The following is a 72,089-nucleotide window of genomic DNA, read 5'->3' as shown; positions in this document are numbered from 1 at the left end:
GACAAAATGGTTATTATTCGTTCATTTATTTATTTATTCACTCGATTATCTTTCCTTTTCCAATAGAAACATATAAATATTTCAAAGAAGTAGAATGCATAAATTACAGTACTATGTACAAAAAACGAAATGTATATGACGCTTATGGCCCCCTAATACACGTCTTCAATCAGTATTCTGGCTCTTCAAAAAAAAAAAAAACAAACAAAAAAAAAAAACACATTGAAGAAGAACTATAAGTCTATCCTAAACATTGTTGGAAATGTTTGCCTCCACATTGCTTAATTAGAACTGTATGTAATTCCCCAGCTGTGTTTCCGTTTACCCTTCGTGTTGATTTTCAAGAATTCAAAAAAAAAAAAATAAATAAATAAAACACAAAAGAACAAACAACAAGCAAGGAAACAAAAAAAAAAAAAACCTGCTGTAGATGGACAAGGGGGGGGGGGGAATCAAAACACAGGAGGGGCACTCTTGAAAGGTGTTGTTGACAAAAGATGGGTGTCGGTTGTGTTTGGAGCGGCAAGCCTCATGCTGGATGATTATTCTCTCAGAATTTTTCCCTGTATTTTCTGTGTCGCGTATATGATGTATGTAATGGTGTCGATATTGGAAAAGAGACACGACTATAGAAGCTTCTCATAGTGATGTCATTAACAATTTAGATGAGATTTATTATTTTTTTACTATACATCATTTAACTTTGTTTATTTTTAGAAGTCTATTTAAGTTAATACTTACTGAATTTTAACCACAAATCCGTAAATTCAAATGTGAGTACGTATCTCTCATTAGTTAAGCAGTTGTGATGTAATATAGATTGATTATTTTCTTTAGTTGGTTTGCTGTCTTTTATTAGGTTAAAAATTCCTCCCGTGCAGTTTTGTGATGTACAGAATATGAGAACAGTGAAGAATTAGTGTTCCTTGAAATCATCAAACATTAAGAAGTTACATTCATAATGTGTCATTAGCTAGAATGATACTAATTTTTCTTGAGGTCATCGAACTTTAAGAATTTACATATTTATAATGTATGTCATTAACTTTTCACCTACTTCGCCACTCATGTCATCATGTCACTTATTTCATGCTATTACATGTATGTTCTTACGGACTCTACTTACCGACAAGATCCTGTATCGAGAGGAACCAAATATTGAGGGATTCTTTTTATTGCAGGAAACAATGTTTAAGGGAGATTTCCTCCCAAAGGGCACAATAAACACATACGTTCAACTTACACACACGCACAGTAAGTATTTGAATATAACATGCATCTCATTAATGTGGATGACATTATGTGTGTGCAGGTGCGTGTGCGTCTGTGTAAATGATTTATAAGAAATATGCCGATGATGCCGATGAAAGCAGCGTTCTACTAGTATCTTTAAGCAGTCTTCACATTATCATAAATAAATTTAGTGACTATTTTTCTTCCTAAAGATATTGCAGTGAAACATTGATTACATTACTGTTACAATAAAACTCATACTTACACTAAACTCGAACCTACCCAAATACGAAGATAACATTGATTATTCGTTATATTCTAACATACTCCTGATGTGTGCTTTCTTCTGAAATCGGTTCATCCTCTTCTAACTCCTACTATGCATGGATGTAAAACTCTTTTCCTCTCTCTCTCTCTCTCTCTCTCTCTCTCTCTCTCTCTATATATATATATGTATGAATTTTATGTATGAATATATATACTATATATTCATTTATTTATTTATTTATTTATTTATTTATTTATTTATTTATTTATTTATTTATCTTATTCATTCATTCGTTCATTCATTAGCATACTAAGAAATGTTGAACATATATATTTCTTTACTATTGCTGGAGATTCCAACATCTTTTCATGTTATTGCCATATCGCAGATAATGAGAGCTTGTTGCGACGAATCCAGTGGTATTAAAAAAAAAATCAAGATGTGTGACCGGGGTGAACCCGGTTGTAAAACCGCAGACATCCGTTGAACGTATATACATCATAATAGTTTTTGGTTGAAAATAGCATTGTTATGATCATACGGTTGATATCATTTTATGATTATTGCTAATCCCCTCTGGGGAACCACGAGGAGCTGGCGTAATTCCACGCCCGTGTTCCTGTGTGTGTTTCAGGGCGGGCCGTTTCACCACAGGTGTACACTTTGCGAGAAGTGTTAAAGCGGGATCTTTTGCGTGGGTGACTAGCACACACTCAGGACGTCCATATTCACTATGTCCTTTCCGATGGATGCGGTGTTAAAGGACAAATCCACCTTCATATACATATGGATTGAGTGAATCCAGCAATGTTAGTAGAACAAAAGTTCAAAAGTGGATTTTTTTTTTTTATCTGCGCAGTCACTAATTGATGAGAAGACTACTAGTGTATGATGTCACATGTGTAGAACTATATAAGGAAAATATAACGAGAATTTTACATAATGTTATTTTATTGAAACAAAAAGTGCACATTTCCTCGACTTGTTACTGACATGTTATGTCATTGTATGTTAAGGGTAATATTATTCCCCCTGTCTTCTGAAAGAGGCAAGTCAAGCGTTCTTTTATTATGCCAGAAAAGTGAAAACATAATGAGGAATTTTCTTTATATTTTCTTTATATCGTTCTACACATGTGACATCACAAGCTGTAGTAGTCTTCTCATCCAGCATTGAGGGAGCAGAAACTTTGAAAATCCATAACTTTTGAACGGATTGTCCGATTTTCCTCAAATTCTTACTGATGTGTTTTACTATTATTGCTGCATTCACTCAATCCACATGTCTATGAAGGTGGATCTGTCCTTTAAACTCGTACTTGACGGGACAGTATGACAACACACAACATAGCTCGGCTTGATCAAGGAGGTAGGTGCACTTGATACCTCCTGGGCTTGACTCACTGCTGGACTCGAACCCGACTCGACTGCAAGGACGACACGCTTCCGCCTGTGGCACCTCGCAGCCCTGTGAGCAAACGGTGAAAAACTTTGAGTAGTGCTGTGATGGGCACCTGAAATTTGCTGGTCTTCTGGAGTAGTACTTTTAGCCTGCAGGAAGTCCGTGAGAGATCACACTTTCAGAATTTTGTGTTTGTGTTTTTTTTCTTCTGAGGTTGTTGGAATATACATACTAAAATATCAAAATTGGCTTGTTATACGGCAGTTGCCACTTGACCCTCAAATCCAGCTTCCATCTTCAAGACTATATTGATAAAATACTTCACGGGTGGTCTACGGGCGTTTAAAGCAATCTTGGATGTGGTTACGGCAACTTCATACCAAATTTCAAAAACTTGATACCAGTATAGAGTCCTAATTCCGGATTTCGACAGGAGCATGCGCAAAATCTTTTCCGGCTCATGAGACCCTGTATACGGTCCTAATGGGCCCCCTACGAAGGAAATTGCGAGTGTTTTTAAGGGATCTTACAAAAAGTCTTCAGTCGTTCTCGTCGATGCCATAAAATACATTTTTCTTTTGAAAATCAATCTCATTCTTAACGGTGTCTTCTGGGAACATTTTTATCATTACATTATCGGTTTGGTCTTGTAAAAAGTGTATAAAGAATTGTTAGTCTTTTAATCATTTCGCGAAAAGTTAACTAATAAGTCATTCAGCTTATAGGGCTCAGAAATATTAACTTAGTACATATTTTAGTCTTATTTTGGCAGCGCCATTGTTGAGCCGAGACAGCGTCTCCAGATTTCCACCAGAGGATGTCATATCAGATGATATACATGTACTGATAGCCAGATTTGGGCAATAACAGTTTTCGCTTATTCTTTTCACCATTTTGAATTTTTTTTCATTTTATTTCACTGCTAAAATACACGATTATATTTCTTCATTCATATCCAGATATATGATAATGCACCTTATCAAACTGGCTGAGGAAATCTCATGTGATTGATTTGGGAGCAGTTAGAGTGTAGTTTTCTTGCATGTTAACGATCGACCTGCAACATAACTCTTCTTGCAATATGGAGAGGACGGCATCTGCACTTGTTCCTTCTATTCATTTCTGTTACTGAGCGATACTGATCAACGTTTGTATAGGCGCATGTTGTAAGCATTATACTGTTTTACTTTGTTTTTTTTATGCCTCCGCCATCACGGAGTGTCACCGGAGGCATTATGTTTTCGGGTTGTCCGTCCGTCCGTAATCAATTTTGTGGACAGCGTAACTACAAAACTGTTTGAGGTATCCTAATGAAACGTGGCATGTATATGTATGGGTGGGCGAAGTTATGCCTATTAACTTTTCGGTGCCCATGCTCAAGGTCAAAGATCAAAAGGTCAAGGTCAAATTCGCAAAATTGCACTATTTCCCCCATATCTATGCAATGCCTGAAGGTGTTTTCTTTAAACTTTAGTGTATACATGTACTATCAAATCAGGATTCTCCAGAGAGAGTTTCCGGCCATGAGGTCAAAGGTCAAGTAAAAATGTTAAAATGTGACTTTTTCCTCCGTATCTCGCAAATGGTTCGAGGTATCTTCATGAAAATTGGTACATATGCATGCACTGACTGACAGCGATTATCTAGTGATTTTGGGGTCATGAATCAAAGGTCAGGGGTCAAAGGTTAAGGTCAACTACTCAAAATTTCGCTATTCCCTCATATTTATGAGCAACGCCTGCAGGATTTTTTTTTTGAAACTTAATATACATATATACGTATGTATTGCCAAATAGAGATTCTGTGGGAAGTTTCTTGCCAAAAGGTCAAAGCTCAAGTGAAAGTGCTAGATTTCACTTCTTCCTCCATATTATCTCAAAAGTGACTCAAGGTATCATCATGAAACTTAGTACATATTTATGCATGTTTCTACCTGACAGTGATTCTTTTAGGAATTTTGGGGTCAAAGGTCAAGGGTCAAAGGCCAGACTAAAATAAAAAAGAAAATAATATTTTGTACTGACATGACACTTTTTCTCCATACCTTGAAAATTACTCAATGCATAACACTTATTAAAAAAAAAATGTCCAGTAAAAATCCTCAAATCCCCAAGTATATGTACTTGCACTCTCGGACAATATAGCAAACCTAGTTAAAGAAAAGTCAACATTCAACACATTTGTGACCAACTTGTCATATTAACATTTCGCCAATTATGTGACACTGTCATCACACACTGTCAAGACATTGTAATATATAGACCTATTAGGAGAACCATGCATTATGACGGAGGCATACAACAGTCGTCATAGCGACATTTCTAGTTTCGTTTTGTAAGAGGGTTTGGTTCTATATTCTTGTCTAGCTCGAAACTGGTGATGGGGTTGTGTATTTTGTTTTGTGTTTGCGGTTATTCCTATTTCCTTTCAATAATGCTTGTTGACGTAAAAAGAACACTGTATGCTAAAAGGTGAAATTTTGTTTATGACAGACTGATATCCAGTATAACTAGGAAACAACTTTCTTTTGAACCGCGCATTTTCCACCATTATAGAGGGCGATTGCTATCGGCATGATAACTGTTTTTGGTGGTTTTTTGTTGTTGTTTTTTTTCAGATTCCAAAGCCTGGCAAGGTAGTCACGAGTTAGCTACATAATACTCTCAGGTCACTTCACATTATATTGGCCAATTTATGTTGAACACATACAGTAAAATGTATTGTTGTTGTTTGTTGTTGCTGTTGTTTCTCGCAGAAAGTGCAACTCTCGGTCACGAAAAAGGATCGTATAAATATTCCCTGCACTCCTTACACTGATCGTCGCCACTGTGAGTGACCCTATAGCGAGATGAATGTCCAGAAATAAACAAGATGGATTGAGAAAAGGGGAGGAAGAAAAAAGGGCAACAGACGAGGGAAAGAGAGCTAATTGGGCATCATTTGAGTACCCTGTATATACAGAAAAAAAACCCCACTGAAATACGCGATCTCTTAAAGGGGCCCTGAAATCCAAATGCACGTTGAGTTGTGTTGATTTATGATACCCTCAACATCACTTTTGCGGTGAAACGAAAATCTAGAAACATTCCATCTATTTTTAACGATTTTTTTCTTCTATTTTTCTTCAGATTACTTGGGAACGCCCAGAAAATATCCTTCCAAACCAATCAATATCAATATTCTTGAGGTGACCTCATCTGTCAATCATTGCTAAAGTCCTGAAATGTTTAACAAAGGCATTGGAATGCACCTTCCCCTCGACTCAGCATAACTTGCATGTTCCCTCGCCATGTCTTTTTTTAGTCCCTTTATTAGCCGGGTTCACACGTACACCAATTAGCGGGATACAAATCTCGAGATTTGCATCGCGATCGTCATCCCGAGTTTTTTGCACGTGTGGACAGAAAAAACCCGAAAATTAGCGGGATAAGCATCGCGATGCTAATCCTAAGCAATCTTGCGCTGGTTCGTCAATTAGCGGGATAATTGGCCCCGCGCTGGTACGTGTGAACGGTCGGGATTAGAATCTCGAGTTTTTATATCCCATCATGCAATGCGCATATCACAACAGCGAGGCCTCTGCGAAGGACAAAGGGAAGTGCGCGCAGGTAGTGATAGAGAAGGGCGCTGTGTGACCCAGTTTGCAGGCTTTGCTGTTATCCCTATCGGCAATTAGCGGGATAATTCGGTACGTGTGGACGCTCGCCAAATTAGCGGGATACCGATCGCGATCGCTATCCCGCTAATTTGGTACGTGTGGACGCTCGCAAAAAAACTCGGGATGTGGATCGCGATCGTCATCCCGCTATTTTGTACGTGTGAACCCGGCTAATGTGACAGAAACATGCAAGTTATGCTGAGTCGAGAGGAAGGTGCATACCAATGTCTTTTGTTAAACATTTCAGTACTTTAGCAATGATTGACAGATGAGGTCATCCCAAGAATATTGATATTGATTGGTTTGGAAGGATTTTTTGTGGGCGTTCCCAAGTAATCTGAAGAAAAATAGAAGAAAAATTGTTAAAAATAAATGAAATGTTTCTAGATATTTGTTTTACCGCAAAAATGATGTTGAGGGTATCATAAATCAACACTAATCAACATGCATTTGGATTTCAGGGCCCCTTTAACGTGAGTCGAAAGTATAGGAAGGACAGGTTCTTCCTCATGCACGATAGCTCTTTAGGATGCGTTTATCTCAACGACTGTAACTGATACACTGTACTGGAATTTGAAGAATATTCCTAACTGATCAACATCCTGGTTCCTGAAAGACAGAATTTACATCTGCCCATCTATATTCATCTATCTATCTATCTATCTATCTGTCTATCTATCTATCTTTCTATCTATCTATCCATCTGTCTATCTATCTATTTATCTATCTATTTATCTATCTATCTATCTATCTATCCATCTATCCATCTATCTATTAATCTATCTTTCTATCTATCCATCTATCTTTCTATCTATCTATCTATTTATCTATCTACCTATCTATCTATCTATTTATTTATCTATCTATCTATCTATCTTTCTATCTATCTTTCTATCTATCTATCTATTTATCTATCTATCTATCTATCTTTCTATCTATCTATCTATTTATAATATCTTTCTTTCTATCCATCCATCTATCTCTCCATCCATCAATCAATCCACCCATCCATCTATCCGTCCATCTATCTCTCCATCCATCCATCAATTTATCCGAGGCGCGATTATTGCTAGTTGAAAACTTGAAAAAATCCATCTATTTATCTATCCATCCCTTCATCCATCCGTCTAATATCTGTCTATTTATTTATGTACATGTATCTATCTATTTACATTTCTCAACTATTAGTTCTTACTGTGGTATGATAGGTCTTTTTTGCGACAAATATTTCTTAAATCATTCCTCTCCATAGTGTGGTGAGGGCGTCGAATGTTGCGTCATCTTTTTATGGTCTAATTTCCGTTGTTGTTGTTGTTGTTGTTCATTGTTGAAATGAACTCTAGCTATCATATTTATGGCCTTTAACTGTGATTGAAATGCTGTATCCTATAGGTATACATTGTACATGGTATAGTGAAAGCATTAACTAAGGAAGACGTGTGTAGTATGGGTGTGCCTTCGCGCGAGAGAGAAAAGAAATAATCGCTTCACTATCATCGCGACAATGCCGAAACGGCAACCTCACATCAAGTACCGAAATCGACTTGTACATAGTTGTCTTCTCATTCATTCCTGCATAATATCAAGTAAAAATGAAATATGACAAGAGTTTTGTATCAGTTATCTTTCATCACTCATCTGCACTTACTGACATAATTATAGGAATATATCTTTCTGAGGTCGTGAATAAAGGCCAAAATGATTATGCGCTGAGTGTCCATGTTCGACTAGCGCGGCTCATGAATAATTATCAAAGCAGGTGACATCGTCACAGAAATCATAACCCATGCAGCGTCTCAAAGTTTAAAAAAAAAAGTCGATTTGTCATGACTCTTTACTGCACTCAATTTATGAAAGTGGCAAATGGGCTGACAAACGCCCAATTATCGAAATTTTGGATGAAATACAGAGGAAAAAATGGACCATTTACACATTATGAATGCTCCCCTCTGTCGTTATTCATCACTCGGCAACATCTAAGCAGATGAGAAACATGCTTGAAGAACTTGATTCTGTGGTTGCTAGGGAACGAAATTGCGCTCGCTTTAGCGGGAAAAAGCGTAAATTTTCCGTTGATCACCTTAATAGGTGGCCGGTATCCGTTGACGCATTGATGTGAAAGTTAGATTTTAACGACCCAGCGAACAACACCATCAACAACAATAATACCTTTATTTTTCAGAAGTATGTAAATGGATAGTAATAAGAAGCAAATTGAAAATATTCATACCCGGGGAGTTAGTCATTTTAATGTGCACCACTTTGTACGTTACATCTGTTTGCGATGAAATAAGCGTCAGTAAAAACGGACGTTCTGTTTTATACGCCATTACACGGCCACGTTACGCAGTGGAATTGGTGTGAATAAAAGTGTGTGTCATTGTTTGGTTGCTCAGTACAATAGTACAAATCCAATTGGAGAGAGGAATGAACGGGAGAGTTTTTCAGTCTCTTCCTGTTTTACGTGGAGTTGATGTCCGTCTGTCAGTCATGTGGATTGTTGAATACTGTAAACAACCTCCATTTCATAAGCGAGTGTTGTTTTTGATAGCAGTTGCCAATAGGTTTTTGTGTCGTATGGGCAGAACAAGACATATTTGGAGAACAACGGTGATAAACAGAATGATGTAACAATCAATCATCGAAGGTTTTTTAGAGGAAAAAATGTATGAAATTCTGATTCTCGGAGAACACGAGTGGTGAAAATCATACCTTGAAACAAGCGTTATCTGTTTTATTAACGAAAAATCTTGTCCTTGGCATTTCAGCCAGGCATTGGAGTGTAGAGATCTGTTTGACGTGTACCAAAGAAAAGAGTGACTCACGACATGTCTCGTTTCCATGGTTACATTTGAAGCACAGTGTTAACGAACCCATCAGACATGTCCATGCAAATGAAAAAAAAATAACAAATAAAAAAAAAACAGCTTGGAGCTGATGTCGGAATTCAGAATTAGACAAAAGTCCCAGAGTTAGGGGTATAACTCCGTAAATTCTCGTCTTTCAGACATGTATTGTGCAAATTGTCATTTGCAGTTTTAGTCCATATCGGTTTGTTGTTTTCATGTACAAACTACCCCAACCCCCCCCCCCCCCCCCCAAAAAAAAAGAGTGATATATGAGTGAGGTATCATCCCCAGTGTGTCTCTAGATCACAATAGTGCCTCATATAGCAGAGACATCAAGATAATGTTCGTATGAAAGAGCAGATCAGTTTTGCGAAATTATGCGTGTGATGACATAGCCACATTAACACACGAGTTTTGAACCTAAAAAATGTAATTAAAAAGTGTCTGCTTCGAATTTATGAGCATTAGATTTTACCATATTTTGGTTCCCAAATCGCCAACTCGAAAGTGCATTTTAGTGTGACGTCACGGGTTGGGAATCGATGGCTCACACGCGACGTGTGCGTGCATGCGAGGTGAGAGAGAAATGCATGTCCATGCCATGACATAGTTATACAAGTCTGCCTAAATTCATGTATATTCGATCGTAATTCGTATGAACAAAATCTTGCATAGAAATATCCTCTATCTATCTCGCGTAAACGCCGTTTGGTGGGGTCGCATTCACGAGTAGGACCCTATTATAGGCCCTACTGTGGAAGAAAGCCCCACCGCCGTGCTTATATCTAGCGATGAACGCCACACGGTGCAGTGGGGCTGAATTCACGAGTATACACAGGCGAGCCGCCGTAGTAATATTAGTACGGACACGCAGTGGTGGGGCCTATTTCACGAGTATATTCTATATTATTACCTATACGAGGTACTTTTGCGAGGCAATTACAGTTGTTATTTTGCAGGGTCGGGAGTTCAGCGGGCGATATTAGAGCATATTACGAGCATCCGGGGTTTTACATATACAGTGGGCTCCCGTTACAACGAAATCCTCGGGACCGGCAGTTATTCTTTCGTCATATCGGAATTTTGTTATAGCCGAACAAATAAACGATAGAAATACATAGAGCGGGTGACATTGCAGCCCATTTTTTTACTTCGTTATAACCAGAATTTTGTTATAACCGCGTGTTCGCTATAACGGGAGTGCACTGTAAAACAGGGAGGTGGGAAGAGAGATTCCACTCCTTCTCTTCCCACCTCATGTAAACATTCCGATCGACCACGAAGAGAAAACATTCAAGGACGTCGCTGCGTGTCGATTACACGCACCGCAGAAGAACGCCGATAAATCAACTCATACAAGGTCGACCACTTCCGCTAGTTCCAGCAGCACGACGCGTCAAACAATGACTAACTGCACAGTGACCAACAGTTATTACAACTCTCCAAATTGAAACAGATGCAAAAATAAAGTGTAAAAGCGTTCAGATGTTTGAAGTTCGCCTGTTACAACTACATTATGTATCTTTGAAGTTGGAGTTGAATGATATACATTGATGAACAATTTTCAATTATTCGACATGTTGGTGATGATCTACAGGTAGTCAAATGTGGCTTGATCTATATCATAGTGTATAGCTGTATTCACATATTTTCTTAATTTACCTAGGGGATAGGTAATAATTATGATATTGACTGGCCTTGAGGGAGATACCAGATAAATATTGCCCGCACTGAAAGAATATTGCCCTCGTCTTCGACTCGGGCAATATTCTTTCAGTTTGGGCAATATTTCTGGTATCTCCCTCGAGGCCAGTCAATATTATATAAGAGTCCTATAGAATATTAGATCTAAAAAGTTACCTGTCTGGGATCAATAACACGATGAAGTTGTATGAACCAAATCCAACCCATCTGAAGCGATGTGAATCTTGCAGACCCCGCCGGCATCTTCCCGGGCAGTTTATGTACCGTAGGCCTACCCGTAAGATGAGTGGTGCTACAGTGCATCACCATACACCATCTGCCACGGCTATTTCCATTACTTTTTCCCACTTCTGTCTCTCCATCAGCTACCCTCGAAGGCCCTCCATCATGTCCATCTTCATCCATGATTTTCCTCCGATTTTACCGGGAGAGACGGCAAACAACAGCAAAAACAACTGTGACTAATCTCGTCATAGTCGAGTCGCGTAGCGATCGCTAATAATGTGCGCAATAAATGTGTTCCTCAGCGAACTTTATTTTACATGTATTATCGATCGGGGTAGTGATCCGCGATGATGGGTAATTCGGTCATCACTAACCGCGGATAGATCACAATTGATAACGTTGCATTGATCCCATGCCCAGCTAGCTAGGCCCATACATGCCGGCGCGCGCGCCCGACCCCGGCCGGCCGGCCCCGTCCGAGTGAAAGTAAGGTCACACTACAGTAGTACAGCTCTACAGATGACGTCTATTCAGGAAACTCTTCGGATATTGTGAAAACCGGGTAAAAGGCACACTTCTTCAATGTTGATATTTATGTTCAAAATTAATTTTAATTGTTTGTTTTGGAGTAGAAAGACAATTTCGTTAGCTTTGCCCTTCCACACCTAATTTTCATTCCCCAACCCTGTTCTTCCGTTTGGTATCCAGTTCCGTTATAACCCTAGCCTTTAAACAAGGCGACTCGCTCTGCGTGCCCCCGTATAGCGCGTTTACCCCACAAACCTGTTGGCCGGCGAGCGGAGCGAGCCGCCTTTATCCACTCGTTGAGGGATGTGTACTTTTGTCGTTGTTGTTGCTTTATATTCTTTGACAAATTTGCGTACAAATTTGACGCAGAAAATACACACGGCACCAAGGCAAGCCTCGTTAATATTAAGTAGTATTCTACTTAATATTAACGAGGCTTGCCTTGGTGCCGTGTGTATTTTCTGCGTCAAATTTGTACGCAAATTTGTCAAAGAATATAAAGCAACAACAACGACAAAAGTACACTTCCCTGAACGAGTGGATAAAGGCGGCTCGCTCCATTCGCCGGCCAACAGGTTTGTGGGGTAAACGCGCTATACGGGGGCACGCAGAGCGAGTCGCCTTGTTTAAAGGCTATTATAACCCCGGCAGAATCCCCCTTTTTCTTCTTTTTTACTTTAAAAATTCTTCTTATTTTTTAATCATAATATAACAAGTTTCACACACATACCGTACATGGACAGATAATAAACGTGGAACACAGAGGGTTAAAGGATATGTGCGTAGCGCGGTGCTACCGGCATGACTGGTGATTGAAAGGGCATCTAAAACGGATTGTCGAGTTCGCCTCGCCACATTGACGGTTGCCGGGAAACGACGCGCATTTTTGATTTAGCAACATGAAGTAGGTTCCCCAAACAGCAGAATATTGATGGGGCAGGTCCCGCGTGGAATAGCTCGGAGACCAATCGCGTTACTTCCGAATTGCTTCTTAACGGCCTCATAATCAGATTGTGTGAAGACAGCAGAGTACTGTAGGTCCTACTCAGTGTACGCTATACAATGTTGGTAAGATATCAGAGTTGACAGTTATTATATAATGCCTTTCTACAAGTCGCTGCCATGACCAGCTATTGCAATTTGCAGGTGATAATTACCCAAGCCGTCCTGTTTTCCTCGGAAAGAAAGTGAAAAAAAGGGAAATAAATTGAATGCATTCATGAATTACTAATCCAAACTGAATGGTTTTCTGGGGTAACACATGAAGGACGGCCCATAATATATCATAATGTTCAAACCTACATACACGGATATTTAGCATTGATTTGTGCGTAGACAGTGGAAGGCTCGTGAAGTCATACTCTCCTCTTATTTGCTGTACACAATGTTGCCAAGTTGACAAATAGAGTAAAACTAAACAAGCACAACTAGGGCAGTTTCATCAAATTCAGATATATACAAGTGACACAATTTTGATGACAATGTGAGACCATTGTGTCATCTCTTTATCAAGAAGGAAATGGACGAGGAACACTCTTCAAATTGTTTCACAAAGCGTATAATTATAATAACACAGTGTCCTTTTACCTCGAGATATATTGTAGGAGTACTTTAATCACCATCTATACAGTACAGGAAGGAATCATAATGGAAAAAAAAACAACCAGTTGTCATCTACAGCATAATTATTGATACATTGGTGGGGGGGGGGGGGTTGAGACTTTTTTAAAAGTATTTATCAGTCATAGCATCTAGATTGATATAAAAACCGATAATGTCACAAGACTCTTATTCAAGGGAAAGTGAGAGGCAAAAGAACGTCAGGTAGACCATTCAGGATTTGGACTGTAAACATTCGTTATCAATACGGGTGCTGTTCGTTATTCCGAAGGTTCGCTATTCAGAAGGTTCGTTATTCCGAAGGGTCGTTAATCCGAAACACACAAATTCCCTATACCTAGAGGTTCGTTAATCCGAAAATGAAAAAGGGTTCGTTAATCCGAACATTTGTGGCGTTATTCCGAAGGTTCGTTATTCCGGGGATTCGTTAATCCGAAAATGAAATTCGGAACAATGAACCTTCGGAATAACGAGCTGTAACCATAAATACACGGAACTTTGATAGTTAACTCGACTGCGTCTCCTTGGTCAACAGATAGGGAAAGTTGTCATGAGCTCATCCAATGTCACGAAACGCAAATATGTGCCAACTTTATGAAATAATGATAATAATAATGATGATGATATGATGATGATGATGATGAAAGTAATACGGGCCATCTACGATACCTGCCAATGACACTGAAGTCCATTATATGAAAATCTGTCCAAAAGCAGCGAGACTGAATCATCATTGTTTCACCAGACAGCCTTCTTGACATCGTTTCATTGCCAATGGCTTTTACATGACCAGTGATCTGTACTGAATGCTGTAAACACTTCGAAACCTCATCCTTTATAATAGTCATTCTAAGCACCCAGTGCATGTGAATCGCATGCTATTCCCTGGATACGGCTCAGCCATCGATATCAGCCACAACTTGAGTCATATAAGCTATCAAGCCTCTCAAGACGCCGGGGCCGATAACTTCAGTAGAAGACTGAGAATTATCCCTCGTTTTAATATGTAAAAGTATTCTTGATTTCCGAGACAGTTCGGCATTGAGTGACTGCGCCAATGAGGGCGCTCTTCAAAGTGCCTACTTAGAATTGCTCTCGTATTTAGAGAGGCGGGCGGTGAAAATGTCCCGTCTTCTAATTTGCTGATATACTACAAGTACAAAGGGTCCGCATGTATCAACAATGTGTAATGTTGAGTTGAATTTAGGCAGCACTGATTTAGTCACTTTTCAACTCGGCTGCAACGATCGTCATCATGATTATGAAATGCTAATGGCGCATCGTCAGAGCAGTTGCTGCAAACAACGCAGGTTATACAATTATTTTGATCGACGGCCTACTCAACTGCCCTACAGCTAGACGTAATCCTCAACAAGATTCTTTTCAGTCGATTTCCCCAGGCACTCTGAAGAGACTGATAACTGAATAACATTTGGACAACATGCATAAATAGATCCTTACTTCATACGTGACGATAATTGGAGGAATAGACATTTGTGAAGGTCAGACGTTGCACTGGTTAAGGGACGCGAATCCGCGTCAATCTCCGAGCTACAATGAGGTGCTGTGGCGTCGCGTGTGTGTGTATTGTTGTTTTCCACCTCAGGTGAAGAAGTGGATGTTACCAATGGAACCTTCTGTAAGTGTAAGAGCTCAAGGCAAATAAAGAATCATTCATAAAAACGATTAGTTTACTCTTCATGGAGGGTCATCAGACAGTGGTTAACTCTTGAGCATCGGCTTTGTACCTAAGTACCACTGACTGAATGCAGCTGAGTACATACGTGTATGCTAATGTACTTTTTAATGTAGTCACTGTCTGTTTGGACCTGTGTCACGCGAAATTCTGAGATAGACGACAATGAGCTTTTTGAGTTTCGTTTCCGCCTTCTTCTCGCTGGTTAATTGTTGAAGCATTTGGCCAGACATGGAAATAATATCTGCTACACGATCACTTTATACTCGTTCACGATTGGCTCAGCCGGATTAGGCCAACTCATGTGGTATCCTGTGAAGGCGGAGACACTTCGTGAGTTTGTCTCGGGGTGTCAGTCTTACTACATGTTTTGAAAACATCCGTGCGTAAATAGCAAGCGAGACGTATAGATGCTCGTAGAAGACTGACCTTGTTAGCGTTTGAGTTTGCTTGTTTGCATGTTCCATGGTAAGTGCAGACGAACGTCTTGTAGAAGGAGTGAGTGAACGTGCAATTTGCTTCATGTTGCTTTAGATGTGAGCCATGTACCGTCCTGTTTACTGAACATCGCGTCATTCAGTATGGTGAATGTTTTCTTCCTCTTTCAGCGTAAACTTGGTATCAATTCGCTTCGTAGTTTCTACAGATGCATTTGTAGACAAAAGCTGTCGCTCACAGTTGATAATATTGACTCGCTGTCTGATTGACGGTCGTAGAAACCTTTGGATCCCGAACGGCAAAAACAAAAATCGGCCGGATTTTCGGTGATTGATCGATCCGCCTTTAATTACGGCAACTCGACGGCGACGTCGTCATATCGGCCCATCGCTAATTTGCCTCTGAGTAATGAATCATGACTAATTTGACGGGTTGGTCTGGACTACCTGATAAATCGAAGTATATTGCTCGCCAAATATGGCTTTAACGTATGAGTGGTCACTGACGATTTATCTCAAATAAGGTAAGAAATCTGATTCTTTGGAATGCTTTGAACTTTCCGATATTGCAATGTCTGAATATCTATCATTACTGCATTTACGTGCGTAAAGTGATCTTAATACAGACTGTGCAAGAGTTCAGTATTTTCTTATTGTAAATTTGGTAGGCCTAAGTGTAACTGAGAATTTTTTTTTTCGATAATAAAAGTACACACTCCGATTTCTCATTTTTGACTGACTTAGATATTAACAATATATCCTGCAATATACCGAGCAATTTTGCAGGTTATTTGACATTCCTGTTTGCTGTCAGAAGCAACCTTTTTGGTCCGATTTTGTAAGACGACCGTTGCATGATTGATTACTCTGTGACTCAATATTCTTGACAGTGACAGTGGCTATACACCAGTGTTTGCTGAACCATCGAGCATATTACATTGCCCCGTCAATATTCAGAGATTGAGAATAAAGCCAGTAAAAGTTTTCTCAGTCTTCTATAAATCTAATTAGATACTTATCCTTTTGTTTCTTCTGAAATGATTGTTCCTGTTGTCTTTTCCATGAGATGAAATTATCAGATTTCTTTCGCGTAATCAAATGCCCCTTTGTGATTCTGTAATGAGCTTGCACGAGACGGCGGTCCTTTAAAAATCCTTTTTGCATTGGGAGACATTTTAAGGCAATGATATTCCCCCTACTCTGTAGGTTCTCTTCATAAAAAATATTCGTATGATTCAGTTAGTCCCATGCACCTGTGCAGTGTTCACGTCCATTGCAAATGCTGGCTGTTAAAAAGTATTGGTGATATCGTGACTTCAGCATACTAAATGATCGCTTCGTAAATTGTGAGGGTGGTACTTTCTTTATATGACGTTCGGTATTTTAAAGGTCTTTAGAAGAACTCGATATGAAATCTAATGCAAATCGAAAGTCTTACCCTACATCATCACATGGATCGTGCGTTGTGCTTCACGAACTGTCTCGCGTAAATATTAAGATCGAAACAGAGATTGGAAGCTCTCGTATCCGATGGAAATCACTGAAGATTGATACTATAAGTAGATAATTCTTACTTTTAAATCGAAAACATCGAAAGTTATACTGGACGGATATTTCGTCTCACGACAGACCGACTTAGTGACAGATAATTTCCTTAGCTTGAAGGGACACACGTCGACATTGGGTATCACCTTCGACCAGAGGGACACTATAATCAGGGAGGTGTTAGAAAAGGAGAGACAACTCTTCGTAATTCATGCAAACACATGTTTTGGTTCAAAGCGTTACAATGGGATGTCTAGCATTCCACTATACGCTTTGAAGTCATGCGCTGCACCGCTCTAGTTGCAAGACGAAGTTCGGAGACGAAGAACGCATTTCACCTTTCGTTGAATTACAAGCTTTATTTCCCCGTAAAATTTTGAATGAAATACTCGAATTGATTAAGAGTAGTTTAGGAAAGAATTCAATATTATAAACATGCATTTCTAGTTTCTTCGTAATGCGCAAATTGAAATGAAATGAAAATTAGGCCATCTTAAAAACCTAATATTTTTCTATAATCCGCACATTTCCGCTTGTTAGTTTTCTATTCTTTGATCTGGGATATTTTGATCTTTCAAATAAAGTACTCCGCTAAAGCGCGCACCAGCGTGCTTTTAAACTATTTGCTGTTAAAATTGTTAGTTTTACACTGCATTTTGATTCGCTGCTCCAATTCAAGGTACACAAATTCATTGTTGCCATCACATTGAAAGAGAGAGAGCGAAATGCAGTAGGGGCAAGTATTTCTAGATGTGAGAGCGCTAGTCCCGATTATTGATGCTCTCTTTTGTCAAAGCACCTGATTTCCACCTGTAGTAAGCGCATAACTTCTCGGCGGTGCCGCGCATGACTTCAAAGGAGAGCAGGAGTTGTCTCTCCTTCTCTAACACCTCCCTGCTATAATTGTCTTATGTGACAAACACACTATCTACCTGTTGCTCGTTGAAAACAATACATTGTATTACATAGGAAACAAGATAAAAGTATTAAAACTTGTCAATATGTATTGCTGAAATTGGCCTGAAAATAGCGTTGACTTACAATCTCAAAGTTTGCAACCAGTACGAATGTATTTAATTGTTAACTGTATAGCATTTAACAATGTGATGCAAAGACTAAGTTGTAAGTTGTAACCATGGAGCTACATTTGTAGCTCCATGTTGTAACCATTCCTTAAGTTCTCCCCTGTACATGTTTCAGAAATATTCATGAAGAGACAATGTCTTAGCTCTTTCATCTGTCTCGTTCAGGTCAAATCCACGAATTTTCCATCCCATTTTGAAGCCAAGTGTTAAACAAAACTTTATATGAAAGTCGTCATATTTTTCTTATTTTCTCCTGACTGAAGGAGCTGGAGTTTCAGAAACTCAGACACACGGACATTTCATCAAAGGCCAGTTATTATTTGCGTGACCTGATAACCAAGATAACCATCACAATGACCACTGGGTAGTTCGTAAATAATTTCTTTGAACCTCAAAGACATTAACTTCTAGTCAGCATCAACAAGCTAACCTAGATGAAGTCAAAGAATGCTACTAACGTTATAATAATAATAATAATAATAATAATAATAATAATAATAATAATAATGATAATAATAATAATAATAATAATAATAATAATAATAATAATAATAATAATAATGATAATAATAATAATAATAATAATAATAATAATAACGATAATAATAATAATGATGATGATGATGATGATAACAATAATAATTATAATAATAATAATGATAATGGTAAAGCTTGTAAAGCTTTAGCACTATTAACCTCGTAAAAAATGACGCTCATGGCGCTGTAATACAACCAGCATGAACAGTGCATAATACAACCATACGATAATCAAATACGATAACTTATCGGAACGATGAAATACTAAAATAAACAAAAACATTGTTATTTGTATTGTCGAACTGTAAGTGAAATTGCAGTGAAATGAATAGTTTTCTATTTTTGAAGAATAAAGATGAGATTTCTTTGCGCCTCATCATTGTATACTCGTATAGCTCACATTGTGTACTCTTTCAAATCTTGCGAAATCTGAAATAAAAAAAAAGGCTTCTGACGCCTTGCCCAATTTCGTGAGCTTTTTGCCATAAAACACATGGTCGGTATATCGGTATTTTATTTCCCTTTTTTTGGCATGTCTTGGTGATAATAAAGACTGGAAAGGGGCTCAGGGCCGAGTGTGACGGATCTCGTTGAACAGTAATTGTTCCCACATGAATACAGTGTATAAGGGAATGAAATCCCCCCCCCCCCCCCGCCCGTTTCCTGCACATCTTGTTGCATGAACGTGCCATAAGGAGATACTTGGTTGTAGTGAAGACGAGAAACTTGATTGCGGTGTTTTATTCCTCGAAACTTTCTAAATTTCTGAAGGGGATGATAAACGTCAGTGTGCCCTGTATCCGTTCCATGGTTCTCAGTCAGAATTATTGCACATAAGAAATGCATCATTGACGGAGTTATTGAGGACGAAGTTGAAGACTCATTCGTTTCATGATATTTGAACTTTTCTTATTTCTTCATGCTATCTTCATGCTTTCATCAACGAGTGCGCCTTGAGCATTGTATTAATGGAAATAAAGCGCAAAATAAGCAGTAGATAATATTATGATCATTATCATTATCATTATTATTATTATTATTATTATTAGTATTATTATTATTATTATTATTATTATTATTATTGTTGTTGTTGTTAAGGACATTTATACTGCGCAGTTACTATAATAATATACTCTACTGCTCATTACAAAGTAATAATCATGACACACATAATCAAAGATAAAACGCATTGTGCAAAAGATAAGTTTTCAAACTGGTCTGAAACTCAAACGGTATACCTGCTTGCCTACAAACAGAGAGAGATTATTCGATGATTTCGGTGCTGCATACAAGAACGCCCTATCACCAATGGTAGCTTTTGATTTCCCTAATGGATATTTCAATAGTGTTTGTTCCCGTGAACTTCGGAGATGGTATGTTTGAAATTATGATTTTAACTCTACGAGTTCCTGTATGTACACCGGTGCTGTATTATGAATAGCTCTATATACGATCGGCAGAGTTTTAAATATGATTCTCTGCTTTACAGGCAACCAATGTAACGCACGTATTCAATGCACTACAATGAGAAAAACGAGGAGAATTGCAAACTAATCTAGCACATTTTGCATTTTACATCCTTTGTAGTTTACCTAATTGATTGCCAGGTAAACAAAAAAAAATTAAACTGTTACAATAATCATAATTATCTACTTACTATTATCACTGTATTACTACTACTATTATTAGTATACCTTTGACGTGATAGATGCGTGTCCACCTTCAAAGCGATACATGTTTGTAAGTGTAGCCTTCCATTACCGCCTGCATGCTCGAAGAATTTTAAAAATGATGTAACTACTTTTGATGACGTTACCCCTCTCCCGTTTTCAAGACAATAGGGTTTATAATCAGATTCGTTAACTCTTTATTAGATACTGTCTTAAATCTCTTACGATCTTAAAAGCAAGTACCGGCAGACAGAAACAATGGGTGTATAAAACCGAAATGGGAAGGGTGAATGTGTTGCCATATAGTATGACCAGCAGCTCTGCGACTCCATATAATTATAAACGCAATTTACAATCCTTTCTGCATATTAATGTAAAACGCATTATGACTGAAGCATAAATTCTAACTCTTTTCCTGGTCTAGTCGGAGGGCAGCGGTGAAACCAAACAAACCGCAAGAGCCAAGTTCGATTCAGGCCAAATATTGACCTGGGGATTTATTGCACATTGCATTCGTGCGTAGCACAAAACCTGCATAAACTCTTATGTGGCCATTTTTGTGTCGAATCACATGGTGAGGCATCGGATAACGATTATTTCATGGAAATTGCCGCTTGGACCAGTCCTTTAGTCATATCTTGGTATGAATTTCTATTGGAGATCACACGTCTTTATAATCACAGTGATATTGTGTCTCGAAATGATGGGAGATACTCCAAAATAACGTGACCTATAACTGTAAGTACTTGTCAGTACCAGGATCCAAAAGCATCCGGCAGAATCCGTAATCGATATATGAATCATATTCTTGTTTTGATGGCATGACAGGTTCACTTTTTTTTTCTTTCACTTCTGGTGATATGGAAGTGTCGTGATTAGCAGTTAGACTTTGTCACAGAATTTGCCTGATTTCCATCCTTTTATATGGAAATAAACGGAACAAAGAAATGTTCATAACCTCTGAGAACTGTTGGCAGGCTGTAAAGGCCCGGTCCCACTGCACTTACGGATGCAAAGAGGATGTAAAGCGGACAAAAAATCTTGCCATCCGTTGGAAAACGCTACGAATCCGCTGTGTACCCATCGCATACGTGTTTCATCCGCTCTATCCATCGAGCATCCGTCCACTGTGATTTCATCCGCGCAAAAAGTTTTAAGCTGCTTAAAACTTTTAGAACGGATGAACTTTCCGCTGTGTACGATGTAAATCCGCGACATACGAGCAACAAACGTTGTATGTCCGCGCGGCATCCCTTAAACGTCCGCTGCATCCTCTCTACATCCTCTGGGCATCCTCGCAACTCACATCCGCTGCAGCTAAAAACGGAAAGAGGGAGGAAAGATATGGTACGTGGAACGTCCTTACATCGTTAATAGCACGTTAATAGAAAGGATGTAAGCGTATGCATCTCGTAGAGCATTTCGAAAGCATCCCCCCTGCATCCGCTCTACATCCGCTCTGCATCCACTCTGCATCCGCTTTTTCTGCTATGCGTCCGTTTCGCAATTATCTCCGGTAACCCCTTCGGAGCTGTCATCCCCTTCCATCCGCTTTCATCCGCTAGGCTTCCGATGAACATCCGTTTAACATCCCCGCTACATACTACCCACGTCCGTTCTATTTCCGTTCTGTTACCGCCAATTTTCGCCAATTTTGTCAATTTCTGGAGCGGATGAAAGCGGATGAAGCCATCCCCGAAATTTTGCTCGTCCGCTGTGTCCTTTCTGCATACGCTTTGTGTCCGTCGGCCAGTGGGACCGGGCCTTAACTCATACAAGATGAAACGGAGGAAACAATGTGCATTCAGTTAACTCAAATATTTTAATTGTCTATAACTGACTATTGGTTTTACAGCAAATTATAAAAAGGAAAAAACGAACATAAAATTCTTTCTATTCAGTGGCTTTCTGGCTCTTAGGACTTTATTATGTTTAACTTAAATTGGACTTATTTCACCTCGATTATGCAACTCGCTGTCACGGATGTAAGTTGTTTGACGATGGCTTATGAAGACGACGTATGACGATGACGTACGACGGTGACAATGTCAGTCGATGACGATGTCGGTCGACGACGGGGCCCCGTTACGATGGTGCTGGGATGGACTGTCGCGTGGTCTGTCGTAGCAACTCTTCGCGATTGCCATTCGCGTGGTCGCTCTCCCGACGGACGTCTTAGCGGTGTTTCCTCAGCATCCAGGAATGAAGTCCGGTCGACAGTCTATGCTCCCTTACTGCCTCGGAGCTGGTCGACAGTTGACGCCTTTTATGCGCCTGCCTCTTGCAGTACCAGTGGGTCCTTGACCCTTCGGGAAACCCGGAAACCCTTCAAATATTAAAATATTCAGATCACTTACAGCCAGAGCACTTGAACACATTCATATTATCCTAATCAACGTTCAAATTACCTCATTATAAATATACAAATGTATCTCAGCTCATGCAACCATAAATAACAACCATTCTATATTCTATATCACATATTAACTTGAGCGTTTAACAATAACCATTGTATCTACATCACATATTAACTGAAAACTGATACCCATTTTTCAAAGTGGTACCGCGGTGGATGTTTGCTGTTTCACATCATTTAGAAATGCTTGATAACAGCGCAGTGTCTTTAAAGGGATGGTATAGGTTTGGTTAAAGTTCTTGATTTAGATTTTTTTTTTTTTTTTGCTAGATGATTATATACCACAATATATATATATATATATATATATATATATATATATATATATATATATATATTATATATATATAAATATAAATTAATTATATATATATATATATATATATATATATTATATATATATAAATATAAATTAATTATATATATATATATATATATATATATATATATAATTAATTTATATTTATATATATAATATATATATATATATATATATATATATATATATATATATATATATATATTATATATATATAAATACAAATTAATTATATATATATATATATATATATATATATATATATATATATGACAGAGCATTCAAAGTGATTTGATGAAAATCGGTCTTGAGATGGCTGAGCTACTACAAAAAAAAATATTAATCAAAGTGTTCCTAACAAAAGGCATTTCCCACCATTTATTTGGGCATCTTTGTTTATGGATATCTGAGCCATTTGGAAACCAATTTTCATCAAATAAACTTTGAATTCCTATTTGCATTGTATGGTCTTTTCTATGTTAGAATATTTTTCTCATTGTCTCACAAAAAGTTGGCAACCGGAAACTCCATCTCAACCAAACTATACCATCCAGCAATAGTCTACAAGTGCATGTGATAATTGTGTGCTCAAACGTTGCCTTTTTAAGCGTTATAACGGAATCGAGTACAAAATAGATGTCTGATAAAATACTAACTAGTTGCTTCTTTGATTTCTCTGCATACCGCAAATTACAGAGGAAACAATGTTTTTCAGTTGGGTTATAACATCTTTGCAGCTTTTCTGAACAGATTTCACAATATCTGTAAGTGGAAAATGGTGATATCGACCTATCAACCATTAAAAGCTATTGCAAATCTAGCTCGCATCAATCAAAATAGGACCATTAATATCTGATTGTGGAAAAAAAAGAGTATAAAATAGTCTGACATAATTGTTTAACTAGAGTGTGAAAAGAGCACGATGGTATGAAATTAAACACTTACTTGAGTGTGTGTTTGATAGGTAGCCATATCGTGAAATTTCAACAAAATCTGCTGAAGTTTAAGACGGATTAACTAGATTGCTGATAGAGCCACAAAAGGAAATAGTATCTGGTCTGTTCGGGCTTCGGTTTGTGTTCAAATTTGATGTTTTTGTGTATATTCACGTTATATTTTGACTTCGCATTTCATTTATTTTGAATCCGCACAGCTACGGTGTTGTACACATTGAACGCAACCATGTCATGAACTTCTGTAAAGTTAAAAAGGAATCGATGACCGTCAAAAAGCCAGCGTATAGTATTTGGCTGGGTTTGATACCACAATTTTGACTTTTCATCTTTTTACTGTTTTACTATCTCTTGTTTTTCTTTGAATTTAGAGAGAAGATGAAGATTGTCTTTTCAAGTAAGAAGAAATAGCTAACATTTTAGGCTATAAAGTTTTGCGCGAAGCTCTAAAAAAAGGGATGTCAGTAATTATTGTGTATTGATTTTAGGTTAAATTTGGAAGCAGCCCTAGTTGGAAGGAATGGATTTGCATCTTGAAAGAACATGAGGAGGGGTGGAAGTATACAGGAGGAATGGTGAGCCTCAAATTACGACCATCGCGAGCCTCCCTAGGCCCCGCTGTCATGCCATATTCCTCTGTTTCGCGTGTCACACTGACGAATATGGATTTGCGTAAAATGATGAATCGGTCGTGCCGCTCTAGTGGAAGTCCTAAGTAGGTCGCTCCCAATGACTCCCGTTTGCCTCCCAGCGGTCAGATTAACGGCGAAGACGGTTTACCGCGTCTCGCTGGACAACGCCGCCATAGGGTTAGTATCATCTCAATCACTTCGGTGTAGACGCAAATAAAACTCGGGTTGCCGAGATTTCTGTTCATGACTGTGTTTGGCCGCCATAAGCTGAAATTTCTCCTTTGTAGTGCTTGAAAGCCCCCCCCCCCCTCTCTCTCTCGTTGTTGTTGTTGTTGTTGTTGTTGTTGTTGTTGTTGTTATTGTTGTTTCCTCCGTGTTTCTCTCGCTGTGAGTGAAATTGTGTTTCCTGTTCGATGTGTGTAATAGATCAGGCGTAATGATAGCATTACCAACGTTTGCTGGAAAGATTTTTGTTGAATGATTTTCCAAGTTTTTTTTTTTCCTCCCATGGCGCTGATATTTGTTTTTGTATTTGCTTTGGTTGGTTTCGTTTAAATTGCTTCGGGGGAAACTGACAGGTTGAAAATGACTCGAGAAACTGCATGTCACTCTTGATGGCTTGTAACCGTTAACCAATCCAGCGTGAGTTGTCCCTTGAAAGTATGTATTCAAACAAATGGGCACCAACGGGGAAATGTTATCTTGTCAACTTAGAGGCCAAGTTGCGCGGGGCATGAATTCAGCGACTTTTTGTTTTGTATATGTACTGCTTCGAGCTGAGCGCGGTGCCACATTCCACTGCCGTAGAACTATCAAAACGTCAGTATCAATATTAGATGGTGTGTTTTTGTGAATGCATGGTTAATGGAGGCCAGGCGATATCATTGCGCAGCCTTAGTGTCAGTAAAAATTCTATTGATAGAATAGTTTAGTCTGTGTGCGTCAGCTGTTGTGAAAACGTCCATGAATATTGTCGTCGTGAAAAGCACCTTTTTCTGATTGGTGAGCAACTGCGTCTAAAGTGAACTCGTAAACTACACATGCAGTACTGGGAGAAATGCGCTGACTTCTGCTAACAGGACAACGCACTTTGCCTTGTTGTAAACTGTTTGCATCGAGATTAAAGTCCGCACATGATTATACATTTTCTGTTCCCCTTTTTGCGCTTTTATGATAAGTCCAAGAAAAATCTTTGAAGGACGACTGAAATTTTATATGCAGAGTCCAACAAGCAAACGAAGTCTTGAAATGAATTGAAAATTGGATTATTCTAATCGCATTTAACGGTGCCGATATCATTAAGTGCTTTAATAGCGTGTATAGATTCGAATCTATATAAAGATTATGATTGTGCACATTTTAAATCATGATATTTATAATCATACAAGTTTCCTATAATGTATTACAAGAGATGGCTTTTTGTGAAATTCAGTTTTAGCTTTTTCTTAAAATCAGTATCCGCATACAGTATCTATAGTGTGTAATGTACATCTCCCTTGCACACACACACACACACACACACACGCATGCACATAATTATGATATATATAGGCTACTTTATATGCATATCATATCTCCAGTAAGTGTCATTCATAGAAACACTTAAGATGACGATGCTTTCCTAGAAAATCTCCCAATGGCATCAGCAGCCAAAATGAGTGAAGGTCATTTAATGTGTAAGCACTTACGAGCAAAGTTTTTTGTTTCGTTACGAAATCAGTCATTTCGTCGACGAAATGAACATTTCTTCGACGAAATGACTGATTTCGTAACGAATTAGGCCATGCGACACTTGGCGCCCCATACAAAACTACGGTCTTTGTCCATGGTTTAAACCATGGACAAAGATTGTACCACCTTCGTGAATTCGAGCCATTATCTGAGGCTTCCCTCTCTGCAGTGCGACTGTCTCTCATAGCAGCAATGTGAGTCTGTTGCTCGGGAAGTTATTACACTTTTATCTAAATTCGTCCTCATTAAATTTGTACTGGGCGTGAAAGTAGGTGTACTCAAATGACCTGCACATCATTTCAGTTATACAAGATTCCCATTGTTGAGCTTAATGGAAAAGCCATACAATGTTAATCACACTCTCGGTTGATTTATTTTTAAAGGGGCATTCCGGACGATTTTCATAATTTCACATCATGTAGTACATAAATCAACAGCTTCATGTATAGATTTGTAGAATTTATTGTGGTTCTTGAGCAGAGAAACAGTACTTTCAAAAACCTTAAACAAATTACACTGAACAAAGATGATTTGTAGGAGCCTCACATATCTCAGAAATGTAGCAGTGTCATTCCATTACAATACGGCATGATTGCAAGCTCACCTGTGTGTAATCTATGCATGCCTTCTTCTTTTGTGCTGCTTCCTTGAGCCACATCTCATGCATTCTTATGGTGAGGCTGCCATGTCATCATCCTTGTTCATTGCAATTTGTTATAAACTTCGAAAACATTCTTATTTTTCATCCCAATCATTATAAATCCTCAAACTCTGTACCCAGTATAACTGATTTATACATGTTCATGTGTAAAAATTTGAAAATCATCCGGAGGTCTCCTTTAAACGTTTCGGTGAAATCGCGAGAGGCAAGGAGAGAAGAAAAATCATTTAAAGCGATATAAGCTAAGAAATGGCGTCTAGTTGAGACAGAAGTGAGGAGTAAAAAGTGGGTTGATTTTATGCATGGAGAACTGTTGTATGTAAGGTTTCTGGGCATAATGAATAGAAGTACAAATTTAGGATGTATGATACAACGAATGATCTAAATGATGATCACGAGCGTCGTTCTTATTTTTGTTTTCACTGCAGTGGACCGTGATCCTACACGAATAGGCGATGTATCAATGAACTACAGCCGATTTTTGTTCAATCTTGTATTTGTTTATTTGTGTTCATTTTCCATCTGTCAAGATAGCTGGATAGCTTATATTCAGATGCCCTAGCTGGTCTTCAATAGGGGTTTATTTGGGGCGGACAACTTCACCGGGTTATGCACCGTTCTCTGTGCGATGAATGAATGAAGCGGGGTCTTTTACGTGCGTGCGTATGGGTTGTGACTCTCTAACACCTCCATTTTTATGTCCTATCTCGTGTACCGATCGGTAAAACCTTCAGCAATCATTTTGATAACTTATCCAACAAGAGCCCTAAGTAGCCGACGTACAAGTGCACCGGATATAGCTGGTATCGCTCATCGTGACCACTAACTTTATCAGAACGTCCAACGGTATAGGGCGAAAGTACAGATTACAGTGTGAAGGAGCGACTGCCATGTAACTTTGTTAAATATGTATCACTTTGCTCTTTTTAACTGCTTTCCGATGATGACTCATAATATGTACTTTAGCTAAGATACCATCTGATAGGAGCAGTGATCATTTGATATAGAATCTAATCTAATCTAATCTGTGTTTATCTCCAACTGATGACGAGGATTGAAACTATCGTGTGTTTTGAAACGGGATGATGCAGTGGTATTTGAAATGATACGACAAACAATGTCAACTTGAGTGTTCAAGACCATACAAAATAATCACTTTCTCGCACTGTCCCAACGAAAATTTCGTACTCTGTAGACCTGAACCCTTTATCTTTTCCACGAAACTTTTACCATTCATGGTTATTGTATCGCGTTTAATACTGCATCAAAAACTACCCGGTCAAAGCAATGATGAGATATGCCATACACAAGACAGTATAGTGTTCTGTAGCTTGGCTTTACAGTTTGTAAGTGCTGAGGTGTCCTCCAGTTGTTTTTAATTGAACTTTTGAATTACTGCCATGCGGAAATTGATTACATATTGAATATTTTCTACCGCACTACAATGGCGATGGTAATAAATGATGAAGTGATTTGAAATGAGCCTCTCTATGAAATCTAAAGATGTTAAATGTTTAAGTTCTTTCGATACAACGCTGAATTCAACACTGTTTTATGACTATAAAATGTTATTTCATAGCATAGTCTCTACCTGTGCAAAGTTCCATGCAATTTCTTTCACTACGGTTAAAGAGTCACCTATTATAATTTAATCACAATGTTTAGAGTCAAATCTTCTAATTAGTATTTTGATTTTAAAGAGAGCGGATGCACTTTAATTACTCTGTATATAGTCAAGTTGATTTAAGTATATGTACAATTAAATCGTAATGACGAATTGGGAGGCTTTTCACTGAGGTCGAACAGAGTGTATAAAATTTTTGAGGTCTTAGAAGTCTGACATGTTTTTTTCGAAGTATTGCAAACTCATAATGTAAATAAACTGAAGTATTGATATCCTCGAATGAGAATCCTCAATAAAGATCTGCAAAGAACTGCGTCAGAGTTCGTTTTATGAAAGGACAAGTTCACCTTCATATACATGTGGATTGAGTGTATGCAACATAGTAGAACACATTAGTGAAAATTTGGGGAAAATCGGGCAATCCGTTCAAAAGTTATGAATCTTTAAAGTATCTGCGCAGTCACTGCTGGATGAGAAGACTACTACAGTGTATGATGTCACATGCGTACAACGATATAAGGAAAATGTAAAGAGAATTTCACAAAACTTTACTTTTTGAATAAAATGCACATTTCTTCAACTTGTTACTGACGTATGTTAAGGGTAATATTATTCCCCCTGCCTTCTGAAAGAGAGAAGATGAGTATTCGTTTGTTATGTGAGAAAAGTGAAAATATGTTGATTTTCTTTATTCTTCCTACACAATCATGTGACATCACAAGCTATAGTAGTCTTCACATCCAGCCGTGACTGAGCAGACACTTCGAGAATTCATAACTTTTTAACGGATTGTCCGATTTTCCTCAAACTCTCACTTATGTGTTCTACTAATATTGCTGCATTCACTCAACCCACATGTCTATAAAGGTGAACTTGTCCTTTAAACACAATAAACCAATGACAAATTGTTCTCCTTTTTTTTCAAATTACGGCTCTGTTGTAACGTTATAAGCGCGATAAGAGTGTTTTTGGTTTAAACATTTGAAGATCAGACGTCCCTTATTGACAGATGTGGGCGTGGCCACAGTGGTGGTGGTGGTGGTGGCGGTGGTGGTGGTAGGAGGGGGGGGGGTGTCCGAAGGGAACTCTTCTCATAGCGTGAGCTGTTTTCGTTGCGCGATCAGTTTTGATTTTAAATGGTGTATTGATAACAACGTCATCACAGCCAGAGGCCGATTTGTGACAGTTTTTTATTGGATGAGTGAAACACAAAATTCCTCCAAATAGCTCCAAATCTCCAAAATTCAAAGTACACGTGAATATCAATGAAACAAAGGCTAATTTCTCTATGAAATAACATGTTATAATTGTCCTCCCCCTCCTCCTGTCTCTCCTCCATCTCTTTTTTTCTTACTCTTTTCCCTCATTCTTTAGGAGAGATATCTCTCTCTATAGAATATAGGGAGACAGAGAGGGCCAGCTGGGTTGCAGCAGAACCTAACACCACAAACTATCTCCAATCAGAAGTAGATTTGAGTTTCGACGTTCTTTCACTAATGGGATATCATGACTTACATTTATTCCTTACTTATAAGATACTAATGTCTCAATCACAAAGTTCGTAAAGTCACTGTTTAGAAATTCTACCAGATATTCACGGGTAATTCGTATCAGCCGTTCACAATACCCGCGACAACCTGAGACGCCTGTGGCGTCGCTTTATCCATTTTTTTCTTCTTGCGCACGAAGACGTCAAAAAAGGTGAATGGCTGTAATCAAGTTGAAGTCTATTTTTCATTAAAGTACCCAAGGACTCTGTCTCAAATTTCCAGTGCTTTTGCTAATGGCAATTTTGTCTGTGGTTATTGCAGGATTGCATCCATTTCCAGCGCAACGTAGTCTGGTTGGCTATAAATCACATCGATGGCTCGGGAAGACAGTTGAAGGACGAGCAACAGAAATTAATCGTTTACTAGTAGTTTTCAGCTTTGAGTTGTTTTCAGCTTCGAGTTGTTTCCAGAACGAGCTGGTTTACATCGAGAGGCGAGTCATGCGATCATGTCCGAAGCTAACCTCTTGTTGTTATTTTCCCTTTTTAAGTTTGTAGGCCTTGTTGAAACCGCGGTCAGTAGTTTGGAAAGTAGCAAAACTGGATAGACCAGTTTAGATTGTATGTTGACATGAAGTGTCATAAAGATAAGATATTCTGCGGCAGATAACAATGGTCAGCCCGGCGTAGAAATCAAACCTGCCCTCTAAAGTTATTGAGTTTCAGTGACTAATCGCAAGAGAAGCGCCTTGGTTTAGCAGGACAAAAACAAAAACAAGAAACGAATGAAACAAAAACAAAACAAAAAGAGGCTTTAAATATGTAAAGTGTGATTGCAATTCGAACACACATCAAAGTTGGTTCTTTATATAACCATGTTGGGCCCCTATGACAAATCTGACGTATTCCTATTATATGCAGTCAGCGACTTAAAACAAAAACAAAATACAAAAGTGGACGGAGCATTTGTTTCCACTTGTGATCGATAGCCACGATGGGCACACTGGGCTGGTTTCAAATATGGTATGGTAGCCTTCATTCGCAGTCCCACAGAGACAATGCAAGGTGACTCGTTGATAAATGAGATATGGGTGTATTGCGTGTGCGTGAGTGTTTATACGTGAAGAAAGGAAACTGTCATATTTCCGTCGACCCCGCCCTAGTTTTCTTGCCTTCATCAAGAAGAATCGTGTACATGCCTATAGCTAAACTCTCGACGACCCGAAGTTCCGTCCTACACTATCAGAAGATGATTGAAATGCATCCCGATTTAGGGTAAAGGCACGATTGTCAACTTAGTATTTCTTCCGTAATTTTGCAGCTTTTTGGTAGATGATAGTTCCATTCAGTATTGACGGTTTATTGCAGTATCATTCCGTATAATATCTATGAGCGTAAGCGGATCGGGGGGGGGGGGCGCCCCGGGCACGCCCCCTTTTTTTTATGTGGTTAAAACAAAAGAAATGCAAAGAAAAAAATGAAAGGGGCGTTGCAAGGAGTCCCCGCCCCCCTTTAATTTTTGAAGATGTCATCTTTGTCAGACGATTGTAGTGCGAACAGTAAATTGAGCTGAAGCCTTTTTTTTTTTTTTTTTTTTTTTTTGCTTGTTAGCCGATGAAACACCTGGAAGTGGCACCAGAAATATTTTTGGCGACCCCTTTTCCGAATCCCTGGATCCGCCCCTGATGAGGAGGAACCTAAGCGATGATCTATCCAATCTAGGCATTGGGTACACCTTAAGTGCGGAGGAACTTTTGTGGTGTTCATTACAGTGTGTCATTCTGATAGAATTTATTTTCCATCGTAAAAACTCAACCCCATCTCTGTAAGAATTCACATCTGTAATCGACCTCTCCTTTACCATCTTAATTACACTGATGTATCTTGTGAGGAACGGGGGAAACGCTTTCATCTCTTTCAGAGCTTTCAATGTGAATATAGCTAACACTAGTTCTGCAACTTTCTTCTGTTTACGTGAATGTCATTTCTTTCTGTAACTTTGTTTATGTGAGTCTCTTCTCTCCTCTTCTCCCCTCTTGGGGGGGGGGGGGGGCGATGAATCCCCACCCCCCCCCCCCCAAAAAAAAAAACACCTCCCCCAGTTTGAGTCAATGTATTTTGTGTCTGTGTATGCGATTTGATGTATTTTGTCTGCAATCATAATGTGTGCTCGTATGTGTGATAATGTATTTGTGAAAGCAATGATGTGTGTGGTCGTGCGAAATTGCCTTTGGGTGTATACTGTGCGATTGTGTGTTTGTGTATGCGATGATGTGCGTGCATGTGTGTTTGTGCGATTATGTGTTGGTGTATGCGATGATGATGATGATGATGATGATGATGATGATGATGATGATGATGATGATGATGTGTGTATGCTATGTATGTGTACGTGGGCGTGTTTTGTTTTTGCTTTTTGTTCGCGTGGTATGTGCGGCGGAGAGCTGCGGTTTAGTGGGTTGCTATGATCAATATGCAGTATCATAACATTCTGTTTCGCTGTATAATTGTGTTTTTCTCCTTTCATTTTAATTGCCAGTTTGACGATTGGAATAGTAGGTGTTAGACATCAAGTTTTAATTTCTGTTTTTGTGAAAATTTTGTTACTTTGTACAGCGGTGTAAGCGTATCTGTTATAACATAAAATCTATATTGCTTGAATGTTAATCAATAAGTATGAAGTATGTGCGATGATGCGTGTGTGGTTTTATGGGCGATGGTGACTGTGTGTGTGTGTGTGTGTGTGTGTACGATGACGAGTGTGGATGCGAGCAATGTTACAAAATGGTACAAGATTTCGCAAGACACTTGCACGAGGTGAAAAGTGATGCGCGCTATTCAACGAGACGAACCTGAGCTTAGTAGAGCACGTCATCTTTCACCGAGTGCAGAATCGTGTTCCATGAACAAGTAAAGATCATGGACTATTTGTTTTATACAACACCTCGGACGCCAGCGGATGTGGTCCACAACGACTCTTGAATGCAGTACAGAAATTGTAACCATTTTTTTTTTCATGAAAGGCGAATGGCTGCAAGGCTCTTTTAAATGCATGTCATGCAGTGGCGTATCTAGGGGGGGGGGGGCAAGGGGGGCACGTGCCCCGGGCGCCACTCCTTGGGGGCGCAAAAAAAAACAAAAAAAAAAACGAAGAAGAAGAAGGAAAAAAAGGGAAAAAAAACGAAGAAGAAGAAGAAGAAAAGGAAAAATAAAAATTAAAAATAAGGAAAAAAAAAAACTCGCTCGGAAGGGGGGAGGGAGAATGGGGGGGGGGGGGCAAAAAACCAAATCAAACAAGATAAAAACAAAACAAGATGATGACGCGGACAAAATGACAATGTTTATTGTGTTTACACAGAAATTCCATGTTCCGTGAGCTGAAATACACAAATTTTCGGCTCGCTCGCTGCGCTCGCTCGCCAAAATCTATATAAAAAAGAAGGTAAGAACAAAACGTGATGATGACAAAATGACAGTGTCTATTGTGTTCACACATGTCATTTTACATCTAGCAGGCAAAATGTTTCACGGAGCAGCGGCTGCAATTTCGTTCTGAAGCGATCGCCAATTGGATCAAAAGAAGGCGCCAACGCTTTCGAACATGGGGGGGGGGGGGCGCAAAAAACCCCGAATCAAACAAGATAACAACAAAACGTAATGATGACGCGGAATTATACAAATTTCGGCTCACTCGCTCGTACTAATTTAGAGTATTTTTTTTCACGTCCTCATTTTGTTGGTATAAATCGTTATCTATAAGGCCGTCACTATATCTTGATTAGAATCGTAAGATTTAATAAGCAAAAAATGACAAGAGTTTCATGATTTGTAAGCTGATATACAAAAATTTTCGGCTCGCTCGCTGCGCTAGCTCGCCAAAATTTGTATAAAAAAAAAGAGAGAAGAAGATAAGAACAAAACGTGACGATGACGCGGACAAAATGATAATGTCTATTGTGTTCACTCATGTCATTTTATATTTAGCAGGAAAAATGTTACACGGAGCAGCGACTGCAATTTCATTCGTTCTGAAGTGATCGCCGATTGGATCAAAAGAGGACGCCAACGGTTTCGAACATACGGGGGAGGGGGGCGCAAAAAAAAATCAAAAAAGATAAGAAAAAAAAACGTAATGATGACGAAGAAATATACAAATTTCGGCTCACTCGCTCGTACTAATTTAGAGTATTTTTTTCAAGTCCTCATTTTCTTGGTATAAATCGTTATCTATAAGGTCGTCACTATAATTGTGAGGTTTAATAAGCAAAAAATGACAAGAATTCCATGTTTTGTAAGCTGAAATACAAAAATTTTCGGCTCGCTCGCTGCGCTCGCTCGCCAGAATTTATATTAAAAAAAAATAAGAACAATACGTGATGATGACGAGGACATATACAAATTTCAGCTCACTCGGCGCACTAATTTAGAGTATTTTTTAAAGTCCTCAGTTTTTTTGGTATAAATCGTTATCTATAAGGCCGTCACTATATCTTGATTAGAATTGTAAGATTTGGTAAGCAAAAAATGACAAGAACTCCATGTTTTGTAAGCTGAAATACAAAGTTTTCGGCTCGCTCGCTGCGCTCGCTCGCCAAAATCTATCAAAGTTCATTACATTTAAATCACCCTCAAAAGATCCCTTTTAAGTGCTTGAAAAAGCATCATGTGGACTTTGTTTGAAGTCCCTACCGGGATGGTGGTGGGGTTGAACACTTTTTCAGAAATTAGGGGCGCAATTCTCGTGCTTGCCCCGGGCGCCGTTTTCCCTAGATACGCCACTGATGTCATGTGATGAGCAATCGATCAATCGGATTGTCAGAACCTTCTCAGGCGTTGTGTACAATGTGTGTTTGTGTGTGTTATGATGCGTGTATACATGTGCATGTACACGACGATGTGTGCCTGTCCTTTCATGAGACAAACGTGTGTTCTCATTCAGCCTTGTAGTGAAAGGACCTTATAGTGTGTCATTGATCATTCTCTGTGTCATATTTCAATTGTCCATTGACACTGATATCTAATGTTCGCTCATAAACCTTGAAGTGTGATAGCTTTATTAACTCTCGCCCATCAAGCGCCGTGTCCGTATAATGACCAGCATGAAAAACTACCCACTGCATGCATTTAGACATGCACTGTTGAACTCTGAGGTCAAGAAACTTTTGATGTATTGTTTGTTTCAGTGACAGTAATCGATCTGTACACATTCCTTAGTCTATTTTGTTTCCATGTATTTGTTTATTTTTATTATTCAAATGCATTCATTAAAGATTATCTATTCACCAAAATAAACGTGATCTTCAACATCCATACGGACTTGCTAAATACACGCAAGAACACATACTTCTGCCATGAATAGTTTGATTTTTGTGAATAGATGTAAGGTTTTATTGTACCATATGTTTAACAAATAAAAATAAAAAAAATAAATGAAATAAGTACAGGGCCAAAGCACCAATACTGAGCGGATGCAAGTCTTTTATATCCGAACAACTTTTTCTAATTTCTTGTTCTCGAATATAATTGCATTTTCTAAGCTTGTAAATATAAGTTGGTATTTCTTTTTATAATGATCCTTCTTGGTGACTAAATATACGTGTCTCTTGTAGCTGCCGAAGAATATATTAGATCATTAAAAGAAGGAAAAAATGTGAGAACGAAAGTGTTAATTGCTTTCAGAGGGAAAATGAATGTTATACCCTTGTCTCCTTTGAACTAAATGTCTACAAGTGGTTTCTCGCAAACGTCTTTCATTCTTCAAACGATATTAACAAAATGGAAACAAACGAGAAAATTTCGATGTCTAGTCGGTTTGAGGATAAATTACCGTAACGCATTCTTGCGAATCCTTTACAGTCAAACCTCCCTCAGCGAACACTTGTCTACAGCGGCCACCTGCCGCATACAGCTAATAAAAAAAATCCTTTGAGAGAAAAAGCCACGTCAACGGTCCTGTCCATAGCGGTCATCTGTCTGTATAATGGCCACTTTTTCTCGTATTCCTTGGGTCGCCGCTACAGAAATGTTTGACTGTAGATACACATAAACGGACTAAAGATCGCAGTGTCGCATCCGCTCGATTTTGTTCGGTTTTCGATAATATTCCCTGGACTAATGAAGACCTATGAAATACGGCAGTATAGTCTTACATATTTATAATGATTATGTAGTTTGCACGAACGTTGCACGAGTTTAATCAGGAGCGTTTAGAGAGGTCAGATATCAAAATAAAACGAGTTGGGTGCGACTTACTTCCATATTAGTATTCAAACTAGGAACACAAAATAGGATGCCTACTGCTTGTTTTTTTTTTTCCATTCATACTTTCCTTTGCCTTGCCCTATCTGATGTTCACAGAGTGACGTCACCTCCATGAGTCCACCCAAGGCAGCTGAGCTGAGCGTTGGGAATTCGCCCTTTTGAAAAATCTTGTCAGTTAGACTGGTAAGTCTCATTTTATATCAAGTTCACTACAGCGAGGGAAATTTATGTAAAGTCGACTGACTGAGGAGGAGAAATGAGGCATAATACTATGCTTTCTCTGATAGAGTAAATCGTCCCCACTAAGTAGTCGATAGTACTTTGAATTTCAATATATTTCAAAGTTTCTCCAAGGTACCTGTTAATAAATTTTTTTGTCATGCAGCACGTCCTCGATAGCAAATATTATGCGAACAAAGAGTACACGCGTAGTTCGCAAATTGTTAGTGTATTAGTATAATTTGTTTTGAATATTCATCTTTAAAAAAAGAAGAAATAAACATTAAAAAATTGGGGATGACCCACAATATAGTAACAGAAATCTTGTTATTCAGATCTGATCATAATTATGACCTTTGTATATCACTGAATTACAAAAATAAAATCCAGTGAAGTGGTATCATTTTAATAGGTCTCCAGCGTGAACTGTAGAGGATAACACAAATTCAACGTTGGTTTTAAAACGCGGCTATTTCTGTTCACGCGACGCTGTAACACAACAAAATTTCTCATATTTTTTTTCTTTAACGAACTCTGGTTATAGCTAAACTTCCGGACGTTGGCCCATCTCTCTCCTATCTTCGATGGAGCCTTTAGATTCCTTTCCTCCCCTCCCCCCCCCCCCCCAACATTGCGTGTTTGCGGGTGAATGCACTGTTGCTCATGTCGTGTTCCCTAGGGTTGCAGCTATTCTTATAGGACGTCATCAGCACTCGTAGCCAGGCGATGTCATGTATGCCTCTTCAATTGGGCATGAAATTTCGAGGATAGATCATCTGCAGAGTATTTTAGCCTGGTGCTTCTTAGTTGAGACTATAATCATATGATTCAAAGAACACTTCCGTTGGGCTGGGCGAGGACTGAGGGTGCACACCCTACCATGTGATTAGCTCGCCTGCTGGTATTCTTTTTTAAAATTTAAGATGCAAGTCGTACGGTGTGGTAATAGTGAGGACGAGTGGCCGTGACGAATCTGATTGGTTGAGGGTCTGTGAGCGTGTTTTTGTCTTGGCGCTACGTGAAATCGAGCGGCAGCTGGCTCGCATTTTACAGGAGTTATTTGCGAGTTAATCCATACGATCTGAGATGGCCCCAGTGGCAGTTGCCCTATTACAGTAAAACCGTCCTGCGATAAGAAAGGCAGCAACCTCTGTTAGAAATGTCTCTCTCCTCCGATATCCTGATGGATACTGCTCCTCGCTCACCCTGATGTGTTCCTATCTTCGGTAGCTAATGAACCCCCAAACCAGGCAGATGTGTGTCGGGGCCAGGAGCGACATCAGGGTGTTGTCTTACCCTTCCTCTGGTCGTATAATAACCGAAATTCATCCACGACACGCATAGCGATAATGAGACCTCGAAAATACAACCTGCGAATCGAGAAAAGCTCGAGACTTGCTACTTCTCACAGGATGGTCCATTTTACGAGTACATGTTAAATTAGCTATGCGGAACTAACGAACCTATGCACCTCCAATCAACACACACACACGCACCCACACACTGACGTACACGCACACGCCACCACCAAAACTACCACGTCGACCACCGCACTTGGTAAAGCAAGCAAACAAAAATTAACTAGCCTGCTTACCACGCCTCTAAAATCACGAAGAGTTGCTATCTACCGCAGATAGAAAGTCAAGCGCGGATGTCAAGTTGGGTTATTTTAACTCGTTTATGGCATTTTAGCATTTGATGCAGTCACATGCACGCGTAGAAACCAGTACTATTACAATTAATCGTATAGTCCTTGTTAAAGGGTGTGTACAGTTCTGGTTAAGGTGAGGTTTAGCTTTTAACGTTTTGCGAGATATTCAGAAACCTCTCTGTGAGATGTCAAAGAGCATGCAATTCTAAGGGGTATCAAAAGTTTATTTGATGAAAATCGGTTTTGAAATGACTGAGATATCCGAAAACAAGGTGAAACATAGAGATCCTAATAAAAGGCGTGGCCTGTCGCCTTTTATCATTATCACTATTTTTTTGTGGATATCTCAGCCATTTGAAAACCAATTTTCATCAAATAAATGTTGATTTCTTTTTAAAATTACATGCTCTTTCATATTTCAGAAGAGGTTTCTCATTATATCACTTAGGAATGTTCAAAACATGAATCCCCACCTCAGCCAGTACTGTACAGTCCCTTTAATGGCTTGTCTGTCTCCTTTACCACTTCCCTGTCTAGTCACCCTCGGCAATAATTGCTTGACAGCAACACCAACCATGCTGGGGTGCCCTGTCACTGAAGTACGTGTATAGGTGTGACAGATTGATACGGTGTAAATTGACTTGATTTTTCCATAAACATAGAGTTCTTAGGTATTGAGAATCTGCAGAGAGAAGTGTTTTAGTTTAATGGGTCTATACGAATTAAAGATTTCAACTTCCTTGCTTCCTTAAACCTACGGGCTATCTTATTAATCTGTAATCTCAGACATGGAGCAAGCATAGCTGTTTAAAGCAAAAAATCGGATTACAAACGTAATATTTTTGATCACAGGTTTCACTTATTGCGATGGAAACTCAGTAAGGCGAGGCTCAAAAAATAACGATACAGCTTCTTTAATGCTGTAAAAAAAAAAAGCATGTTTGAGAACTCCATTCCAGTTCTTAATTGGTTACTAATGGCTCAATCGGTCAAAACAGCATTTTGTTCCTGTGATTGGTAGAGCATGAAACAATTCTTCACTTCGTTCCATTATGTTTCAATTTCTATATCAGTTTGTTTTATTTCTCAACTTGTACAAATGAAATCATTGTAACAAAATATTACGCAATGCTCACATCAAAATAATCCAAGACAAGAGTATACCTATAGAGAGCATGCCGAAAAGAAAGATTATAATTACGTAATTATACGTGCATGCATTTCATTGTATCTTATGGTACAGGTAGAGGACACCGTTATCAGTATGCTTTTTTATCATGTCGTTTCCATTTTCAGGTACATGTACTTCAATAACAACTGTATTATGTTTGTCAAGTTTGTGGTGCTCTCTGCTATGTCAAAGTAATGTCAATCCCTATATAGTTTGGTTATAGATTCTGACCCTTTTGCCGAGGGAGGATTTCCCTTCCCATATTCCCCATGCTTTCTGCTTGTCTTTCCCCTTTGAAAACTATCGTGACGACTAGGTCAGATGTAAGGATGACATCTTGGTGCCAAGTCCGAGGGAAATCTTACTTTCGTTTTCACTCTTCACTGCTAGCCGGAATGTGCGTATAGAAAAGACCCCACCCAATGTTGCGCCTTGTCACTCTGGCTATTTATCACACATGTCCAAACACAAACCATATAGTAAACAAGCACTTATACGGACGCGCACACACACATACAAACATTTGTATAGTTTGAAGGGCTAGCCATTCCGTATGTGTTAATAGATATTTCGTTATTGTCTTATTTTGACAGTGTGCATTCCTGAAAACAGTTTATCGTCATTTGTAAAATTATAGAGAATTTGTAGCTTATACTCACTCCATTTTCCCTAAAATATTTTGTTTTTAACGCAGATTATCATTAGTCTGTTGAGCTGAATGCAATGAACATGATGATAAGACACTTGCTTAATGGACCTTCATATTTTACCTCTATTGTCATTCTTAGCATACATGCATACATGATAGGATGCCTCAGGTTGCAATGTTGACATACTGTATCTCCTAACATGACAATTAGCTATCGAATAGTTTATAGATTCTTCAAAAGCAAATTATTCATGCGTTGGTATGTTCAGTTTTTTTTTATATTCTCGGTAGTCTGTGTGAAGCATTGTAACATTCTTTTCTTCACATTGAGTTGAAATATACCGTTATTGTTATGTTGAAAGCAGTTAATCATCTCGTCACTTAACGTGTGATTCACCAATACTTCTCATTGTTAAAACTAAAATCTTAAAGTTAGATCGTCCATCTTGACACCCAGTGAATCGCCCGACAGAAATTGTCATATTGCATTTAGATTCCATTGCACATTCTGTTCAGATTCTCAATCAACAGAACTGCCATTTAATGTAAGCTTTGTGCTGTTGTGTGTTCTTTTTGTGCGAGAAACGCAATATCATCAGCCAAAAGAACCTCTCAATACATGGTGAAAAAAGAGGCGATGCTCAAAAATGATGGCAACTATCCAGCGAGGATATCGTTCTTTAATTGAACCGTGTCAAATGACTACGCAGACGACGTGCTGCTAAAAATTCCTTCAACGTGTTCAGAATCTGACGATGAGCAAACCAGTGAAACTGGATGAGGTGACGCTCAACTCGTGCGTAAGAATGTTGCTTTTAGCACGAGTGAGTCACTGGCAAGATCCCGAATATAATTATTCAATATCATGCAGTCCAGAACTTACTCATGTAGCACGTCTAGCTGTCACAGGGGGTTACCGATCAGACGTGGTGCAAATAATACTGCCAGCAGTGGAATCCTCGCACTTTTTGTTTCAGGCATCTTACGAAGTTTGAGTCAGAAACTGGGATCTAACGCTTCTTCATTTCGATCGAGAAAAAGAAGAGATAGAAAAGTAAAGGGGGTGGTCACCTCTGATTAGTAATACACTCTGTAACATGAAATTCTGCAAACCAAAGCATAGGCCAACGTTGAAAATCAACCCCCCCCCCCAAAAAAAAAAAAAAAAAAAAAAAAAAAAAAGTTGTTTTACTACCACCTGTACAACAAACATCTAGACGCCAAAATTGGCAGTCGATATCTTATTCAAACAAGAGATGGGATTTCTGTCCCGTCATGCAATACTGCCAGAGGGATCCACGGAGTCAGATGGAAGTCTATAAGAAGCTGTTCATACTGAAAGAGATAATTAAACATGTACCACGAATGCTGTATCTATGTGCTGCTAACATGAGAAGTGTGTTGCTGGCTTCAAATTGTCTGGCGACAATCCATAGATTTTCTTGCCACTGAACATTCCATGTTTCTTTGGATTCTATGGACAACTTTTGTTTGATTCCAATGAGTTTTCTTTCGCGCAGATTTGCCCCAAAGTTCCTGGTCGTAAGTATTTAATCTCCTCTTTGGCTCAAAAAGATTTTGTATTTCCTCCATCGGGACTTCCATAAATAAAGGTTGTCGCTATGGAGATGAAATTGGTTACGTTCCAAGCTAGACTCCAAACTCGGCATTGCCGTATCAATTATCCCTTTTCAGTAACAGTAATTTAAGTTCACTCGGTTTACTTTACTCGGTTGCCAACAGTGAAATTGTCACTCTTTCTTTTACACACAGCTTAATAAGATTTCGTCACGATCTGGGATCCAGCGCTTCCTCGTTTCGAGCAAGAAAAAGTTTACATTGTAGCTGAGTAAGTGAGCATACGGGTCAGTGACATGTAAAGGGGTGGATATGTTATTACTAGTTATAGTCTAGTTCATCCTGCTTCAAATCGCCGGTTATCGCATATATGGTGCGATGTCTGTAGTTTGGACCGGGCATGAACGTGTTATTGTAAGATGAAGATTACATGATTTTATTTTTGTTGTTTTCAGTGTTTTTTATGCTACGTCTTGAGTAACAGATTTTTTTTTTTTTTTACAGTATTCATTCGTCCTGTTTTGAAAGTGTTCATACACTCCTCTGTGTTAAATGATTTACTACATTTTTAAAAAACAGATACATGTACTGCGAACATGGTGTGTATATACCCGAACACCAAATGGCTCACCGCGAGTAACACAAATGGCATAGTTTGCCCTGCAGATAGAAAGCCTTACCAACGGTAAACCCCAAAGGTCCCTAAGAAAAAAACTGTCGAGCTCTCTGCCTAAATCAGGTTTGATGATTTATCGCAACCTTTTTGCGAAATCACTCTATAGATTAGACCCTGCCTCTTGGATGAATTCAGTTTGGCATCTATAGACAAGGGTGACCGGAGCAAGCCCCTGGTAATAAGGGTTGCGAATGTTTCGATCAGAATTAAGGAAGCGATTTTCCATAGACAGTAGCATAGCTTGAAGCACCCAAAATAAGATAGTGAAGATTAGTGAGCACTTTGCCTTTTATTTTCTGCCCTGTTTCAATTGAAGTATGTTTTCTCCTTGTCTTGTTTCAATTTTCCCGCCTCTGTGTGTTTATTTTTCGTTGTTAAAAAAAATCACACAGGCGTGGTGTTCGTGTACTTGCGTGTGTGTGTGTATGTGCGTTTGTGTGTGTATATGTGCTATGTTTACATAGGTGATAAATATGGAATGTTGATATAATCCGGATGTGTATTATACATATTATAACTAAGCCTATATAACTCTAGCTATTATATCAATGTATGTAATATTTAGATCTCATAGATGAGTTGGCGCGCACCTGAATTGTGGGTATCATGATGTACGTGCAGATGCCTCCATTATGCCAAGGCTGCCAAGGCTTCTTGTCCCTCCGGCGAACACTGCGCTGCAGATGACAACTTTCTTATTATCCAAGTCATACGTATAGTGATGGCATTGAGTGAAATCCCATCCTTTCCCGAGTCAGAGTCAGATAATGAAACGAAAGTGCTGCAGTGATGTTTATTGCATCCTTGCCGTATATAAAGTGTAGCTAAGCCTTACGTGATTGCAGAGTATCATCATGTCGGCAAGACGTAACTAGCGAAAGGAGTGAGTGAATATTGTACACTTCCCCGTCTTCAGGATGAAACCCTATACGCGCCTCTTAACATCTAGCCGTGACTCGCCAAAGCGAGTAGTTCTTGACGGATCGAGTTTCAAACTAAGCAGGGGAAAAGAAACAGAACTGTGACGGACTATTAATCACAACCGACGTTTTACTCATCGCGAGGGCGAGAATGTGCAAGAACATGAAAAGATGCGCTGTGGACACAACTACACCAAGCTAAAGCCCCTTTTACACTTTCACGGATAACTACACGGATGACCACGGATCGTCATCCGTGGTGATCCGGCATGCAAAATATCGATTTTCCTCTCAATGCCGGTGTGAATACGATGCCAACTGGATGTCTACACGGACAAGAACTGATGCTACAAGGACAAGTACGGTGCCTACACGGACAGACAAGGAACGAACGCGGACCACAGCGGAAACGATACGGAGCTAACACGGCCATATCAAGGAAGAGCACGGATGCAACTTGGTCCCTTCGCTCTCTTTACACGGATATCCCAAAAATGTTGACAGATAACATTTACTTTTGCTTTTGATACTTTATCATTCTCAGGCAACATGCTTCCAGCGCTAATAACAAGCACATCAGAAAATCTACAGCAGCCATGCCTCGGCTTGTCGACGTCAGGCAAATCTCTTCGTTGCAAACTCTCATTTTGCGGGAACATCATCACATAAACAAAGCAAAGCAAAACAAAACAAAACAAAACAAATCAAAATGCACACACATACACACACAAAAAAGTCAAGGAAATGTGTGGGTCACTGAAGGTTTTCGTGCGACCATTATACGAACAGAGTATGAGGGGTTGCTGGCTGTACTGATGGGGGAAGATGTGAGCAAATTTAATGGACTTCATGAGCTTGTATTTACAAAATACACGAATTTTTCATCCCGGATGGAGCCGATGCTAGTACGGACGTCCCGATGTCTTCACGGATTGTCCCGGAATGAGTACGGAGGCAACACGGAATAGCCGGTGCATGCAAGGAAGGAATACGGAAGCAACACGGAGTAGACGGTGCCAACAAGGAAGAGTTCGTATTGATTTTCGTCCGTGATGTCCGGGATGAAAAATTAAGCAAGCTTAATTTTTTCCGCGGACATACCGGATGATCAAGGATAATGCCGGATGACTTCAAGGAGTCAACACGGTCATGCCGGAAACAGTACGGATGATCCCGGATCGACGATCCGTGGTCATCCGTGATGCGATCCGTGAAAGTGTAAAAGGGGCTTAAGACACCACCTCTCCGCTGTGAAGAATGTGTAGGAAACACCACGAGACCTCTATTGCAGGCGTTGTCTATGCTATGGTGAAAGATGAAAATACTTATTGTCCACGTCGCTCACGTTGTCATGGCAAAATGTAACTCCTGTGCATATAACACCTCATCAGTTTACGCATACTTGTGTTTCCGCTTCGCGACTGTGTCGTGTTGATTTTTGTAGATAGGCCTATATACATGAATGAAAGCATAGATATTGGGTTTCAAAATGTTTCGTCTAATTCACAGTGTTAGGTATGCTGTTCTCGTGCATATATTGCTGGCTCCTTCCTACTTGATGTGTCCAAGAAATTTTCTACAAGTCGCCAGGACTTTCCTTCCGGCCCTTTCCATTTTTAAAGGAATCTCTATACGGATGGCTATAACATTTAAGTCAGTGTTATTGTCCAGTGTCATCATGATGTGCACCCTTAAAATCACCCCTGTTGCAGCTGACAAGCAAGATTTTCTGACCTGTTTCGTTTCATCAACGAAGCTCTTTAGTTGAAGGACAAGCGGACCCAAAGTGCGTCATAACCGAAAGCTGTGACCGGTGAATCTTAAAAACGAGTGAATAGTCCTCCAAATAAACATCTATGAAGATGTAAAGATGATGGCGATGAGGAAAGACCGAGATTCCACGGATTGTGGTTGCATATTGAGATGACATAAACAAGGTAATCACGCGACGAATTTACTTGGTGCACTAGAGCTGATGCCTAAAGGAAGGGAAGAAAGAGGGGGAGGGGGACGCGCCTTGTCGTCGTCATTCCGAGCCATAGCGGATTTTCCACAACTTCCTCTCTCATGCTTGCCATTCACTCAACGCCTAGTTATAAAGGGAACAAATCCGGAACCCCGAAGGGAATGAGGAGTATACATCGAAGCTAGTTCCCGCGAAAATGCACTTAGAACGCCGACCCGCGGATAATAACTTTCAACTCAATGTATCCGAGCTCTCGGCATCATCAGTTTCCTATTACTAGTCCGTACTGAGCTTTAAGGAAGTCTATAGGTATGACCATGTATGACTTAGATTTGGAAATGTTAAAGGTATTATTTACCATTGGGAGCGGTGATTTTAAAAATGCTCAAGTTATCACATTTACTGCATATGTGTGTTTCAGCTGTATCACAAAACATTCTATACAATATTGAAAATTTCGCCAAAAAAGCCCAAAATCACTATTTTTATCGATGAATCATAACTCTAGACAGTTTATTCTATAAATAATTTTATTCTAAATATTGTTCACATTTTGTATACTTAACAATGTTCAACATTTATTGTTCTGATTAACATTTTTACATTGGTCGTTTCTATATAATTATCCCTAATCCTAATTTTAGAACTATCTTTGATCACTAAAGCTGTTTTTTTTTTTCATCTGCAAATGGTAAGTGATGCATGCCTTTAAAGGAGTGCAGCCCTATATGATATTGGTTGTAAGTGAATGCATTGTCCGTCGGGAAGCAATATAAAGTTACAGCTACCAGGCAATTGTAAACGTCGTTTACTTATTACAGCACTGCGAAAACACACACACACGCACACACACACACGCACACACACACACACACATTTTGAATTAGGAGCAAAGCAAACAGGTTTACCTATGAAACATTTAACATTATGTTCTAACGCCGTAAAGAATGTTCTCAACACTTAAAACATAAATAGCTCGACGAAAATATAATTCGGTGTTACGGATTTCTTAATCAAGATCATGCTAAGACTAGTAGGCCTATATAAATGTGTGTGTGTGTGTGTGTGTGTGTGCGTGTGTGTGTGTGTGTGCGTGTGTGTGTGTGCATATTCTGTTCCTTTGTACAGCAATAGCATTTAGATTACTGTCCTTGCATGATTTGCATGGAAATGAATACCATTTAATAAAGTGTATGTGTGTTCGTTTGTTTGTTTGTGTGCGTGTGCATGTGTGTGTTTGTGTGTGTTTCTGCATTTTGTCTGTGCATAATATGAGACTGACATTATTTTGTATAATGTTTGTGCATAATGCAGTTTGTCTTTGTATAATGTTTTGTTTTTGCTTCTGTGAATGTGAATTTTGTGATATGAAATTGAACGAAATTCGAATAAAGAATTATAAGAAAGTGTGTGTGTGTTTGTGTGTGTGTGTGTGTGTGTGTGTGTGTGTGTGTGTGTGTGTGTGTGTGTGTGTGTGTCAATCCCCTCGTCCTATGGCCAAACACCTCTCGCGTACCCACTCGTTGGCCCCGTGGGTCGTGGTGCCGACAGCAGTCCTCTCGCGGCAGATCCGTGCGATTTCTGGCGAAGAGTGACGATGGCATTCTATGACGGTGATTTTAGCCTGGTTCGGCCTGGCGTAGTCCGATAGTGACGTTCAAAACAGCCTTCGGGACGGCTTTTTACAAAAGTTTACATGTTGTAGAGTAAGTTGACCTTTGACACTCACAGCCTATAGTGAACCTCAAATCTATATTTGTCTACCAATCATCAACCAGTGAGCTTAAAAAAAAATGTTATGAAAAGAATGAGGTGAGTGGAGCTCTAAGCACACGTGTTCAGAAAAAGAGAGTTGAGAGTCAGACGAACAAATAGAAACAGCCAGAGATTTTTGTGCTTGGAACGTATGCATTATTATGGCATGAATGCGATGCTTATATCACATATCCAATAGCGTAAGCCGATAGATTCCGTCTCGGAGAGGTGCGTGTCGAGTGTCGAAGTAGGGGGCATCCGAAGAGTCAAAGCAAATTAACTGTCTGTCGTCACAACTACTGACAACATTTTCGTTTTCGGTTGAGTTTAGAAGATTTGACTCGCGTTTCGGGTGAAGTCACCGGCTTGAACTTCGACGCACCGGTGGGGACTGCCTAGCGGCCTTTCCTCACCTTTATCTACCCGAACTCGTGCGGCGGAGGGCTTGTTGACTCGCGCCAATTAGCAAGTTTTCTTGCCAGTGTTATTCTCTATGCCATTCCAAACATCTACGGCATTGGCTAGCTCTAGACTTTGAAGTGCGTATAATCTGTTATGGCAACCCATTTGCAAAGAATTACAATGCAGCCATCTGAGGACATACTCGCAATGAATTGCGCTCAAACACAAACAGTTTGAACATACAGCGGAGGACACCGTTGATTGCCAGCCTATGTTTTTGTGGAATGGTTTCCTATCCATCTGATGCTGCACAACCAAGACAAGTAAGCTCATGAGGAATAGTCGTTTGAAATTAAACAAGAAGGCAACCCAGTTTTCGCTGGTGGAAGCTCCTTTAATGGATAATACCCCAGTAACGTGGTTGACTCTGAGTCGCTTACGGTAAACAAAGCTCTCAAAAACAACGGTCATGAAGATGGAGTGTAAGGAAACCCTTAGACCTATAGTTTTGATGCATGATTTCTGTTCTAATCTATGATTCCAAGGCGAACGGACTAGTTGTCATGGCAACGGTAGTAAGCGACCATGTTGTGTTCAGTTTTCATCCGACATGCGGGTGAGGTTGAGTGTTTCCTATACAGCCGGACGATCGATGATGTCTTACAAGAGACGTTCGTCATGTGTTCTGTTCTGTTCGTCATGAAACCTGTTAAGCAAATCAGTTTTTCACAATCGCGTCGGAACGCCCCCTTCCATAGCGCTAGTATTGGTTTTCCTTTCTCTTATACAGTCACATGCATGACTTAACTACGAGTAGTTAATGTTGTGCCGTTAATAGGTATTAAAGAACCTTCTGCTAACCTTTGGCGGCGTTCTTACCCAATCGACTATTCCACGCTCTCGTCAGGGAACGATTAAAGACATCCCAGCCACATTGTTTCGTTTGCAGAGACCACTGCGTTCCAGATATCGATTAAGTTGATCTACTGCGTGGGATTTAATTATTCGCGCACACTTAAGACCCTTACAGGAATATCGTGGATTACAGTCTGTGTCCGTGGAAGGATTTCATTCCCGTCCACTCTTCAAAAAGGCCATACCTCGGGACGTCCCTTGTTAAGGTAAACTGTGACACATAACAGTAATACATTTAACCTTCCTGATCACGTCGTTGGGTTTGGTTCGTTTCGCTCTTAGTGACTGGTTTCGATTTGCGCCAAGACTCAAGTTGATTCTGGCACATTCATCGGCAATATACGAAATTCTGCAGTGCTCTGTTTACGACTAAAAGACAGTGGGAATACTGCAAAGGATGAACATGATTTTGTATACAGTACACATGTATAATTATACAAACAATACGACATTAATGTTAAGGTCTACAAATGATAGACATTTACACAGGAGCATAGATACATGATAAATACAGCTTTCTAATTGTCTAAATCGGTCGATTCAAAGGAGCGTGTCGTCACCTTTCTTTACAAAATCTTATCGATTGGAGCTTAACTCACTACATCAAGCTGATATAATTTGTAAAAGAGCTTTCTCGACTGATTGATTATTGATTTCATTCTCTGTCTCTACTACGGGAGTAAAAAATTAATATCGTTACACTGAATTAAATCGTTGATCATAATCATCCTTCGTACTAACTAATAGCGAGAGACTCTACTGGGAAATTATAATAATGTGACTTAGTTTGTCATGGTACTTTTATTCAAAACGGCTCTCTGTCGTAGGGAACATCCATTGTGAAATCATTGATATACGTTTATATCAATCACATGAGTAGGTGGAATCCATTACGTGAAAACGTATACAACCCTGATAGCGTACACGAAAGATAACTTTAAGGGGTCCTCGGGAACCATGTCCATTGGAACCGACATGAATTTGGTTCACGCAGTCACATCAATCTTTTGGTGGGAAACTGAAATTGAAATATCATACGATAAAGATTATGTTAACTCAGAAGAAGCCATAATAAACGTTAAAAAGATGAGCACAACAATCGAAATTTCGATTTCCTGGTCAGAGTAAACCCTGGATGATATGTATCAGTATGAACACTGTTTTCGCGATGTCTGGAAAACTTGCTCTCTCCGACGAGAATTGATGTACGAGCTGCTCGCTAATGAAGGCGACCTTACGAACATCAGGACTCTAAAACATCCGAATTGATCTCGGGTGCAAACAACACCAAAATTAGCAACAACGTCACCATTTTTGTAAAATATTTGATGTGTTAAAAAAAAAAAAGGCGTGGCGTTTTGCCTTAGTTTTACATGTGTGTATGACCCCTTCTTTCACTGGCAGAAGCTATTAAGTCATCTGACTTTGTCAATTCATATTTTGTTTTGTTTTGTTTCATTTCATGAAGAGGAAACTAATCTCGGTACATTGGAAATCACATAAACTACTGTATAAGCGCATAATATACCATGCGCAAGCTCAAACACTAAAGCTCCATGATTGTGCCAATCGAAATTTAATGCACTATTATTATGTTATTGAGCGGAGAGTGCCTTTTAACATCTCGCTGGGCGCGGATAAATTGGTATCTCATCGTTTCATTATCCGACAGACTTCCGAACATACCTCTAAAATGAGGCATACTTTTCTGTTTCATTTACAAAGAGCATTAATATGCCCTCGGAACTCATAGGGAAACATAATGAAGATATTTGAAGTGCGTTAAAGGGGAAGTTTCATAATTTCACAACATGTATACATAAATCGACAGCTCCATGCATGTATAGATTTGTCAAATTTATTGCTTTGCTACTACGCTGTAAAAAAAGAAACATCCATGAATCGTAATAAAGTACAGAAACGATTTACTGTATTCATATAGCTGTTCAAATATACAAGTCTGAAAATCATCGGGGGGGGGGGGGGTCGTTTAAAAAAAGAACAAAACTCGAGGGAGGTATAATATATGACAAAAGTCTAAAAGGAGTTTCGAACCTTCCGATATGAACACATTCTGACTCGATCCACACGCTCACAAACATTAAGAGTTAGGAGTAGCTTTGAGAGATAAAAATATCGTATGGGAGAAGAAAAGAGTAAGAAAATCGTGGGAGGAGGGGGGGGGGAAGAGGTCGAGGGTGTCACATTCCCCCAAAGACCCCCTGCACGCTTTGATATGATTTCATATGTTAAACCCTAGCTGCCATTTCTACAGACCGTCTCGTTTCTTCACGTTAGCCAACATCAGGAACGAATTCTGCATCGGTTTCAACCATAGCATCAACCTTCTCCGGTGTTGTCCTGTTGTTGTTGTTTCTTCACCTGCATTAGATCCAAACCTGAATTTTAACCGTCGAGTTGTTGTACTTTCGATTACGTTATACCTGACACCAAGTGCATCTATCCTACTGTCGAGAAATGACAATAATGATGTACTTAAGTAAATTTACTCAACTCGATGAGACAATGCTATATTTTTGAGTATCACAAACATTTGCCAAGTTCAGGATTTTGTATGCCTTTCCAAATTTGCAGCTGTGGAGAAGAGCAAACGTTTGAGTGTATACATATTGATTCGCCATGGTAATCAATCTATAGCAATTACCAAGACACATTTTCACTGCCCTATGAAAACTCTTTGACTATTCCCTGTAAACTTTAATATCCTGAAAGTGAAATAGTTAAGCCTACTATTACACGTATCTGTGATGACTAAGCAATCAAGGAACCAAAAATAAGACCGGTATCAAAGTAATAATGTTTTGTCTTGTTTTATTTTATTTTAAAGGTGAAATACAACATATATTATAAGTGACTGCCAAATAACGTTCTTGAGGCATGATATGATTCAGAGAGGTGTGTGTATGGGGGGGGGGGGGTAATTTTCACCGACTTCTATGTCCCTCTCTAAAACTTGCTGATGTTTTCTTTCGAGACTTGCATGTCTTTTTTTTATATTAGAAATATATGAAGTGAATATGAACGCTACTAAACACCCTAAACAAAAAACTCAGGTTTACGTTTTATTTATCATCGCAGAGTAAAGTTTGTTTGCTTATTTGGGTTTTTTCTATGAGAGCTTTGAAACTTTCTGTCCCATTATTGATTAATGTATGCCCTTTCCTTTCCTTTACTTTGCAAATCGTGAAATGTCACTTTATACATCTTAGAACATTCTGGTTCCAAGAGATCAGCGAAATTAAAAGATGCCGAGTACGTGACGACCAGTCCTGATATGATATTTCCAGATCAAGGGCACACAGACAGAACTAGAAACTAGACTGTGAGCTATTCACACATGTTTCTGTTTGAGTTTTGTCGATTCCGACACGTAGCAACATGACATTACGTTATTTGCTCATCAATCCTTGCCCAAGGATAAAAAGGGTTACCCGCGTCTTCTGTCAAACAGCGCTAGTGCTTGCGGACTCTTTGTGGCTGGCCGTATTTAGTCCCATCATCGTCGAGCCACTTATCGACCGTTTGCTCATGAGCTCTATGGCGGCTCAAGCAAGCGGGTAAAGACTCCGAATTGTTTGCGCACGGGCGAGCATCACGTCGGCGTTCCAGTTATCTGCGTCCTGTTGTCATGTGTGCACAAAAAAAAAAATGTTCTTTCCGTTGTCAGTTCGATTTCCAATGTCACCTGAGTTTTTCCTCCAGAAACCGTTTTTAGACCTTTTTTTTTTGCAATGAAGAAATAAATTATTTTCGTCTTCCGTCCTAACTACAATAATGTCATTATTGTTTTGCTTGTTTCATTTTCCATCTGAGAAGATGTCGGGTTATAGCTCATATTCAGCTGCACTAGCTGGTCTTCCATGGAGTCCAGTTGGATGTTGGGCTACTTCACCAGGTTATGTACCCTGCTCTTGGCGATGAATAAATGGAGGAACTTTAACGTGCATGAGTTGTGACTCTCTCACACACGGGACTTCCATTCTGTGTCCAATCCGAGAGTGCTTTGCCTCTTACTCGAGGGGGCGGTGTGATTACACACAACATTGCTCAGGGAATCGAACCCCGGCCATATGGATTTGAGAAGCAGATGCTCTACTAAATGCTCTGAGCCAAATCACCGCCCGGTTTTGTGTTTCCATACAATTGAGCATGCTTTTTTTCCCCTCATTGACTTCAAACCACTATGAGTTAGCCGAAATGTTTTATCCCTTTCTATGCCAATGAGTCATGTGTGCAGAAATTTCACACATGTACCTATGGACAAGAATTTAATGTGACAAATACACAGAGGTAATAACGTGTTTTGGGTCACACGACTGACAGTAGCGACCCCCAAAATACTGGCATCTTCTTGTTGTTCAATGTATGGAAAACTGTTAAAAAAAAAACTGTTGGCTTCACATTGAGTTGTGAAGACGGAATGTCTTTGAATGAGAGCTAAATATTTGATTTTCGTGTGTGGTGTCCTCTGAAGCTCAGAAATACGGTTTTTGTATCGCTACCTGGGTTTTTCCTGGCGGAACGACATCAATAGTTGTAATGAAAATAATTGTATCCAACACAAATGTTTCTTGTTACCTCAACAACAACAACAAAAAATATTGTTTGCTCCTAGGAATCAAAACCATTACTCCGATCTGCATGTGTCCAGAGAGACTCGACGGACTCTTGGCGACTCTGTGAGAGATAAAGAGGGTATGCTTGACAATAGTCACGTGACCCTTGGTGTTTCCGTTTACAAAGAGACGAAGGCGGTCGAGGCCGCCGGGGATGTGTTCTTAAAAAAACCACCTCTCCAGAGGTGGACCAAAACCTCGGGATTTAGGTAACTCTGACACCCATCACACCTAGCTTTCGAAGTTCAACTGCAGGAAAAGCACTGGCTACATGGATACATGAGTTTCTTCCCACCCCCCCCCCCCCCCCGCTCTATAACATTTCTAGCTTGAGCCCCGTGGCGCTATATAGGAGTTAGGTGGTGGGCAATTCGTTGAGCAGATTCAGGCTCCTTTCGAACTGCCTACAGAACGTAAGCGTCTTTACTGGTGACCGGAGCTTTTTTTTTCACGTCTTCACCGGTGGCTACAGTGGATATGCAATACCCGCTATAGACCTTTTGGGGATACTCTAAAAGTGCAAAAATACCACTTTGTCAACCAAATACGTAGAAGCAACATCATGTGTTTTGTATAAGATTCGAGATTTACGAGATGATATTTTGAGAAAGATGACTAACCATGAGAAACACTTTCTATCATTGAAGGGGCCTACGATATCCCTTTCCCCTTATCCCTTGGCAACGGACGATCGTTTCCGATAAGTCTGTATCATTTTCCCGTTTAAACGCCGATTTTAAACCTCAGTTTCAAATTCGTTGCCCTTCATGCAAGTCACGCTTTGCGGAGGTGAAAACGTACATTGATATGTAGCTTTGCTGTTATGGGATTTGTTCATGTAACATACCGCCTTCCTTCCATTTCCTTTTCTTTTATGATGTGAATTTGTGGCAAAGACAGTTGATTAAAGCGGCAGTTAGGGTTTACTTGTTTGTTTGTTTGTTTGTATGTTTGTTTTTGCAATCCAAATACAAGCAATGAGATTTGAGTGAGAGTATGAGTAGTCATCCTTTATTTATCATTTTTATTTCATTTATATGCCAACGTGACTAATATTCGCTGCAATAAGAACTGAATTCAAGGATATCTAATGTGCTGTGAGTTAATTCTGTAAACCTCGGCTGGAATAAAGTCTATATCTTTGACGTTTGTACGCTAATACCCGCTCATCCGCTCACACAGGAAACTCAAAGACGATAAATGCCTCCTACAATCACCCTCTTACAGAGTCTCGCACTCCGGGTACACGCGAACTCACAATACAGACAAAACACAAATGGGGGATTGTTGTGACTGTGTGATCGATATCAAATTAATTCCATATCACACTATTTCAGACATATTTCTTATCACTGACAATCTTGATATTGCTGTTCAAATAAACTATTATGGTAGCATTCTAGTGCATGCGTTCAACTGTCCGGTCATTGACATCGTCAGAAATGGATAACATTTTGAGTTTTCACTGAATTTACTTTCTGCGAAAACCCTTGATGATATCATCACAATACCTTGAAATATGAGTCCTGGACGTTTGTCATTCGTTTGGATTTCCTCCCAATTCTTAAAGACCTTCTTGATAGATGCAAAACAGTGCAGAATATTAACAGTTTTTTTTTCTTCATGCAATGCACAGCTTTTTATGTGCAAGTAAATGAAATTAAACTGAATAATGTGTTTTATAACTTCTCGCTTTCTATCACATGATATCAATTTCTTTTGACGATCAATCCTCAGATTTCTCAGAAGTCTTGCAGGAAAATTCCGAAAGCGTCATGAACACTGCAAATTTTGGGTTGAGTAACATGTGCAGGGTAATATCGTCACTAAGTCTACTTTTCTTTCTTCTAAATAAGATAAGGACACCGATGAGAACTAACAAACAACGTTGTCATTCAGACAGATTCAAGAGTTTTGCACATAGACTTCTGTTTCATTATCTTTCGCGATATTGTGCTATGTGTGTGTTTCAGTCTTTATGGGTTTGGGTGAAGTATTGTTCAGCATTTTCAGTGACAATTAAACAGCAAAACATGAGCGGACGATTAGTATTTGACATAAATTACTACAGTACACCTGGATATATAGAGTGCACGTCTGTGCCAGTTAAACACCAGTCAAGCAAATTTATGATTTTAAAGTAAACTTCTTCAATAGGATGCAACAATATAACATTAGCACGCACTCACACACACACACGTGTGACAGAACTGGTCGAGAAAAAAAAATAGAAAATGATCTCCTTGGTATAGTTCGTTGTAATTTCTGTTATTTCGTTTTACATCGTTTAAGAGGTAGATCAGGATCATATCAACACAATAGAAATGTTCTCAACGTTTACGTTGGTTTATGCAATAAACTGCTGATAGCTCGTATGATAGTAACTACAGTAGGTCGTACAAGTCGACTGAGTGAGTGTCTTGGGAGAATCAGCGCCTATGCCCTCAACATGACCGATAAAGGTCAATCGAAACCTTACACTGTCAAGACAATGAGTTTTAGTTTGGGTCATTCACAAACATAGAACCTATGAAAAAACAGAAAAGAAAATAAAAGTATGAAATCATGAACTAGTTCTAAAGTAAGGGAAAAAACAAGATCTTCATCTTCTGCATGGTTTTCTTGCGGAGGCCCTGCCTATTGGGGCGATCGATGTTCGTTATTCCGCAGGTTCGCAGAACCGAAAATGAAATAAGGTTCGTTATTCCGGAGGTCCGATAGTAATGATAATATAAGGTTCGTTAATCCGATAAAAAAAGGTGCGTACTAACGAAATTACAAACCTTTCTTCGTTTTTGGATTAACGAACCTTCGGAATCAAAGAAGACTAAAACTATCACTCTCACGCATTTACAACATGAAGAACGAATATCAACAAACTTAATTGAAAATTACCAACATGTATACAATTTTAAAAATTAAATTGTGTGGTCATTCGTAAAAGCATCATCATCTTCATACCTTCGTCTACCGCTTTATTATGACCTATAGGTCATAACAATATATTGTTATCATTCAGATTAGCGGCTAGGCCACGGGTGTCTTATTATTTGAAGAAAAAACAACAACAAACGCAAACAAACAAACAGAAACCATATTCAATACTGAAGTAAGATTGATTGTGATGTAGTCATTGAGACTTAGCTCGTATTAGTGCAGACTTGTATGTAGCTGGCTCTCGATCTATTTTCAGAATTTGCAGCAAAGTCAGAAGAGATGAAGGGAATAAGAATTACTGAGTGGGGGAGGAGATGTTGGCTAGGTTGACGTGGGAATTTAGTGGGTTATTCGCTTGCGTGATCAAACCTCCTAGAAGCCCCACATAGTTCATGGAAACTTGAGCGATCCCATATCTAATATCACGTTTCGCGATCCATACATGCGAACGATTTTAGTTCTAATTAATTAGAATGAGAAGACGTCGATTTCACTCGGCCACGCAGGTCGAGATTTCATTCATTTTTACCGCACGAAGCAAGAGAGACGGGGCAATCAATCATCATGCATCCAGCGTGTTTGCTGTGCTCGACCTGACAGTTATGTCAGCGGTGAAAGAGAAAAATCTAATCGGTAATAACGACGTTAGTCCCTTTTCTTCTGCTGAAGATGTGCCCGCATCCACTGAATGTCGTCTTGAGTCCCTGCTCGAAATTCGCGTCAAAATTTGCCGCTCTGCTGCTAAACGTGAGCAGAGGTAAAGGCCGTGCAAAACTCTTTATACATTGTGAAAATAAAGGGGATCTCAGAATATCTCAGTTGCTCATTGCTAAAGCAATAGGTACTTGATTCAACCCACCCCCCAACCCCCCCCCCCAAAAAAAAAAACAACAAAAAAAAACAAAACAAACCGCGATTCATTATTCAGATATCAGTTGTCTCCTGCAGAGATATTCTCATGGGTCCTGAATGGGAGCACTTGTAAAACGAGGACCACTTCCCCCTTCATGCCACTGCCGGTTGCTATGACAACGCACGGAAACCACCAAACATCCACATATCGTTGCTCCGAAGACAGCATTTTAACAGATGCATAAACTCGCGGCGAGATGTCTCGCCTAGGCTCCTTGATTATAGGGCGAGAGGGCGAGACGGTGGATCCTCAAAACGCACCTAAGCGCCTTGTTCAGGACGAGAAATCGTTGGGGGCTCACTTGTTCAAACCAGGGAGGTGAGACGTCTCACCCCCTGGTTTAAACTCACCTTTAAATAGGCATCTTGTTCAAGACGAAAGGAGAAAAGCGACTTGCTCAATCTCGCCTTGGTCAAGACGAGATGGCGAATTTTCAAAATTCGACTACCGTAAAGGCTCCTTGGCGAGTAGCCGCCTCAGCCTCACCTTAACCCTCCCTTTGAAAAAAAAGCAAAGCAAAACGAAACAACAACAAAACACACACAACCAAAGAAAACGCATATTAGGCGACTTTTGGGGAGTCAGAACGGTTGCCTGTCTCATTTCAGTTATTTGCGAGCACTGATGGTATCCTCAAAGGACTCACTGTTGATTGGCAGGTAAAAGCAGTATTGCGAAAGAGAAAGAGGAACCTTTTGATGTCGACAGGTGACAAATGCGGTACATGTATGGAGATTTGAGAAGCTTGGTATGTAAAGGTAAAGAAAGAGAGAATACAAAAGCAGCGGGTGTGTTGATACACGTGATTACGCCAGATTGAAATGTGACGAACAATAGGGAAATATTGCGACTCGTTCACTACAAACTTATGTCTATCATTCGTCATCATTTTTAAGCTCTCAAATACATGGAGTCTCTTTGAGAAAGTATGCCCCCCCCCAAAAAAAAAAAATAGATAAATAAAGAACACTGAAAGCACAGTCGAGACTCTTGTATGAAAATAATAAACTAGTGGAAAAGGTACTGTCGATGTTTTCTGTGTTGTTATTGTTGAATTACTGCAGAGCACGTGCAATGCTATCGTAACTAAAGTACTAAAGTACAAACTGAAGATGGGTATCACCCTTTGATGACTTGCCGCATTGCGGAATATGTCCAAGTCCTACTATTTGTAAGCCTAATTATTGTCTCCATTCAGTAATAGAATGGGCAATGAATCAGGGCTTTATTTTTGCTCTGTACATGTCTCTGCTTTGTCAACGCATGTAATCGCAACCACTTTTGAATTTACATATACGTCGATGCAAAGTTTATCCTATTACATTACATTGTATAACTAATATGGATGACGTTCGTTAGTCAGAAGTTTCATCAATCTGAAAATGAAATAAGATTTGTCAATCCGAAGGTTTGTTAATCATAAGACCAAATAAGGTTCGTTAACATGGTTAGTCCAAAAATTAAAGTAAGGTGCGCAATACCTGACTTTCTTTCCGGATTAACAAACCTTCGGCAATGTTCGGAATAACGAACCTTGTTTCATTTTCGGAGCAACGAACCTTTAGAATAATGAGCCATGGGGATTAATGAATTGTAACCAACTAATGTAACTGTCTAGCATAACTGATTGACCAATAAAATTTGCATTTCATGCTAATATCGTGCTACAATGTGGTTTGCCACTTTTCAGTTGTGACTTTGTTTTCATTATATATGTATGTAAAGCGCTTTGAGAACCTATTTTGTGTTGAATTGCGCTATATAAGAACATTATATTATTATTATTATTACAACAGTTGATTTTCGCAGTGTTAATCAGCTGTGAAGAATATGAACTTTCCAAATGCCATGGGTAATGTCAAGTACAAAACATCGAGCAAGACTTGTGAAGAAGTGATACTCGCTCGCACCTCTGAAATGTCCATAGCTTGCTGTAGAAACAATAAGATACAAACAATGATCAATGAAGATTACTCGATGACTCCATGATAACAATGCATAACTAGTGGAGACCAGGAGATGATCTTGAAAGCATAAGTATAAGACAAATAGATAACTATAGAAGACCAAGAAGTGACTATAAAAGATAACTTGATTGATGACTACAGAGGACGGATTAGTGACAATAGAAAACTAGGTGAGGATTTAAGAACACGGATCGACGACCATGGAAGACTGTAGATAGGATGATTAAAGATGACCGATAGATGAGCATAGAAGACGAGGTGATGACCAATTGATGACTATATAAAAGATTAGATGATGACTATAGAAGACTGATCAATGATCATCGTGATCATAGAAGACTAAATGATTACAATAGAAGACCAACCATGCCAACTAATGACCGTATAGCAGACGAGTTAATGACTACAAAAGATGGATGGATTACTACAGAAAGATAGATAAGTTAAAGAAGACAAATAGATGAACATATCGATTAATGACTATATAGAAGATAAGGTGATGACTATAGAAGACTGATTGATGTTCATAGAACACTAAATGATCTTTAAAGAAGACCAACTGGCGACCGCAGCAGACGAGTTGATGACTACAGAAGATGGATGGATGATTACAGAAGTATATAAGTTACTGACTATAGAAAACAAATTCAATTCAATTCAATTCAATTTCTTTCAAAATGTTTTTTTTTTATTTCCATATAAAGTAATACAAAGTAATATATATAACGCTTACATGAGTACATAATATTTAAAGGAACTTTGAATCACGTAAGTTTCAACAAAACATAAATACAATTGTTATAATGATATCAACTCTGGTTTGGATGAATAAACAAGTAAGCAAATAGATGATCATAGAAGACTAGTTGATGACTAATGAAGACCAATGGATGACTAGAAAAAACCGGTTCATAACTATAGAAGGCGAATAGGAGTATATAATTACTTGTCATATATGCTCCTCCTCTGTCTCTTTTCCCGATGCTGTCGTGATTGAAGATGACATGTTGTTCGGCAGAGTAGAAAGCATTTTTCTGACTTCAACATAGGACTAGTTTTCTCGCAAATATGCACCTTCAGCGCACTCTTAATAAGACCAAATTGGTCAGAGTGCATCAAGACTTATGAAATCATAAAAACCCTGCATATTAAGCTCACTTCACAGGTCTTAAAGAGTCAGCAGGCAGATTTTACCTAGCATGTCGGAGCCGGGCTTGGAAATGCATGATTTGAATTTTGAAAAGTAATGCGTTTGCATTAGTGAAGTAAAGCCAGAGCAAGATCAGGCAGATCAATCGTGTCAATAATGAATGCACACAGTGTCCTTCCTTCAAAACATCCATGTTTCTATAATGCTCTGTTGTGAATTTTAGTGGGTACGCTGTGTAGAGGGTATTGTATGGAATGTATCTGATTTTTATGTTTTCTCCGAATGGAATAGTTCAAGCTCTAGGTGTTGGATAACCGAGCTATTTGTGCATTTTGAGCCATTCGGATACATCAAAGTGTTCTACCGATCCTCTTCTCCCTATATACCTCTGCCCCACACGTTTTGTGATTTTGTCTTTGTGAGGACAGTGAATAGCAGAACTTAATCCTGCTTCGAACTACGCGTTCACAACAATCCCTCCTATTCAGAGAGAGCAAAATTTATCTGAAAATACCTCTTTTGGCCACATTCAGTCCGCAACTACAAAGGACTAAGAATAAATCAAGTTCACGTTCTTCCCTTCCTGTTGGTATGTATACTCTCGTCTTTGGAGTGCAAAGGCTTGCGTCACCCCTTCACAGGGGCATTTTGTCCTGAGGATTCAATGCCGCCAATTTCACAACTCACTATAGGACGTGTGTTTACCCCTGCAGGTATGAAGTCGCCATGGTAACAGAATTAGCTTCGATTGGTGCGCGGAACTTTTTTTTTTTTTTTTTTTTTTTGGGGGGGGGGGCTTTCTGCCGCAACATCGATCAAAGTTTGTGTGAATGACGCCATCATATTTGACGTAGAGCCCAGGCATCTATGTGCTGAATATATTGCGTATGTATCTGCATTTAGATTGATTGAGACTTGGTTCCACTACCATTAGCATGAGGCAGGTTGGCAATAATCCTCCTCCTAAGACCTTCAGTTTTCTTTTTCATCTTCTTTTTCTTCTCTTCTTCTCCTTCTTCTTCTTCTTCTCCTCCTCCTCCTCCTCAGACCTCCTCTTCCTCCTCATTTGAAACAACTTCTAGTTCCACCACTAGTACAACTGCTGCGAGGTACGTTTCCTATTCTAGTTTTGGCACTTGTGCTATCAGTATCAACATTACTGATTCTCTTCTGTCTACTGTTGCTGGCACTCCGATAGTTTGACTACACTACTCCTTTTATTATTGGCACTTCTACTACTGCTATCAGGATGTTCGTGTAGGCACTTTTTGTATTATTAAGGCACAAAGACGAAGAGCAGGTAAGCATGCAATGAAATGGGTTTTAAAGGGAAATCATAATATTTTAATCATGTATGTTGAAGTATGTTTCAATATTGTTGATGACGCCTTGTCTTACATTCTATGCTATGTCTGTTATCACGTCGTCATTATAGCGAGATCGAGTTCTTGGCGGCAAAGGGTCCAGAATCGTCGGCATCGTCTTTTCGACCAAAGGTTAACGGACTTCAGTTGGTTGTTTCTGCGCTTAAATCGCTCCAATTCATAGACAAATGGGAATTAAAGCCCAATCACATACAGTCTTGTATATATCTGGAAACTTGTCGAGTGTACAACTTTTGATAGCGTGTCGATTTTTTCTTTTCATTGGCGAGTTTTAGATCTGCAACACGAACGCTAAGACGACTCTAATTAGGCAAAAAAATGATGTTCTCATAATTTTATTCGCGAGAGAGCTGTTTCCATTGTTAAACCTAGGAGGCTGCGTCGTCATATTATTGCGTTCGGTTCGCAGATCTAAAGCTGGCTTCTATTAACATGAATCCTCGATCAAATGCTATTTGACGGTGACATTGATGTACATACTAAAATACTAAAGAGAATTGTAGCAGTTTTATAAAAATCGGACAAAAAATCAGGAACTTATAAATAGTTTCAACTTTCGTCATGTTGTCAAGACTGTGCAGTGTAACTAAAATCTGGTACGTGTATATGAATGACCTTACAAAGTCATCACTTCACTTCGTGTACTGTACCCGCTTACAAATATTCACTTAAAGCCAAACATGTTGAAAAGAAATGAAAACACACGCACGCACACACACACACACACACACACGCACACAAAAACACCCACACAAATCATACACTTCGCATCAACCAGTAATCATAGCAGAGTAGTACGATCTAAATCATCGACGGAGAAACAATTTTATAATATTTCTTATGAACAAACCAACGAAGGAGTTGTTAGGCGATAGCGTCATTCCTCTTTATATTCGTACGCAATTTATTGATTTATTGATTCTTTTGATTTATCTATTGATTGCGGCCGATACCATTGTCTCTAGAAAACGATAGAAAAAAAATCTTACATGCCATCATTATATGCTTTTTTTCAAGTCCGATGTTACTCAAATTCTTCTACTCTGTTTGTTTGATTTTATACCATTTACCTTTTGTGTGCTTTGAGTGGCGATTAACACAGAAAGCGCCATAGCTTTGCACACACCGTCTAAAGTAACTGGCAACGAAAGGGTTACTATAATTGAATACACTTGGACACGGCGGGGCTTTTCAATAACATGATGATAAGTAAAGCAAGGAGGTGAGATGACCTCACCTCCATGAATAAAGCAATCTTTGAGTGCAATTCACACAGGACAGGCAGCGCTGACATTCTGTACCAACTGCGAATTTCTTATCAGCGTGAAAAGGTACATTTTTTTTTTATTCTGCATTTTGACAAAGCATATCACATAATTCAACAAGTGACTGAATTACATCCGATTTCTATAGATGAACAGAATCATGACAGTGAAATAGAGATTTGACATTGACTTGCGACTTCGTAGACGTTATACCATTATTGGAAGGAAATCAAACCCATGATTTAATCGTACCAATCCATAACGACTTCGAAGTTTGATTGAAAATATTGCATGTGCTGATAACCTTGCATGATTCTTCTATAATAACTTTGTTTGATGTATAAAGTGCACCAGATGAGACATCACACTTTGAAATAATGATAGGCAACAACTAACTATCTTGACCTATGCTGTCCATGAAGTAATGATGACCGCGACTTTCATTTGTAGGTCATATTTTGACCAACTTTCAATCTACGGGTACTCAGTTTTAATCATGGGATGCCAGCTTATCTGAAATTGTCCTTCGAGATAATCTGCTTCAAAGCGTCACCAAACTACCGTCATGTAATAATCAGGATGCGCAGGCGCACAAAGGCTATGGAAGTGTGTGTGTGTGTGTGGGGGGGGGATGGGCTGCAGTCCTTCCAGTGTCTAACCCCCCCCCCCTATACACACACACACACACACAAACAAACACACACATAGACAAACTCATAAACACTGTTAGATGTCCCAAGAGAGATGAGAAAAATACAATATTTTGATGTCTTTAAATAAAACTTACAGACACCCGGACTCTCCCGGATATATTCCGCTGCCCCTGCACATCACTTATAATACACATACCAACTCACATAACGCACTCCTTTATACGCAAAGTCGTGAAGGCGCTATAACAAATCTGCAAAGATCAACAATCAGTACAGGCATCGTACGCCTGACTTTGGCAAAATGTTGTCAGTTTGACAAAGCCCCTGGATATTTTCTTGAAGTGAAAAACTGGGTTATCAAAACAGACGTTTCCCCCAGATGCTTTCACTACCGTATCATGCGCAGCATAACTTAATCTGTAAATACCCCTCGGGAGTTTTAATCATCGATGAATGCAGTAAGGAGCTCATATCCGATTGATCAACTCAGAATGACGAGGCTCAAAATATCGGACAGCTTTTGTTGTTGTTTGAGGGCCTTTCCTGATTTCCTCGATGCGAGGAGGCATGATATCCATAGATACGGGCGTGTACATAGAGAGCATGTCATCATTCGTTATAACTAATCATGAAGGACTTTGAATGGAACTACTGCGTCTGAAAAAAAAAAAAACACCAAAAATGACTGAAAACCTATACTCAGTAGATATCAATACACTCCCCTATCCCAGCGGTATCTACAATGCACACTCTTATACACACATCATATTGATGGAATGTCGTTTACTACATCAATTTAGTCGCTGCAATCAACCATGGTATCAAGAAGATAAGTTACGTCTTCATTGCTCTTACGGACTACAACGAAATGAAAATGCCATCACAATGTAAAGGATATTGGGAACTACCCTGACAAGACTCCGGTCTTTTGTAGCTTCCATGTTTCATTTATAGTTGTTATTATGTTACGTATGCATGTTCATGTACTCGTTTACTGTCCTCAGTTTGTCATTGTACAAATTATATGTTTTTTAAATGAAACAGAATAAAGTTCAAATATTAGTTTGATCTTGGGAAGAAAAAAAAATGCGTGTTGAAGATGTGTGTTCCATGCGTTGGACGACCCGCATTATACAAAGAAAACAATAAGTAACGAACAAATATGTACGGCAATATATCAAAATGCGAATAACATTGTGAGTCGACCATCAGCACACGATTTCTGCTATTCTTCGAAGATTTTGCAGGTTACCTATAATTTATCCCAATGTCCACTCTACTTTGTACACGTATACTAGATGAATCATTTGAACCGACTTCCAAAATCCAGCAAATCCACTTTAAATGTCAAGGAGTGTTTTGTCAGTAAATGCGGCGAGTCTAATAACTCCCTTTCTGCTACTGGCTGTAAATACTGTGCAAAAACAGGAAGCATACAGGTTAATGATCATGTTGTCAGGCATCTTCCCATATCCCCATACATCCAGGTCGTTCGGATAGTCCGTAAAAACAAATAATTGCCCGAATGCATTTTTTTCCTGAGACGATATATACAATTTGGCCCCTAATCCGTTCCCCTCGTAGGAAAATATACTGAACATGCATGCTAACATCTCATTTCTCATTGCTAAATTGAAATGCAGGAAATGAAAAATAACCACTTACGAGCTTCTCTAGGGCAGGCCATCATACTATGCAAGAAGACGATTTCCGTCCATTGCTCTTGTTCCTGAGATGGCGAGCTCCAGACGTGCTGCAACACACTCCTAAATGAACTGCCAAATGATGTGAAAAAGCTATACCGACGCATGTTTCAGCTTAAATTAAGGAAAAATCAGATCCACATCGACCATGTTGACGGAATTATGAGATAACTGTAGTCCCGTTTGAACAGAGCATGTCAAACTAAAGTTACTGCGACAACGTCCGGTAGCGTCCAGGTAATCTTTCTTCTTCTTCTTCTTCTTCTTCTTCTTCTTCTTCTTCTTCTTCTTCTTCTTCTTTTTCTTCTTCTTCTTCTTCTTCTTCTTCTTCTTCTTCTTCTTCTTCTTCTTCTTCTTCTTCTTCTTCTTCATCTTCGTTTTAACCTGCCTATTTAACGCACAATGTTGCTCGGACGTCGTCGCGGTAACTTTTGCCAAATTCTGACCTATACCGCCACATTACCCTGACATTACCGCAACATTATCCCGAGAACCCTTCAATTAGAACGCAGCCGCGGTAGCATTCCTTTGATACACTCAACATGCATTAGCAGCATTGCAGACAGTGAATGATTGGTACGCTCGTCAATCATTGCTACAGTACTAATATGAATTTAAAAAAAATGAAATGCACCCTTCCATACACTGAGCATATAAACTTGCACATTTCCATGTTACTAATATGGCTTACTGGAGACATTGCTGGGAAACATACAAATTATGCTCGGTCTATAGAGGGAGGTGCATTGCAATGTCTTTTCTGATGTCGGGGATGTCATCAGTAACAGATGACATCACCGACAGAATCTTGGTTTGATAGATTAATTGTTATATGTTGGCGTATCCAAGTAATCTGAAGAAAACACAAATCTAGATATTATTTTGGCCACATAAATGATGATCAAGGCATTATGAGTTAATGCAAGTCAACATGCATGTTGCATTGCATAGTCCCTTTAAGTCTTACTTCTTGTTTGTTTAGGTCAGAGGCGCTGTTCGCGGAAGTTTCTGGCGTTCGATCACTTCCGCTAGTAGGACCACTTTTCTGTTCTGGAAGAAAATTCCGGCGTTTTGACCACTTCCGCTCAGGACCATTATTTTTTCTTTATTTGGAGGACATTCTATCAAGTGTCCCATATTCTCGATACGACTTAGAATAAATGTCCTTTGGAGAAGATAAAAAAAAAAATGTTTCGCAAAGTGCAAGTGCGTGAGATTGAGTGAGAAGAAAGAAACGAGGGGGGGGGGGGGGTAGGGAGAATGAAGGTAGCGATAAAAGTCTCTTTTTTTTACTGTTTCTTTTTCAACTGACCAACCATGAACATGATTTTTGTCTTGTGCCGACACGCAGTAATCGATCACGACTGAAAACTCTAGGACTTTCGCTGCCGGCATGTGATGTTAAAGCTGAAATAAGAGCAAGAGAAGTAGAAATTAGAGATACATATACAGTACCACAAAGAATTCAAAATTTGGTTTAATAGTTACTAACGTTTATTGCATCATTCTTGCACACTGAAAACGCTTTGGCCTATGAAAAACACACGTCGATGGATATTACATGTTTTAGGAAACATTAAATGTATACGTACGAGAACATTTTTGTCGCGGCATTTTTTTTTTTTTTTTTTTGTCGTTGTGAAAGTATTCATATGGCCGTGACACCCAAAATAACTTGTGTATGTTGGCACTTGGTGTTGTCAGACATTTGTCAGAAGTGTTCTTGTGAACATTGGATTCGTTTTCAATTGAAAACGTTTGTTATTCATTCCTGGTGAACACAATGTGATCGAACATGTGCTACTTGTAATTGATAACTAAATAACACTTTGAGTAACATGATATTATAACGAGTGAAAGATAACCTGCAACACTGGGATTTGATTTCTGGGAAGACAATGACCGCGTCTGACTGACCACTTAATGGTAATATCTCAATCTTACACCAAACATAATAAAAATCTAATCGCTCGAGTGACCCTCAAGTTTTATCGTTCTAAAGCGCACTACTTTCTTCCGTTTTGTTTGTTTGTATCCGCTGCAGGTACTGTGGGAGATATAAAGGCTGACCCGCTTGAAGACAAGTCTCATTACAGAGGGGAAGAGGCGTTTGGATCTGGTTTGCGTCTCTGATATGTTACTCTTGCATGGCGTTGTAGATATGATGAACTGGAAAGCGCGTCTTCATCGGAAAACTCGTTCGTTTCACTTCCCGCGATCGACTGAACATCAACAACACCATGAATTTCACCACTGCAACCATAACGACGGCTGCCGCGAATTATACAGCGGAGCACTCGAGCGAACATGTGATGCCACTGTCTGGTAAAATCTTTGTCGGAATAGTTTGTGGGATCATGCTGCTCGTCGTGTTCGTGGGAAATACTTTCGTAGTCGTGGCCGTCGCCAAGTTCCGTCGACTGCGGACGCCCGCCAACGCGCTCCTGCTGAACCTGGCAATCGCCGACATCACCGTCTCCGTGTTCGTAATGACGTTCTCGACGATGCGTCTCCTACAGGACGGCCACTGGCGCCTTGGCAAGTACATGTGCAAATTCTGGATGTCCATGGATGTGCTGTGCTGCACAGCCTCGATCCTGACTCTGTGTATGATATCGTTAGATAAGTACTGGGCCATCACCCGCCCTCTAACCTACAAGAGTGACATGTCGTGGAGGAGGACAGGTTACATGGTAGCCTTTGTGTGGGGGTGCTCTGGAGTCATATCGTTTGTCCCAATATACAGTGGACTTTACGCTAAGAAGGGCCCGAGCGATACCATCGACGATATCTGCGGGGTAAACTTTTCCGTCAATCGATACTATGCGGTAGTGTCAAGTATGACGTCATTTTATGTGCCTCTTGCTATCATGATATTTACGTACTGTCATATCTATGCCATAGCGCGCTCCCAAGCCATCCGCATCAAGGAAGAATCGAACAGGACAGAGCACTTGGAACGGTATTCGCCCTCGCAGTCTCTGCGTGCGTCGTCGCCTTTGAAGCGGCCAAACGATGGCGACGAGCCGGCCCCTCCAGGATCAACCAGGAGACGATCACGCTCGATAACGAGAGAATACAAGGCCGTCCGCACTCTAGGTTTGATCATGGGTTGTTTCATTCTCTCGTGGCTGCCTTTTTTCCTCATGTATCTAATTATGAACTTCTGTGAGAAGTGTTACCTCTCCACTCATGCTGAAAACGCAATCACTTGGTTAGGGTATGCTAACAGTCTGATGAATCCCCTAATCTATAATTTCAGAAACCGGGACTTTCGCTACGCCTTTCGCGTCATCGCCCATAGACTCCTCAACGCACTGACTCTGGGGTGCTTTGAAAACAAACATGGCGTGTGCCCCAAGCATTCGTCTCCTTTACACCGGCTATCGACATCGTCGAATGGCCACCCTCACGCCAATCCGCTGCTCGACTCGAACGGCTTGAAACTGAGCAAAATGAGGCAGCCCCACCAAAGCGAACGTTTATCATTCAGTGCAGTAAATGGAGAAAAACATGACTTGGAGAGTCACCTGCGTCCCGTGCCAGATGGGGAGGTCTCCAACGGCTCGTTAGCCCAGGACAGAGTAAAAGATGTAACCACCATGGAAGAGGAAAACGAAACTTGAGATGATTTGAATCAACACAGAAAGTCAATTCAGGGAATCAACGCCAATACTATACTGGCGTGGGAAAGAAAATCATAAATTACGTGAGAATTTGATGTACAGGGAGTCTCTAGTTTGTATGTGATACCATAAGACTACTCCCACATTTTTTTTTTGTCCTTTTTAATGATAATGCAATGCATCTAATCATTTGAAAACTGCAATCAAAGCTTGAAATATTAATTGTGTCATTAAATATATACATATATGTATAGATATACAATTATATTTTAATGCACCCTTATCAAATTGGTTTTTTTTTATTTTACTAATGAATTAAGTTGATAAGGTTGTGCACATCCTTCGAATGATGCAAGTTACAAACGGCACGACCCCAGTGCATCCACGAAATATGATCAACAGTACCAGCCGATAGGGGCTGGTGTACGTAACTGTTTCCCATTAGTTTGTTGGCTACTACGGGTAGCACATCAGATACTTACCTTGATAAACCATTGAGATATTTACCTCCTTGATACTTAGTTTCCTCCACAGAAGAATCTAATACCATGTAGCCTGAATGCCGTGAAACTCCACTGATCTGAGAGAATTTAAGAAGTAATGAAACTTTTTTTAAAGATATCCTGAAGGCAATGTTAATTTGAATAGTTATGGTTATGTCATTTGACGCATTATCGTGTGGGTATCATACGGTGATCATTCATTCTAACACTGCGGTCTAGATATGAAATGTGGGAGTGTGATAAATTTGGCCACTACTGATAGGCTTGCAAATTATAAAAGAGCAATTTCACACTTTGTTCTGGACGCTGATGTTGCATAAAAGTTGAGATCAAACATAAGTCTGAAAATCAAACGTAAGTCTCTAAATACTCAATTCTGATTGGCTGATAGGTGACTTATATTTGATTGCATGTTTTGTGGTTGATTATATATATAAAAAAGTTAAATCCGACGAACAGAATGATCGAAGTTTTATCAAACTCTTAAGTGAAATAAGAGTGTTGTGGAATCTCAAATGTCACATGTTTTCAAAGAATAGCAGTTTAGTAGAGTTGATGAAGTCACTACCTCAGAACTGTACTAGGCACAAAAATAATGTAAATATCTTTTTTGACGAATGATAAAAAAGCAGCCCATTTCGCCCCGAAAGCCATTATCACTTACTGCTACCGGTTGCTACAGGGCAGCGAAAATTTGATGTTACGTTATAGTAATTTGAATTTCTTATTGATCTGAAGTCCCCACGGGGCAATTTAGGAAAAATTGGCGAAGGTATAACAACATAAACGTCGAAAATGTGCGTATATGGCTGCTCCTAATATCCTTGTTCCTTGAAAAGATGCAAGACTTCAAACTTCTATAACTTTCTTTCTTTTTGTGTGTGCAAACTTGAAGACAATCTTTTCCGTTCTGTTCATCCGAAGTTTCCCGTAGAACATGGTGCAACTCGAAGCGAAAATGTGTTCGTTATAAGGGTTCTCTGTATGATAACGCTGTTTATTGTTGTTGCCTCATACCGCGAAATAAACCTGGGAATGAATGTGTTTCGAGAAGATACTACAAAATAAGCTCCAAGTCTTGCGCTCATTGAACATTAATTGTAGTTAACGTGACGCGTTGATTATTTCAGCTAATGAGCTGCAAGCGAAAATTGTCAATCTCAAGCCTCAACAAGACTTTTCGATCAAAGATGTAACTGTAAATTTCTAATCACATTTACTCCCTTTGTAAGATGTTTTCTAAGGGCAGTAGGTAATCATTCACAGTGAGCTAGATTTCGAATAGTAACGTTTAAGTCCACTGTTATTACCAGCAATACGTTTGTTGAGGAGAGTGAGAACGGTAGAGCAGGTGGATTTTTCATCGCGAAGTATTGTTTACGCTACCTGTTTGAGTGAAATATGAAAGGGTACATTTCTCTCCTATATTCGGTGAAGAGAGTGGATCGTCACGGTCGAACACTAGCCCTCGGGCAAGAAGGAGGCTGTCAACGCCAGAAAGAACCGTGTACGAACACTATTTTTATTTTGGCTTCAGTGTAGTGTACTGTTCAACTATAGAGGGCGTCGTCTTCTGTGTAGCGACGGTGTGAGATTGCTTCCAGAGGCAACCCAAACTGCTTCCTTGTTGTAGAGGAGGGTTAACTTGTGTTAGGTACATTCAAGCCAAGTGCAGGCTTAAATGGTTGTTGTTCCTATTTTGAGTGTTGGTCAGATTTGATTCTCTTTATTGCCATGTGATTAACTTTGTCATGCCAGTTTCTCCTCTTAAATATTTTGCATTGTTTGCGAAGTATTTCCATTTCCAAACAGTGTGAAATACTTTGCGCAAGTTTAAGAATGATCTAACAATCAGTGATGTAGCCTTGTCTTCAGATTAAAGCAATGTATTCACAAACAAATGATAATATATACACGAAGAGACAACAGCCCTGAATATCATATTCGTTCAGCATGTCGTTCCCGTGTAATTGTCACCTTCCGCAATGTTTCCAGGTTTTGCAAGGAGTCAACGATTGCTATTTGTTACTCACGTTACTTGAATACTTTGGACGATTGCTTTCTTTATGTCACCAAATAATAATGACGACTGACGACGTATGAACGATGAATGTGATCGCATGAGTAGTTTTTTCAGTGCGTAACAGTGGCGTAACTTAATTGGTTAAACTTAAAGGGATTATAGCAATATAGCGGGTATTAACAAAGGAAGCAAGCGCTTTCTCCAACGAAGTTTGCTAGCCCAAAGAAATAATATCCATTGAGCAAATTAGCATGCAATCCAAGTTATTGAAATAAAGGAAGTGACATAAGACAAGCAAAGCAAACTTTCACGAACTTGAATTTGAATTTGAACTTGAACTTGAAATTGAAATTGAAATTGAAATTGAAATTGAAATTGAAATTGAAATTGAACCGTCTCTCAGCAGCCTGACATACATCATGCTGGGCGTGAGAGGCAGCTACCATGGAGTTGGTTGCTCGTAATAGTGCAATAGTACATGCTCATTTCGATGTGTAATAACATTTTTATCGTGTACGATTTGGTTACGGTTTACATGTTACAAAACGAGCTCGAATCAGGAAAGCCATCTTATTGACTACTTCTTAGGAATCACGTATTGTCGGAAACCCAGACGAAAAATCTAGCAGCATCGATTACAATATTATTGCAGCATTGACATTAGCTGCTCTTCATTGTACTTAGTTTAATCATTTTTTTTTTTGCATAAACATTTCATGAAGAGAGATGTGCCTTAGGAATATATTTTCGAGAATGTTGATATTTTTGCTCTTTTCTGGTTAAGCTTCGCACACGCACAAAGCAGTTTTCCTTAATATACACACTCCTGGAACATCTATGCTTAAATGAATTACACGCACGTTTACAAACTGGCCGACACACT

General features: G+C 39.3%; 1 protein-coding gene across 1 annotated transcript; it reads left to right on the top strand.

Moving 5' to 3' along the window:
- Window positions 1-36,641: 36,641 nt before the first annotated feature.
- Window positions 36,642-68,884, top strand: LOC140241881 (5-hydroxytryptamine receptor 1F-like). Its single transcript, XM_072321635.1, has 2 exons — window positions 36,642-36,725; window positions 67,099-68,884. The coding sequence occupies exon 2, from the start codon at window positions 67,295-67,297 to the stop codon at window positions 68,678-68,680; it is 1,386 nt and encodes a 461-aa protein (XP_072177736.1). The 5' UTR covers window positions 36,642-36,725; window positions 67,099-67,294; the 3' UTR covers window positions 68,681-68,884.
- Window positions 68,885-72,089: the final 3,205 nt, after the last annotated feature.

The sequence above is a fragment of the Diadema setosum genome, chromosome 18 (assembly GCF_964275005.1).
Source record: "Diadema setosum chromosome 18, eeDiaSeto1, whole genome shotgun sequence".
In the NCBI taxonomy this organism is placed as follows: domain Eukaryota; kingdom Metazoa; phylum Echinodermata; class Echinoidea; order Diadematoida; family Diadematidae; genus Diadema; species Diadema setosum.
The sequence above is the reverse complement of the archived record's forward strand: the minus strand, read 5'-3'. Positions and strand labels throughout refer to the sequence as shown.

Bases quoted from the DNA above. Each gene is read 5' to 3' on its own strand.
- LOC140241881 (XM_072321635.1), top strand. From the start codon at position 67,295: ATGAATTTCACCACTGCAACCATAACGACGGCTGCCGCGAATTATACA.